Source organism: Branchiostoma belcheri, unplaced genomic scaffold, assembly GCF_001625305.1.
Source record: "Branchiostoma belcheri isolate BF01 breed outbred unplaced genomic scaffold, Haploidv18h27 scaffold49, whole genome shotgun sequence".
Lineage (NCBI taxonomy): Eukaryota > Metazoa > Chordata > Leptocardii > Amphioxiformes > Branchiostomatidae > Branchiostoma > Branchiostoma belcheri.
Genome location: NW_017804120.1, coordinates 681272 through 753360, shown reverse-complemented (window position 1 = coordinate 753360; position 72089 = coordinate 681272). Strand labels below are relative to the sequence as shown.

Below are 72089 nucleotides of genomic sequence, written 5' to 3'. Positions count from 1 at the left end.
CAGATCCCACTTGGCATTCATATGACCTCATATGGATTACGAATCCCGCAGATCCGAAAAAGATACCAGAAGAGGAAATTTTCTGATCTCGCTTGCACGAAATCTGGAATTTACCAAACTTATATAGCATGGGTAATACTATCTTTCCGAGTTTAAACAATCTGCATCCCTTATAAATCAGGTACCTAACACGTACATGTAACTTTCTTGAGGAAGGCAATGAAAGGAAGCAAAGTCTAAATGATGCGTCTGATTGGCCAGCTAGCGTACGCATGCGTACCGTGTTGGCGGTTAGAATGAAAACCGTTAGGAAAGTTGGCTTCGATGCAGGGGAAAACTAGAGAGAAATCAGGCGTTTGTATCGCTTTTTTTCGTGATACCATGATGACATAACTAGTCTACCATGATCAACCATTGAGTTTGGACAGGATTGATAGTGTTTGGACAGGAGGAGGATGTGATGTCAATTCAAACGCACGGAATAGTGACGTGTCACTGTGTAGCAAGCTTCGGCGCCCCCTCCCCCTTGCACGGCGGCCCTGCGCACTTATCCAACACATCGGGCGTTTGGTAAGTTCAGTTATCGTACCTATTTGGTTATTGATATGTCGCTGCCAGAAACATTATAAAATGTCTCTAACTAACCTGCCCCCTCTACATTATAGATGAAAGGCTTTTAGGGGCTTGTTCATACTTTCTAACGGTCAATAGGCATTCGTGCCGGGCCAATCTCGTCTTGACAAAAATAGGGAGCAGTTTAAAAAAAAAGTGTTCAGTATTTCTATTGTATTCAGGTATAGTCGATTTGTCAATTCCTTTATTATATGTCTGGTAGAAATTTTGATCAAGTTATATGTTACTTTTTGTCCATTGAAAATGCCCAAGTTTTCTGACCAATGTAATTTGCAAACAGCAGGGAGTACTACAGGCGGAGCCTCCTCATCCCGAAGACGTTTATATAAAGACATGGGACACGTTTTGTCACCTGTGTATTTGTTTACCTTTTTATACCTCCAGGATGTATGTGACAAGGTTTTGCTAGTCTGTCTTATGATGTATTAAATGATCCATGGCTTTTTTGCCAACAGAAACTGGATCATCACCTTGAAGGTGAAGAAACCATACAGTAAGCGGCTCAAGCTCAAGCTGTCCGGAGTACATGTCAGCAGACGAGCCAGTTTATGATGAAAAGGGAAATCTTTTTTTTTTACTAAGGCCATTCTTTGGCTGCCCAAATCTACAAAATACAAAAGTGAGCTCGACCAAAAATTTGAAACTTCATACTAAAGTGAACAGGTAAAACGGCAGTGAACAAAGAGGGTACCTGGCCCAGTGACCCTTCTTCCACTTCCAAGTCTAAAAATCCCATCTTGTTAGAGTTGAATCAATGGATTTCTAAATGTTAACTTAGGTCCAGTATTATTTCTGGTGAATTTTCTGAGGCCAGTGAAACACGTTTTCCATGATTTGTGTACGAATATGTACCCCAAGTTCACTCTTTGGGGGTAACTTTTCAGTGGACAGAAATGTTTGTTACAGTTTTTGTTAGTTCACTATGATTTGTGTATGGATATGTACCCCAAGTGTAAAGGCATAGCTAACTATTTTAGGGTAACTTTGGGCAGAGTAATGTTTATTACAGTTTTTCTTTGTTTACAATGACCTCAAGTGTAAAGTCATAGCTTACAGTTAGGGTGTAACGTTGGACAGAAATGTTTATTACAGTTTTTGTTTGTTTACTATGACCTCAAGTGTAAAGGCATAGCTTACTGTTAGGGTGTAACGTTGGACAGAAATGTTTGTTACAGTTTTTGTAAGTGGTAGCAAAATGGATAACTATGTACCCCAAATGTAAGGACAGAGCTGTCCACTTAGGAGTGGTAAGTGAACACGATATGTTTCAGGCTATACTGTGTATTGATAATAAACTATTTAGTTGCAGGAGCTCCTATTAAGCCTGTACGTATCCGAATGTATCCTGAATGGGAATATGGTGAAGGTATTAAAGTTCAAATCCTGAGTTACGCATTTGTCAGGGGTCATTTCTGTACGAGTCCCAGGCAAATCCGAGCGTCTGCTGTGTGGAATATTTACTATAAGAATCCCGTTTTTCGGATTTGTACGGAATAGGTTCCGGATAGCAGTAACCGATGTTTCGGATTTTCTGGCGAATTTCATTCTGATCCGTCAGTATCCGCTTGTATCTGTCAGCAATTCCGGAAAATCCCGGTACGCATCTGCCAAGATCCAAATTCTTTTCTGTGCGTATCCTGGCAACATCCGAACGTATTCCGTGTGGAATATTTACTGCAAGGATCCCGTTTTTCGGATTTGTACGGAATAGGTTCCGGATTGCAGTAACCGATGTTTCGGATTTTCTGGCGGATTCCAATCTGATCCGTCAGTATCCGCTTGTATCTGCGAAAAATACGGACAAATCCCGGTACGCATCTGCTTGAATCCGAGGCCATTTCGTGCAGTGACATATACATAATATTAGTAATTACATGCAATTAGACTTAGTACTAAGTGTATGCTTTGGTGATACTCAACCCTAAGCACAAAAATTATACATATACGTTATACTGCATATATTGGCAGTTTTGTCAGTTTTGCAATTTTCTATTAAACGATAAATACATATTTTTGATGCGTCTAGACAAACCCTGTATCACAAACATGATCTGTTCCTACATTTTCCATTGTACAAAAAAGCGAGAAGAAGTTGACCACTCTGTATTAGCTCAGTAACCAGAACACTTTGTATTAGCTTAGTATAGTACCCTTGTATGTTCCTTATGTACGTATGTCAAGTAGTGTATCATTTGTCTCCACTTTTCTACATACGTTTTTATGTGTCTGTTAATAGTATTGACCTGTACCTAGCCCGTCGTGGCATGAATGTACAAGGTATTTCATCTCATTTCATTTCATTAAACCATTTTGATATTTGTTTGTTCAGGGACGTCTTATATCGTGTTCGGATTGGGGCCACCGCTCGGCTTCGTTCTCAGTTCTTTTGCCGTGAAGTTTTACGTCGACATGGACAAGGGGATCGACCCGGGCACGCTAGGCCTGACGCCCGCCAACCCGCTCTGGGTCGGCGCCTGGTGGATCGGATTCTTCATCTGTGGAGCCGGACTGCTGGCCACGGCGTTCCCTATGTTCTTCTTTCCGCCTGGTATGTGTTCATATTTAACTCCATAAAAATGGAAGTATTGTTTTTGGTAGAACAGCTAGAACAGCCATGGACTAGAAACTAGAGGGGAAACGCCCCAGAGTTAGACCTAGAACTACCCTCTGTAGAACTATCCTAAACGATGGGAAAAACTGGGGTTCGATACACTAGAAGGTAAGGTAATTGTTTTTGGTATGTTTGTGTGTGTATGTTTCCGTGTGTGTGTGTGTTTCCTTAGGTCAGGTTGTAATGGATATGGTTGCGTGCAACCTGTCCCAAAGGGAGACACACATCTACATTTGTACATCTGGTAGCGCTCGCTGGTTTCACAGGTGATTTCATTACATGACCTCCTTGACAGCTTGTGTTGTTTCACTTGCACGGAGGAGAAAGACACCGTGGTGATTGAGAAGGAGACACAGTCTTCATCATACAATATCTAAATATTTAATGGAGGTTTTAGATCTCAGAATTCTTGTTTTCCCCCTTGCAAACAGTACTGCATAAGCTGTATATAGTAGAGTGGACTCACTCATTACGCAGTAATGTAAAATGTCTTGAATTGAGTCATGTATGTTATGACTGCTACTTTTATGGATAACATTGGCTGTACAATGTCGTCTCATCAGCCCTTAAGAGACCCCCAGACAGTGACGTGGTTCAGAAGAAAGACAAGAGCGAGAAGAAGAAGATGCTCCCGATGATGGACATGGACCGGGGTCCTCCCCTTCTGGACCCAGCCAAGGGACTCTGGAAACAAATCAAAGGTACGCATGGGCTGAAAAAGACAGGAAAACTCAGACCACTATAAGGGTAGAAACATGTGTAAATAGACTAACTCTCACATCTTCTGGGACCTACTTGAAGAAGTTTTTTTTGTTACTTGAGGTTACTGCAGTATTGGTCTGGGTACCTTAACTGCAGGGTTGCGTATCTGTTTGCCCGGAGTATGTTGACAGCACATGGCTGGGGAAGATTGACAGACTGCATGGCAAAAGGTCAGGCACAGGAAATGGGGGTGAACTTGAGAGTTTGTCGACCACGTGTGCGTGTGAAAACATTGACAGGCAGAACCACAGGTCAAAAGGTCAGACACAGGAAATGGTGTCAACGTGAAGATTACGAAAGCCCCGCATACTTCCTGGAAGCTTCACTTCTCTGATTTTTTTGTCGTTCCAGGAATGACGAAGAGTCTGAAGGAGGTTCTGACTAACGGGGTGTTCCTGGTGCTGTGTCTGTCCGGGGTCTGCATGGTCTCGACTTTCGGCGCCTTCTCCTTCATGCCCAAGTACCTGGAGTTGCAGTTCGGAGTCCCGAAGTCACAAGCAAACATGTTGTTGGGTAGGCAACTCAGTCATTCACTCAGTCACTCTCTCTTCCTTTCTGTCTCTCTCTCATGCATTGTCTCATCTCTTCACACATATGCTACGAGAAGACCACCCCCTACATGACCTTGTCTCTCTCTCCAGATCTACAGCTACCGGTCGTTCACTCAGGAACAAAAACACTATCTCTATCCCCCCGCCAGAACAAAAAGACTACAGAACTCTTTCCTTCACCAGTCAATCAGACTCTATAACCAGACTGTACAGATAGAGTCTGGCACAAGATAATGGACCTTGTAAATATCTGGGTTGTACACTTACTGTACTGTTTTTATAGTTGTTGTAGATATATAATTTTTTGACATTTTATCTTGTAAATATCAACTCCATTCAGGCAACATTGTATGTCATGTTTGTCTGTTATGTTTGGTATCTAAATAAAGAATTGAATTGAATCTCTTATTACGGATTGCCCACTGTATGGTGATATACACACAAAGCTGTTCAACCTTCTTTCCGCTTACTCAACAGAATTTCTTATATGTAGAGATTTTTAGGACTTTAAATGATGTAATCTTTTTGATACACCTTGTCTGACCCTTACCTCTTCCCTAATTATGATCTCAATGAAAAGCGGCCTGCTTGCCAATTTAGGACATGTGTTTAATGGACATAATGTATTGTATTTTTACATATGGTGGTCTGTGTTGTTACCATGTGTCAATGTTATTGTGTGGCAGTTGTTATTTTGTATTGTTGTATTGTATTGTATTGTGTAGTTATGGACAACTGGAAGAATTGCTAAGCTAAATGCTAAAGCTAAATGTGGATCCGAATAAAGTCAAGCCAAAGTCAAGTCAAGCTTCTTATGAATAAAGAATGGTTCAAACAAACTCATTCATCAATTACAACCAATTCATTTGTCAATTTTTGTCGTTCCATATCCAGGAATAGTGATGTTGCCGTCTACCGTTTTCGGCATCGTCGGGTCAGGAATAGTCATCAAGAAGTTCAAGCTGACGCCTGTGCAGTGTCTGTACATGTCCGCTACATCTGTGTTCCTGTCGGTCCTCCTCAGTATCCCCATGTTCTTCCTGGCCTGCCCACAGCCTCCTATGGCGGGAGTCACCATACCGTATGGCTACAGGTACATATTCCTTTTCTTTACGCCGAAATAGCAGTTACTCAAGCAAAGTACTGGATAAGATTTTGGAAACGGTCAGACGTTTCAGCTAGTATCCACTAGCTTTCGTTAGGTCTTCAAGTTCTTTATTTGACAGCAGTTATGTATACGTCACACTCCTGTACGTTTGGGACCGCATTGTACATAGATACCGTTTGTAACCGTGTAGATTATGTAAATAGCTTGCGTTTAGGAAGGCATCAATTGCAGCGACACCTGTGCTGCAATGCAGTGTGAACCAGTCAGATTTGCCCTGAGGAAGGTCGCCGAAACGTCGGCTGAACCTCTTTCTTGTGTAAAAAAAGACAGTATGTTTTTTCGGTGACTTACTAACCTAATGAAACTATTCACTGAGGTACATATATAGTATGATGTGTACGTACTCATAGTAAATTCAAACTCTACTACGTATACGGGATACATACATTACTGAGATTACTTCCGGACATTCCGAGTGACATCCACCACTCTTCTTTAGCATCATTAATGAACTAGCAGTGAACTAGTCAACACACACATATATATATGAGCGACTGGAAAACCGGTTGAACATGACAAGGACTCGTATAGTCACTGATATAAAGTAGTTCCTATGGCAAGACTGTACCATAGGAACTGCTACTGTCCCTTAGGCTGAGGTACGGCGGGGTCCCAAGTACCTTATGATCTCTTTTACATTTCAATGACTGTACAAGTCCTACTCCTTGAAAGCTGGTACCGCCCCCCGTCTCTTTCATCTGGTTAAACAATCATGAAAGTTCATCTGTGTTGGGTAGTTAAAGTTAAGACTTTTGGTCCAACGCAAAAAATTCTCTCACCTAGAGCTTTCGACCAGTCACTCTGGTCTTCCTCAGTAGACTGACCCAGTGATGCTTGTCACGTGGCTTCTTTGAAGTGTGACGTCAACACTGGGTCAAAGGTATCTGGTAGACGATGTCGGCCCCCGTCGCGGTTCAATGTAGGGTGATGGGCCCTGATGTAAATGGCTTCCTTCACCAAACTCAAGAAATAGTCTTGTTCAGTGTCTAAAATCCAGTGTTGACCTCACACTTCAAAGAATCCACGTGACAAGCATCACTGGGTCAGTCTACTGAGGAAGACCAGAGTGACTGGTCGAAAGCTCTAGGTGACAGAATTTTTTGTGTTGGACCAAAAGTCTTAACTTTAAACATATAACTACCAACACAGATGAACTTTCATGAGAGGTTAAACAATGTGTGTCTTCTGCCACAGCCCTTTGATGCCGAACGCCCCCAGTCTCAAGAACGGAGACATCAACCTGCTCTCCTCCTGCAACACGAATTGCAACTGTAACTTGGACAAATACAGCCCGGTCTGTGGGTCGGACGGAGTCACTTACTTCTCGGGCTGCCACGCCGGCTGCACCGAGAAACAGAGCTTCATGCACCCGATGGGGATCATGATATCGGTAAGTCTCCTCAACTCATCACAGCGTAACTGTCTAATCTCTAAGTAGATCTTTCGGTGGCTGCAAAGACAGTACCAAATTGGCCAGGCTGTATCCATTTGCTCTGAAGGCGCATTGGATATTGTCTGGTTTGGTTTTCTTTTTAATGCCCACGATCATGATATTAATGATCATTTTGGCATACTCATTTTCACCTGAGTGAAATGAGAAAAGTCGTGTTAAGTGCCTTTCCCAAGGTCACAAATTTGGTACTTGGCAGAATTTGAACCCGGGACCTCTTGGTTCTGAGCCGAATGCTCTGCCGTTGCGCCACACGGCCCCACTTCTGGCAGATGGATACTGCCTGGCCAATTTGATACTGCCTTTGCAGCCACCGCTGGAGATCTATAGAATAATACCTGTCTACTTAGAATCAAAGAAACGATGGTACATGGGATCTTCCTTCAGACCAACATTCAGCTTAAGTTATGTCTGATGACTTACTTCACTTACACTTGCATGAAAAGTCACGAGCTCTTCAGCATCATCTACCATTAACATTTCATAGTAAGGCAACAATTCGTTGATATATCTTTGCTAATCAAAAAAGAGCAAACATACCGTCTACTGCCTTGCCTAATAGGTACAGTAGCTTTTATTTTATAAAAAAAGGCTTGCATGCTGATAAAATTTATCACCTTTTACAAGGTTTACTCGCCTAACTAAAATTGCACGTATCATTTTTTTCATCATGCAGAACTACACCGACTGCACCTGCATGGCCTCTTCTCTCTCACTAACAACCACTAACACTGCTCACAAACTTTCTAACGGTGCCGGGGAAAAGGAGTCCTTAGACCCTGGATATATAAAAACGGCCTGGGCAACTCTTAGAGCAGGAACTAAACCTGGAATGGAGACAAACTTGGTGACACCTTCGGTAGAACAGAGGTCGACATACGAAATCCAAGATGGCGGTCGTAGCGACCGCAGTGCAACCTGGGGGATTTGTCAGAACGAATGTTCCGACAAAGTGATCCATTTTGTGCTCGTAGCGTTGGCGTCACTAACAGCATGGTCGTTTGGGTTTATCCCTGTCATCGTCTGTGTTTTGAGGTAAAGCTTTATATTTTACCGTTTGAATGTGCTGCCGAAGAGCAAGGATAATCTACTGAAATCATTCTCTGGGCTTTTTGGTTTTATTTGTTTTGATTGACAGAGAAGAGAACACAATGATGACAAAGAAAATGGAGTAAATAAAAAAACGGAATGATCAAATGTGAACAAGCTCTAAGTAGGTTACCCTTGCTTTCGGTAGTTTTTGATATTTGATTAAGATCAGCGTCATTTTTATCATTCTAAAGATTGCTGAGATTGGAGCACATGGAAAACCTTGTCGTGCAAAATGTATGCACGTAAACTTTAATATTTGGAACCAAAAGTGCCCCTCAAAAAAAATCTTCAGAATGATAAAATTGCCAGGCTTGTCAACAATCAACCTTCGTTCTTTTTTTCCAATGCTTCTTACTGATATAAGACGCAAAGAGACAAAGTTCAGTTCATAACACTTAAAACTGATGACTCAAATCACCCTTCTTGTACTTCCAAAATTATACATCATACAGATTCTTCAGACCCTTGCGGTAATATTGCTTTAAACATTGCTGTGAGGCTCTGGACTGAAAAGAAAACAAAACGGAGGTCGGTGTTGACATTGTCGACTAGCCTCTATCAGGCACCGCAGATCGCTGGAAAAATAGTAGAAATTGGCCAAAATAAAGGGATAGTATACCAGAGAAGATCCAGGGCCATAGAAGATCCAATTTGCGACCCACGGATCTTCTCTGGTATACTAACCCTTTATTTCGGCCAATTTCTACTATTTTTCCAGCGATCCGCGGTGCCTGGTAGAGGCTAATTGTCGACTGCCTGAATGATAAAAAATACTTTGATGGCTCCAACGTTTTCCTATAGAACTTCTCCCGTTGCGGCTGTCTAGCCGAGTTACCACCGGAAGTTCTGATGAAGATGATGGCCCAGAAATTCGGAAAGCCAGATGCAGGTGCGCCACCTGGCGGCGAAGAGAAACCCAAAAGTCAGCAGCCTTACATCGAACCCATGTGGGCAACTGCAAGTCCTCAAAGACTGAGGAGAAACGCAAACACAACGAACGGCGTCCCGGCTACGAACGTCAGTTCTACCACGCCCCCCATTCCCGGAATGGAGACTGGAATGCCAGGAACGGGCTCTGGAATGCCAGGAATGGGTTCTGGAATTCCAGGAATGGGCTCTGGAATGCCAGGAAACGGATTTCCGGGAATGCCAAACTTCGCCATAGGTTTTCCGTGTCGTACCGACTGTAATAAGTGGGGCGCATTTATCGCTGTGTTTGTAGTCGGTGGATTCGCAGCATCATTCGGGTTTATTCCTGTCATCATTTCCATTCTTAGGTAACAGGATACTTTAAAGGATGGTATATTGTACAATGCTGTAAATTAGAGGCAAACGTAACGTATATTTGGCATGCTTCGAACATGTATAAAACTTTTACTGTAGAAATGCATGAACAATAGATGACATCATGTGTAGTATATCTCTTACGGTATGCTAACATTAAGGTTCACATATGTACTAATATCATATGAATTTTTTGCATGTTTGTTTTGCCTAACTTACAAAGGAAACCTATTGTAAAAATAGAATCAATGGCAAGTTCACGTATACTTTATAAGAAATAATATTAACCTTATTTGTCTAAATAATGATAGGGTTCAACGTGTTTTTGTGGTCTTGAAAACATCAATATCTATATGAAAGGGAGACTCATATTTGTCCACATAGGTTTATATATAATACTGCAATGTACCTTTAAATAATCATTGTATATGACATGTATGGTACAAATGTTGTTTTAATTTTCCTAAGGTCATTGAGTCCCGAGACCAAAAGTTTCGGTATGGGAGTGAAGACAGTGCTCACAAAGCTTTTGGGTGAGTTTTTACTTATTGTTAATTTTTTCTGCTTCTCGTAGGGCGCTAACACCTGAGACTAAATCCTTCGGAATGGGAGTCCAGACTGTGCTTGTCAAGCTTCTGGGTAAGTACACGTATTGCAGGGCACTCTTAGCATATAGCATATAGTATAGAGCTAAAAATTAATTCCAAAACACAAAAACACACAGACATATACAGACATGCATAAAACAGGCAAACTGTAAGTGCGCTACTAGTGCTAGACAAGTACTAACAATATTCAGCTTTTTCGGTACCGTTTTTTCGTCAGCGGTGCTATGCTAGTACTTGAGCTGTGTGGCTCAAGGGCTCGGAAAACAGAGGTGCGCAGCCTTTTACACCATATGGTGTTGTGCTATATGAGTTTTGTAAATCTAGTGCGCCAACACTAAATGTCTGTAATTGTTCTCATTTCAATAGGAAATATGATGTAGGAGTTTGTATTTTTTATTTGTATTTATTGGCAATGGAGTTTTAGTAGATCATTACAAGGGTCAGCACAGGCATATTAAGCTGGTAACTGCTGATCCCCCAAAAAATGTACTGTAGGAACTAAGGACTTGAACGTTCAAAATCTCTTTTCTCCAGGCTTCATCCCCTCGCCGATCTACTTCGGCGCCCTGATCGACACAACCTGCCGACTGTGGTCCACCACCTGCGGAAAACAGGGCGCCTGTCTGCTGTACGACTTAGACAAGAACAGGTATTTATTACCTCCATGAAAAATGGAGGTATTGTTTTTGGCGTGTCTGTCTGTATGTCTGTGTGTGTGTCTGTCTGTATGTGTGTGTGTCTGTGTGTGTTTCCGCAACGTTGTAGTCAGCATAACTTCAGAACGCCTTTATGGATTGTGATGATATTTGGTATGCTGGTAGGTCTTAGAAAGCCAAAGGTCAAGGTCAAATATGGGCCTCCTAGTGGCTGACCTTGGTACTGCAGCAGAACTTCCGGGGTGGCAGGGAAAACAATGTGCGGGGTGGCAGGGAAAACAGATGTGCAGGGTGGCAGGTAGCGCCTGGCCGGGTTGATTAATGAGTTTCTGCCTCGGGGAAAAGCCTACATGACCATATCCAGGCCAAAGGTGCTACTGTGTGTTTGAAACCAAAAACCTGTGTTATTTTGTTCTGTACTGTAGTGTACTGTGTAAAAACATTTAGAAAAACTAATATATTTTATGGAGGTATATGAGGTCTCCGAATTCTTGTTGATTATGCTTAGGCCACACTGACTTAATTTCATGGATGACATCCTCTGAAGACCCCCAAACTAGTGCGCGCGGGCGAATAAAATAAAAATCCGGCCAAAAATGAAAATGCTACTAAACCACAGGAATGCAAAGCTGGTATTGTGAATATGCGACAGTACATGTCGACGTATACGACAAGCCGGCACATGCTGGCTTTTTGCGGAATTTATAAATCGGCACTGTTCTTGAGTCGTGGAGCTTTGGTAGCCTAGGTGCCATCTTCCAGAGTTACCACCGGCTCCATATTGTCGCTACCTACCATGGACTAGAGGGGCAGAGCCTCGGAGGACGTGATTTTTTTTTTTTTTTGAGAACAGGCGAAAATCAATGCGCGCGCGGATGTCATCCATAAAATTAAGTCGGTGTGGCCCTACCGAAGGAAAATATATTGTTTCCTCTTTTTCTCCTGTTCCAAACACTGACCTCTGACCTGGCCAATGACCTGATTTTTGACGTCTCTCACCATGGTAACTGGTGTTGGGGTATATAATGTTGCAATTTCATAGTTGGAGGGATTTTGTACTCCTGTCTGAACTTGTATATGAATGTATTTGACTGATTTGATTTTGAGTAAGAATTAACAGAGTAGACCATATGCGAAGGTAAACATTATGCATTTCCTTTGCAAATGTTACCTTTTTGGTTTTTATTTTATTTTAAAAGGGTGGCACTCATCAGTGATTAACCACTGCTGTTCAGAGTGGCCCTGAGTACATACATTACAAGAAAAGAACAATTAAGCATGACTATCAAAATCGTTATCTATACTCCCAATCGGGGTCATGCCGGATCGTAAGGGCTTGGAGGTCAGAGGTATCTTGATTGTGAAAACAACACAGTGTTTGGAATGATTGCATAGATGAAGCAGTTTTAACATTGAGTGGAAGTCTATTCCAACTCACTGCACACTGTAAACATAATGTTCTTTTACTACATTCAGGTATGCGTACTTCGGTCTCATCATAGCCCTGCGCACTCTCGGAGGCTTCCTGATACGAATGACTGCATAGATGAAGCAGTTTTAACATTGAGTGGAAGTCTATTCCAACTCACTGCAAATCTGTAAACAAATGTTCTTTTGTCACATTCAGGTACGCGTACTTCGGTCTCATCATAGCCCTTCGCAGTCTCGGAGGCTTCCTGATACGAATGACTGCATAGATGAAGCAGTTTTAACATTGAGTGGAAGTCTATTCCAACTCACTGCAAATCTGTAAACAAATGTTCTTTTGTCACATTCAGGTACGCGTACTTCGGTCTCATCATAGCCCTTCGCACTCTCGAAGGCTTCCTGATTCGAATGACTGCATAGATGAAGAAGTTTTAACATTGAGTGGGAGTCTATTCCAACTCACTGCAAATCTGTAAACAAATGTTCTTTTGTCACATTCAGGTACGCGTACTTTGGTCTCATCATAGCCCTGCGCACTCTCGGAGGCGTCCTAATCCTGCTTGCTGCCTACCTCTTCAAGAGGAGGGAGCAGAACAAGCCCCTGGGGAGCAAGAACGGCGGCGTGACCAAGCAGGACATCGCCGCTTCTTTGGGCTCCCTGACCGGCTCTATGCACTCACTGGACAAGGTAGGCCACGACTTCAATCGCCACCACCCCCATCACGACGTGGAGAGAGACACAGAAGACCTCCGAGCTAATATCTGGAAGAGGAAGTTCGGGGATGCAGATCACATTCCTATGGCGTAGTTATGTTTACCTTCGCAGAAGGAAAAGATATTGTTTTTGCTCTATTTCTTCTTCCTCTTCTCCAAACAAATAAGCTGATACCTGATGCCTAATGACCTGAACCAGTCACCATGGTAACTAGTGTTGAGTTACATCATGTTGCAATTTTATAGCAGAAGGGATTTAGACTCCTGTCACCATGAATATGAATGGGTTTGAGTCAGAATTAATAGAGCAGACCATACGCGAAGGTAAACATTGTGCATTTGCTTTGTAAATGTTACCTTTCTAGTTCAGATTTGAAACTGCATCCCTAGCCTCGTTTTGGTGCAAGATCTCGCGCGGTCTCGCCAAGCTGTAGTCTCGCGGGAGCACATTTCAAAATGGCCGCCTTGAAATGAGCGTATTTCCCACGGGCATGTATATGACGTATGGGATGAATATGATGCATATGCATGTCTACATTGTCAGTATTTTGAAAAGCCATTAATTTATCTTCCCTGGACTAATTATACAGAACGGCTATTATGTAACATACTTAGGTGCACTGGAAGACGATAATCCCATTTTTATACCAGTATTTGGGATTGGTGCATTGATCAAAACGAATATATCTGGAGAAATATTTTTATATGTTTTAATCGGCAATTAATAGGGGAGTTGCAAATATATTGATCTTTGAATATCAAGCTACATTCCGCGACAACAATATTAATTGTATGCATAGATATTCCCATATACATTTGTTGTTTTATTGAAATTATTTAAACTGACAAAGTTCTTTCTACCAAGATGTTTATTACAGAATGATAAGCTGAACAAGTCAGTCTTTTTTAAAAACTTTTGAATATTCCAATATTGTTGATATTTCGATTACAATGTCGATCTAGCAAAATGTTGGATTTTTTTGTAAAAAAAGCAATTTGATCCTGCAATGTTTACTGACGATAATCCCATAATCCCTCATTAAGCATGAATATAATAAAATTTCTATAATCAGTGTTACTAAAATAATACCCAGGGAAATTATTTTATGTGAAATATGTATATTCTTATAAACGGTATATAATTTGGCATAAGATAGATACGATTTTCAATGGACATCTTGTCGTCGTCAATGGACAAAAATTCAGTGATAGAATTTTTTTTACATTTGAACTGTAATGTTACCAACAGTTTGTCACCATGGATTTTTTGCGACAGAAGTCATTTAACTATTGGAGCTGCTAAACAATTATTAAAGTTGAGTAGCAAAGTTTATTCGTAACTACTTGTTTAACAAAAGCCAATCTTTTCGATGACCGTCTGTCATCTTCATAAGGGCAGTTGAATGTGCACTGAAGCTAGGTGTTACTGGTTCACTGTGCACTGAAGCTAGGTGTTACTGGTTCACTGTGCACTGAAGCTAGGTGTTACTGGTTCACTGTGCACTGAAGCTAGGTGTTACTGGTTCACTGTGCACTGAAGCTAGGTGTTACTGGTCCACTGTACACTGAAGCTAGGTCTTACTGGTTCATTGTACACTGAAGCTAGGTGTTACTGGTTCACTGTACACTGAAGGTAAGTGTTACTACCAACAATGCGGCCACAATACAAAACTAAGGAACAATGCTGTGAATATAATTTCATCAATCCAAGAAATGATAATGGAGCTGTTGTCATATACTTTTGAAAGACTAGTTTTTGATATCCAAGAATCGTTTATATATATGTACAGGCATTAATTGTGTAATGTAGCAAGCAATGTATTAACATAACAACAACTGTTGGATTATATGAACGTAGGAACATGTTGTTATCACCCACGTGACTATGACGTAATGATTGTCGGCCATGTTGGATGGTTGAACCCGGATGTTCTTGTAAAGGAAATTTGTCATAAAATATTCAAATTCTGTCTACACATGACTTACGTTATTTTTTAACGAGGCTCTATGAGTTTTAAACATTTTCAGTATTTTGTATCTCATCATTATGTTTTTAATTAATTTGAACAATGCCTAACGTTAATGTTCCCATACACACAATGATTTTATTCAGTTTGATCACTGTTTTCTTATGTTGATGATAATCAGATTCAAAATATTATATCTGGGTGACTATATACTAAGAATAATATGAATAAACTTTGTAATCAGTACGTTTTGTTCTAGTTTTAATTCAACAACGAAATATAACTAAGATTAAACCATACACAATATGACCTTTCCTTCCAAGTATCATTTACAAAAAAGGTTGGAGGTATACTTGTTATGGATTCCTGCAATATGTTAAATAATTTGAAAACTCGTTATAGATTCTGAGGTCCCGGATATTGACCTACTAAACTCTTAACTCCCAGTATCCCCTCAAGGTTTGTGAACCACTTTCGGCGAGACGGTCGCCCGGTTAGAACCGGTTTGGCTCACTGGAATACACTTCTAACCAATCAGAAAGAAGAACCAAATCTGGTCACCTACTGTCAATCATGTAACAGATCGAATTTAGACCCTCGTCTCTCCCATCTCTGGGAGAGAAAACTTGAGGGCAGACACCACATTTGCGTTGTAGTGTCTAGTTTTAAAAGACCTTTGAAAATCCTTTTTTCTCTTGAAAGTTTCGGTGCATTTTGGAGATTTTGGGGCTGGAAGGCACAGGTAGGGTCAAAACTTTCCTACTTTGGTCAAGTTTTGTTTATTTCACCAGTTTAGTGGGCGTAGTGAGAGATGTGAGTGGCTAGGTCTAGCCAGGCGGATGGATACCATGGAAAATTAGATTGAAATTTTGTTACTATCATCAGCTGTTGCGGGAATTTGACCTGGTCGACCCCGTTTCCTTTCTATTTTTGGGAATCAGACCCTTGTGGCTACCTGGTGCAGAAAAAAAATTGAGATTGAAGTATGGGCAAGTACTTTCATGAGGACTTCTAATAGTGTATTTAAGCATGTGTTCCTATGGCTAGATCTAATAGTACTGCCTGTCCTTGAGGCATCATCCCGGCAGCATCCTTCACTTCCTACGAGTCAGTAGCTTGTTATGGTTCTATACGTTTGTATTAGCTGATCTACTATCTCTGTAGATCGAAGTTATCACTTCACTTCTGATTAGGTATGTGGTAATACTTTGGTTAGCGACTGTTCACTATATTGTAAATTACAGCCAGTTTTTTTTTTAAATAGCCAGGTTTTTAAAAAATATTCCAACATGTAATCACAAGACGTGGTGACAGCACACTCAAGTTTTTTTTTCAACTTATATTAATGCCGCTACCAACACAGGGGACAGTACAATACTCATTTTCACCTGAGCGAAGAGAGGAAAGTCGTGTAAAGTGCCTTTCCCAAGGGCAGAAGATCGGTGGCATGTCAGGACTCGAACCCGGGATCTCTTGGTTCCTAGTCGAGCACTCTGCCGCTACGCCACACGACCCCACAAAGCCATGGTTCACTTAGGGTGTAACATTTTACATGTTATAGTAAGCCCTCCTAAGGAGCTGGTTAGACCGTTCCTACGTTAGTTGATTGTATCGTGTAACAACTGTGTTATATACTGAATAGCAAAGTTCTTTTATCACAACCATTTATTTTTCAAGAGCCGACGTTTCGATGACCGTCTGTCATATTCATCAGGGCAATTCTGACTGCACCAAGTAACATCTAGCGTCAGTGCAACCAGTCAGAATTGTCCTGATGAAGATGACAGACGGTCATCGAAACATCGGCTCTTGAAAAATAAATGGTTGTGATAAAAGAACTTTGGTATTCAGTCGTTTACCAACCTGATGAAACTATTTACGGATGTGTTATATGCTGTATAGGACTGTTAGAACCTACTCTCTCTTAGCCAGTGTCTGATGTTGTACAAGGTTCAAAGTTGAATGAATGAATCTTCCGGTGGTGCGATCGAATCCCTTGGCCATAGGTTAGTTCTTATATATATAGTCTAGTTACCGTAGTTAGAGTACGGGTGACGCGTTGGACTAGACCTAACGCTAACAGTGAATCCTCCTAGACCTACGTAAACATTTAAAAACACACCAAGACAACTGTTACACTTTGACAAGGACAACAACCTCTGAGTCAGACAAATAGAAAAGTCTGCTCAAAAAGGGCAAAGGGCCTGGCAGCGCGCCCAAGAGATCCTATGGCGGGTCAGGGCCAGGATATAACGTTACGTGCAGACACATCTTCAAGGCGGCACAACACAGTTTTAGCCCTATGGGGATTTCTTTAGTTAAGGACCCCAAAGTGACGCACTTTGACTCACTAAAAATTATAGTAGGTTGCACAAGCAAGGTTCAGAATTTTGATATGTTGAATTTCAGGGTATAGTGTACAAAATATGTGAAAATGAGCTTAAATTTGCCGGCTAGTTCTTTTCTCATGCCCTCTTTTATTAGCACCACCGGAGGTCATGGAGCTGCAGCCGACGCACAGTACTAGGCGGGACAAGTATCCAAGCGCAAATCTACGCCGACTGAGCACGCACCATAACTCAACTTTTACAGTCTCAAAACTGACGTATTCCTCTCACATTCACCACAGGTTCCATCTCGATGCCATGCACAGAAAACAATCTCTGCGCCCTTCTCTAGTATTGTGCAGCACTACCTTGTGCCCGGACTACTTTTGACTACACGTTGTGGGTCCTTAATAGTAGACGACAAAACGCCATACTGTGCCACCACTCGATTTACACGAAAGTCAGAAATGACCCAGCGCCTAAGAAACCCCTTCACCCATGACGGACCGCCGCCATGAATACGATGCATGCCATCTCTGCCGGTCAAAGGTCATAACCGCAGGCAAAGGAGGCCCGTTTTGAGGAGTAGATATTTTTGCTGAAAGCATCCAACTGTAAACAGCCTTTTCTTGGCTAATTTCATCGTGTTATTTCTAACAATGCGGTCCTAAACGTTAATTAACTGTGATACACATAGTTTGACCAGATTGTTTTGAACAGCAGATGTTTTATTTGCATGTGTGCGGTTTATTCGTGCAGTCAGGTCAGAACGAAAGGTCAACGACCGAATGAACACATGTAAATGTTTACTAGTTTTCACTCAGGTAAGCTTAAGGTGGTCCCCAGTCTCACGCAGTCTACGCAAATGAGAATAAGTCTTCACACCTGTGAGGTTACTGTCCTATATGTCACTCTGAAGACGCCCTACTCAGGTGTATGGGACACCAGATGTACAGGTAAGTTTCCCTTGTAGTGTGCCCTATGATCATTCTGGTGTTGTGGTCTAGAATTTCTCAGTGACTTTGTTTGGAAAAGTTACGGAAGTAAGCAGTGTCATGGCCGCTTTTGTTACTTATTGACCAAAACTGTGCCGGAAGACCGATTCTCTCACAAACCTGCGTACTAAAGTATCATTCAACGCTAGAAAACGTTATTTTGGATATGCTACTAGACTTGTTGCTTTTGTATGTAATTGAACATACGTGTTAAGCGATCCGCGAGGTCGGTATTTCGAGCTTGTTTTTTTTTTCACCTCGTTTGCAACTAGACTAAAGGTCATTTCCAGGGTTGATTTTTGTGTTTGTCAAAATACATGTAGTAAGCGAATTTTTTATGCACTGTTTGATATATTGTGTATTCCGTATGTCAGTCTTGTTACAAAGATTGGGAGAATAGTATCCTATATATGCTAAAACTGGTTTAAGTCGTAGACAAGAAGAGCTGTCATTACATCTCATTCTCTCACTTCCATGCCCCTTGATACAGCTGCGGGTTGTTTTGTTGTAACTTTTTAATTTGCCTCTTTATTTTGGAAATTAGTTACACACGTCAATGAAGGTTAGACATCCAGGTAATACGATACGCCAAAAAGCAGTTACTCAAGCCACTGGATATGATTTTGGAAACGTCAGACGTTTCAGTATCTACTAGCTTTCAGTGACTGAGAGACCAGAGGAGAAATGCAAGTTTATATTAAAGCACTAACTATTGATTGATGTGCAAATAAAGTGAAGACAATTTCTTGGAAGTCGAAAAGGGAACAAAAGTCAGACACTTTATTTGCACATCAATCAATAGTCCTTATAAACCTACATTTCCCCTCCTGGTCTCTCAGTCACTGACGAAAGCTAGTGGATACTAGCTGAAATGTCTGACGTTTCCAAAATCATATCCAGTTGCTTGAGTAACTGCTTTTTGGCAATTAGTTACACAGTTATGTTGTTTTGGGGTGGGTAACTAAGAAAGATAACCAGACAAGCGAAAACCAAATAAACAAAGCAAATTTGGCATGTGTCGGATTTTTGTTGCTTTGTTATTAGCAACAAAAATCCGACACATGTCAAATTTGCTTCTGCCGTCGTGTTTTGGTTTTGTTTCTGCTGACATCTTCAATGACCCCCTAACAGCATTCAGAGGAATTGCAAAGGGTTCTAAGTGTAACGTCCGCCATGTCCAAGAACGCGCATGCGCAGGAGGAGGATGTCAGCTGTGGAGTTGGCGCCTGCAAACCAAGGTGAGTACAAAGGTGACGTCATCTGCACCTCAGAAATCCGCGTTTCAAGGACAAGATTTTGTCTTCAAAATTATACCTGTCCTTGGTGCTGAAACAGCATTCTGATAGTGTTATTACAATTCAATTGCTCTGTTTCTTCTTCTTCCTCCCTAAACAAATAAAGTCAATGACCTGGACCAGATGTCTGTCACTATAGTAACTGGTGCTGTAGCAGACACCCAGTGGTGTTGAAATACATTATGTAGCAAGTGGTGGGTACAGGATAGAGGATACATGGAGGTGCTTGTGTCAAAATATGATGGTTTATTTGCAAATTGACATAAAACTAAAACAACATCGCAGCCTAATATAACACAATGTATTGTACAAAAAGCTGAATTACGTAGTTTTAGGGAACACACAAAATATCATTAATATTTACAAACATAGCCATACAAGATGAATCTTTATTGCATGATTTTGCCCAGATGGGCTAAATGCACAAGAGGATATACAATATCCAAAACATGAGTACTGCATACTGGTACGCTATATTCTAATGCCAAGTGCTAGGGAACCATACATTACAACAATGCTATATACTACCTATCATCTAGTGTTAGTTGCCCTTTCTTTTCTCTTTTTGAAACATTTGGAAACATAATTACATACTTTGTCTGCTATACATGTACATTCGTTCTTGTATGACATATATGGATGTATTTGTGTAACTGTAAGAATAAATAGAGCAGCACTTCGTTAAGATTTGAGGGGAAACTTTGCTTTGCAGATGTTACCCTTCAAGTAATATTCATCGAAATTTGCTTGTATTTTTTTAGATGGGCCGCTCGCCTGGCCAATCCCAAGCTGTTCGTGCTGTCCTGGTGTTTCGTCATCATGACGTCACTGGCAGGTGGTGCTTACGTAGCCGGTGTGTTGACAACTCTGGAGAAACGGTAAGACTGACTTAGGCACCTCATTCGGCTACTCTTTGTCCTACTCTGAAAGTTATTTAGAATACTTCGTTATAATTTGTAATTTTTACTCCAGGTAACAATTTGTAGGAAATAAATGACCTTGACTGATACACACATTGACGAAAAAAAGCGGTTTATATTTGTCTAAGTCTTAAAAAAACATTCAATTTTACATCATGATCCATTTTTATATGCTTTCTTTGTATTTGGGAACACCCATTCGTTGTTTCGTCATTTGTTACTGATTGTATTCTTCTTTTTCAGTGTTGAGGCTTAAATTAGCAATTCACCAGTTTCACATCCCCAGAATGCAATGCGAAAACAGAGGTCTAACCCTCATTTGCATAGGACAGGAAGGCATCGGAATGATCCTGGTGACGTTAAACAGCTTGTTTTTCACTCTGTTTTGGGACATTTTATGCTCAACATTAATTAAATTACTATGGGTCGAATCTGACAACAAATACAGAATTTTTGTGTTCTTTTCAACATGGAACATGTGGTTTGTAACGATACAGCATCAGTTTAGCATTACCACTATACGTTACATATTAAAAAATTAATTTCTCCATTTGTTGTCATATTCAACCCATAGTAAACGTTGAGCATAAAACCACAACACCTCAAAACACACTGAAAAACAAGCTGTTTAACGTCACCAGGATTATTTCCGATGCCTTCCTGTCCTATGCAAATGAGGTTTAGACCCCTGTTTTCGCATTGCATTCTGGGGATGGGAAACTGGTGAATTTGCTGGAGTGACGTTATTATTTTGGGGTGTTTCTTTGTTAGGTTTGGTCTTCAAAGCCAGCAGCTCGGCCTGTTCAGCAGTGCTGCCGACGTCGGGAGTATGTTGACGGTTTTGTTTGTCACGTACTACGGAGGAAAGCCTGGCGTCAGCCGGCCCAAGATTATAGGTACATGTAACATTTTACTTTTTATTGCCATTTGAACATCTAGACATTGAAAATTGCACAAAAAATTAAGTAAAACGGACAATAACATTCTAGGCACTACTAGCTAGGTAGTCGTAATAATTCTGAAGTACAGAACGTTGCATTTCTTTACTTTTCATGTAGGCAGTAATAGAAATAGACCCAAATACCTCCGGGCTTGTTATTGTATATCTTTATATGTTGTTTGTTATGTATAGTTGATGGTGTTGGATTTTAGGTGTTAGATTTAGCGTTCCTGGTTGTGTTAACAATTGTTGCGCGCCACAGGACTAGGCTTTCAAACAAAGAATTAATCGAGACCGGACACCCCTCTGTGTGAGGGGTCATATACGTGGACCAGACCGAGAATATTTTAATCACGCCAAAGGTCAACGGTCGCGACCATTTTTACGCCCAAAGGGGTGTTCTGGGGCTTCCAAAAGGCACCATTTTCACGCCCGAAAACACATATACAATAAAAACAAAAGAACGTGCATCATCTACAGCCCAATAGCAAAACGTATACCGAGTCCAAAAACAATCCGTCCACCCAAACGCGAGAAACAGATGCGAACATGAAAATCTAAATCTCTCACAAAACCCTTCCGCGGAAAGATGTCTCCTCCCCCGGAGGTAAGAAAAAAAGATCCCTAAGCTTCTTGAAAGCTAAAAAAACACATATCTGTCTGTAATGTGTCTCCGGTCAATGTGTTTTGCAACTGATTTTTGTTATATTTCACTCCATAACATGATATGGATGAAATATATTGTTTATTTTATGTTTTTTTTTAATGATTTCACACGCAGCTGTCGGTACGTTACTCTTGGCCTTCGCCGCTGCTCTGTCTGGTCTGCCACACTTCATCGCTCCAGCTTATGATACCAACCTCCCGGGTACAGAAAACAACACCAAACAGGTGGGTAAGACGCCTGTCATTAAACGAACACAGAAAAATACTTTTGTTCATCTGATTGATAAATAATTGATAAATGAATAAATGAATGAAGCTCATAAAGTATTTTCTGCCGAAAGGACACTTGCATGGCGAATCAGACGGTGTCTTCGTGTGGGAAGGAGGAGGAAGAGGCAGCGTCTTCCCAGGGACAGGGGCTATTACTGCTTCTGCTCGCACAGGTACGTCATGACAAGTAGATGTACATCAAATTTACATCAACAGATAAGCACTCACTTCTGCACACATACTGCACATACCCCCCCCCCCCCGCCATCAGGCATATACCAACTTCTAAAAGTGGGGTCGTGTGGCGTAACGGTAGAGTGCTGGACTCGGAACCAAGACGTCACGGGTTCGAGTCCTGACATGCCATCGATCTTGTGCACGTTATAACTTTTCTCACTTAACTCAAGTAAAAATTAGTATTGTCCGGTCCTGTATTTGTCCTCTGCGTTGGTGGCGGCATAAAATAAGTTCGAAAAACTTGAGTGTGTCGTCACCATGTCTAGTCATGAAATGTCGGAATATAAAAAAAGTTTCTACAACTGCTGACGTCGTCACGAGTATATTCACACTGTACGAGGCAAACCTAAAAGTCAAATAAAATGCTAAAAATCTAAACTTCTTTCTTGATTTTGCTAATATCTTATTCATCCTAGGTTATATACGGGGTCGGCAGTACGCCTGTAAGACCTCTTGGAACAACCTACATCGATGACCAAGTGCCACGGGCAAGTGCACCGATCTATATTGGTAAGTGATTACTTGTAGTTATCATTTATTGTACATATCTGCCCCTTTGGGATAAGTATAGAAAAAGCAACATTAATTTTACTAGCATCTTGTTTACATGATGTTTACTACAGTTCTATCAGTTACTGGTCATATTGCTGCTATGTTTATGGATGGTTTTACACAATTTTTCTTTCACTGTATCATGTGTTGTATTAGCCTGGGTGCCATTCCCAGTAGTATATTCGCCAGCTCTATAACAGTTATAGAGCTGGCGAATATACTACTGGGGATGGCACCCAGGCTAGTGTTGTATTGCATCAATCAAGCAAATCAATATATTGAATTGTGCAACTGTAACTCTAATATATTCGATTGTTACGCCGTAATCCACTGTTCATTGTGCTTGTGGAAAAGTCCGAGGAAAAGGGGAATTTCCCCGGTACAATGAACCTGTAAATACTGTATATAGCGCCTGTCTTTTGTCACGACCAGTGTGGGAGATCATATCTTTTCAATGATCCAAAACTAGATCGACATTGCCTTTTTTTCACAGGAGTATCTTCTGTTGTCTTCGTTATCGGGATACCACTTGGATTCATCATGAGTGCCTTCGCTATCCAGTTCTACATTGACATCGACAAGGGCATTGACCCCGCCGAGTTTGGGATGACCCCAGATAACCCCATGTGGGTCGGTGCCTGGTGGCTGGGCTTCTTCATCTGCGCAGCAGCTTTAGTGGTGGTGGCCATACCCATGTTCTTCTTTCCCACTGGTAAGTGAGGGCCACACGTTTACTGTGAAATTCTACACGCACTTAGGCCATGTTGATTTGACTAAATGAATTACATGACAAAATAGATTTGATCATACTGTAATTCGTACGGAAGTATTGTTTTGGGATGGGTTTGTCTGTGCGTTTGTGTGTATGCGTGTCCAATAGAGACTTTTCTTTGGGAGATACTTTGAGAGCTTAAACCTGAAGATGACCAAGCACATGCCGGGTGGGGTAAGTGGGTGGTACATGGAGGAATTCAGGAAGGTGTTGTCTGTATGCAATACCTGATTAAATCATAGGTCGACATGGAGAACTCACGTGTCGAGAATTGCATAAGGAACACCCCCAATACCTCCTTTAAGTCTGAAATCTTCAATAATGTTTATTGCAGCGATGAAGAAGCCAGCAGACAGTGACGATCATCAGGAAGAAAAGGAAGAGAAGAGCGCGAAACGCCGGATGTTGCCGATGATAGACGACACTGATCGCCGAGAACCCCTTCTGGACTCCAACAGAGGATTATGTGAACAGCTCAAAGGTGCTGAGTTATTCTGAATTTGAAACCCCCTTCCCTCCCATCTTATCATTGTATTTTCCTGTCATCTCATAGTCTCGTGACACAGTCAACACATATCAACAGCCAACTGCCCCTAAGGCCACAAAATGCATTGGGAGTACCTTTAACTTCACACGGTTTCCTCTTTTCCTTCCCCTTCTTCTCCAAACACATTATATAGATCAATGATCTGGACCAGACGTCTGTCACCATGGTAACTGGTGTTGTAGCAGACATACTGTGATGTTGGGGTACATTTTGTAGCAGAACAGAAATGGAGGGGCTGGTAATTACCTTATACTTGTACATAAATTGTATACTATATCAATATGTTTGAGTAAGATCTAGCACATACATGTACAGAGCAGTAGTACTAGTAAATAGACTAGGCCATATCAAAGTAAACATGATGCATTTGCTTTTTGCTGATTCTATGGATGATTATATGGTTGGACAGATATGGCGAAGAGCCTGAAAGACATCTTGACCAACGCGACCTTCATGATGCTGTGTCTGTCCGGAGTCTGTAACACCTCCATCTCCGGAGCCCACTCCTTCATGCCGAAATACATGGAGGTGCAGTTTGGGATCCCCAAGTCACAAGCAAATATGCTGGTTGGTAAGTCGTAATGTTATTACAGTTTTGCGTATACTGTTTCATCCCATCGTCGCCGCCATCTTTGAAAGTGGGCGTGGCCATCTTTGAAAGTGGGCGCGGCCATCTTTGAAAGTGGGCGCGGCCATCTTTGAAAGTGGGCGCGGCCATCTTGGAAAGTAGGTGCGGCCATTTTGAAAAGTAGCTAGGAGCGGCCATCTTGGAAAGTAGGCGCGGCCATTTTGGAAAGTTGGTGTTGCATTCCAAAACGTGCTCCATTCCAAATCATGATTTGGAATAAGACGAAGTGGCATGCACCTGCATTCCAAAACGTGGTCCATTCCAAATCATGATTTGGAATAACACGTTTGGAATGCAACAGTTGTTACTGCCTTCTTGGAAAGTGGGCGCGGCCATCTTGGAAATTGGAAATTGTCGTTTCATCCATACATCAGTAGACATTACACGGGGAATTTACGGATGCACTTGCAAGACAAAGATATACCCAGTCTATTTTACCTGCAATATTATTATGGTTATGGGGTGACATGAAACTAGTACTGACATTTTCTGGGTACACAGACATAATGTAATGTAGTGTAATGTAGACATATGTGAAGGTAGACTTGATTTTAACTGGTTCTATAATGCCTTTATGCACATATTAGCCCCCGTTGTTCTACCTTTCATGATCATCGGCTTTCTGGCATCTGGGTTCATCATCAAGAGGTTCAAACTGACGCCGAGACAGTGTGTTTACATGAGTATCGTCTGCACAGTCGTGTCGACTCTAGGCTTCATCGGAATGTTCTTCTTCACTTGCCCTGTGCCACCAATGGCGGGAGTCACTATACCGTATGGATACAGGTAATTTGTAGCCACTGCTGTGTAAAAGAGAAAACAAACTAGAAAGGTAACATTTGCAAAGCAAATGCATAACGTTTACCCCCCGTCTTTCCAGAAAATTAATATACCAATTTTTTTCCACCACAGCCCCTATATGCCCAACTCTCCCCAGCTTTCAGCTGCAGACTTCAACCTGCTCTCCCCCTGCAACACAAACTGCAGCTGCGGCACGGAAAAGTACAGCCCGGTCTGCGGATCGGACGGAGTCACCTACTTCTCGGGCTGCCACGCGGGGTGCACCGTAAAGCAGAGCTTCATGAACCCGATGGGGTTCACCCTCGCGGTCAGTACTGTTACAGTAGTAGTAGTAGAAGTAGTAGTAGAAGTAGTAGTAGTAGTAGTAGTAGTAGTAGTAGTAGTAGTAGTAGTAGTAGAAGTAGTAGTAGTAGTACTAGAAGTAGTAGTAGTAGTAGTAGTAGAAGTAGTAGTAGTAGTAGTAGTAGTAGTAGAAGTAAGAGTGGTAGTAGTAAGAGTAGTTAGAAGTAGTACTAGTCGTAGTAGTAGTAGTAGTAGTAGTAATGTGATACTACCTGGTGATGTTACGCTGATTCGGCTGCTTTTCGTGAGTCATGGAGTTTACGAATATGAATCATACCAGTTTCTCAAAGAAATACAACAAATGCTTTCATCGGGATAGCATAAATAGTTGTTTGTTTTCACCTTTTGTATATACAGAACTATTCCAATTGCGCTTGCTTGGCCAAACTACCACCAGCGGTTCTAGCTGAAAAATTTGGGCTTGGTGGTAAGCAACATGGTAGCAAACCCTCTTCAGATGGACAGATCCCACCAGCAGCCGGAGGGATGGAAGAAGAGAACGTGCGACAAAGGGAAAGGAGGAACAAAACTACTCCAGGGATTCCGGGTGACCAGGATTTCGGAATCAGAATTCCGGAATCGGAAGGACAAATCCCTGGAAATAGTACAGGAATTCCGGATTCTGGGGATCAAATTCCCGGCAACGGAACAGGAGTTCCTGGAATGCGCATGCCAAGCTTCGCCATTGGTGCTCCATGTTCCCAGACATGTTCACAATGGAAGTACTTCCTGGCAAGCTTTGTCGGTGTCGCCTTCGTCGGTTCCTTTGGAATGATCCCCACTATCATCTCTGTACTCAGGTAGGATTAGAATCTAATTGATACTAACTCCCTTGCTTTATTACCTAACAATGGACTTACAAGCTGTATTATGTATTGTATAACATTAGGATGATACGAAAAATAAATTTCCTGCTTGCTCATTATTTTACAAAGTAAGCTGAATCAACCCTACTCCATTGCAAATAAGAGCCATTTGGGAATATAAGGTGCCGAAATATGGCGCCTTACGAGTGTGTTTAAAAGCTGAAAATATGGCTGTCAGCCATGTTTGTTTACGTTCTGATACATTTTGGTGGTGCCACAAACTGAGTGCGCCATAAATGTCAGAAATGTGAGATAATCGCAGAATATTTTGAAACATTTCCTGTGTTTTATTGTCTTCTATAGATCATTGACCCCCGAGACGAAATCTTTTGGCATGGGAGTGCAGGTTGTGTTTTATCGGCTGATAGGTAAGTTTCTACCATGTATGTTGCTATAAGAAATACCACATTGAAAACTCACAATGCATATCTATTTGTCTTTCAAATTACCTCAATATCGACGACTCGTTACCAGTTCTTAGATCTGTCACAATCTCTTCACATGTTACTTGCAAGCAAGGACATACTTTGATAACGACAGAGAATTAATAATAAATTCAATGGCTGATATGAATTGTTAGTGATGGTTGATTTGCTTTTTTTCAGGTTTTATACCTTCGCCTATCTATTTCGGTGCCCTGATTGACTCCACTTGTCGTTTGTGGAGCACCACCTGTGGAAAGAGGGGGTCCTGTCTACTGTACGACCTGGACCGCAACCGGTACGTTTATAACCGGTGTAGTAGTAGTAGTAGTAGTAGTAGTAGTAGTAGTAGTAGTAGTAGTAGTAGTAGTAGTAGTAGTAGTCATAATAGTAGCAGTAACGTTAATAGTAGTACAAAATGTAGTAGTAATAGTGAAGGTGGTGGTAGTAGTAGTAGTAGTAGTAGTTGTTGTTTTAGTAGTAGCAGTAATAATAGCAGTAATAGCAATAGTGGTGGTATTATTATTATTAGTAATAGTAATAGTAGTAGTAGTAGTAGTAGTAATATTGGTAATAGTAGCGGTGGTGGTAGTAGTAGTAGTAGTAGTAGTAGTAGTGGTAGTAGTAGTAGTAGTAGTAGTAGTAGTAGTAGTAGTAGTAGTAGTAGTAGAAGTAGTAATTTTGTTTTGTGTATCATAATTGTGATATCATCATCAGTCTCTTCATGTAGAATGGCGGTCCCCTTGTTAACATACCCCTAGTACGCTAAAAGATCTTATCGAAAAGAGTAGGGGTCCTGCCCGGTGTGAGTGGACCAAACCATGCCGGCCTAAAATGGGGTAGGGAATCTCCCGAGCAACGTTTGTTATAACCTTTGCTTCTCCTCTTGGGTCGGTTAGTCTTCACTCCTAGATCCTAGTGAGCTTTTGAGCTGACTTCAATAATAATGTTTCTGACTATGTTTGGGGAAGAAATGTTGTAACGTTGGATTGACCTACGAGCCTAGCCTTGTTACGTGGTGACCAATGAGTAAAAAAAAAACTTTCAATCCTGGGTTAATGGTACTTGAAGGAATGACTATTTCTTGTTCTCTTCTTGGCAGGTACTACTTCCTCGGGCTCATGGTCATCTTGAGGATGTGCAGCATCCTCTTCGAGCTCGTTGCCGCTCACCTCTTCAAGAAGCGGGAGGAATCGAAGCCGGAGGGCAAGGAAGGCGGGGCGACGAACAGGGACATCGCGGCATCGCTGGGCTCTCTGGCCGGCTCCATCAGGAGCCTGGACACGACCGGTCGCGACGAGAACCCGAAGGATACGGAAGAACTGCGGATGAACATCTGGAATAAAGGGGAGGAAGCGGAGGAAGCCAAGCCGCTTGCTTGAGCCGTTATGAAGCAAGTGTAAGGTCACAAATTGGACTAACAAAAGTTTTTGACTACACGACTCTTTTTGTTACGGAATGAGCATTCCACTGCTTCTGTGACTGAACTTTAATATGCGTATAACATACGTGAGTCGGTGAGCAGTGGATTCTAGGTTTCAGGAAGTCTGTGGCACCCCCCGTCTCGTCTTTGTTGAGGGATGGTTGTAATGCCATTTTTGTGGACGGTCTCTTGAATACTTCGTGCAAAAAAGCCTGATTTAGTTGTATTTCGTGGCAAAGACTAGAGTTGTACAGTTGAAAACTTGGGTTAGTCCAATCTCTTGTGTTGGAAATTACAGTCAAACTTCCTTCAAAATGACTTCTACCAACATAGATCAACTTTCAAGATAACGCTGAACCGGTGTTTTCGTTTAAGCATTTTGCTGCTAAGGGTGGAGGGTATCTACTTTGTCTTTATTATAGCAGACTGCATTGCTGCAAAAGCAAAAGAGGGAAAGTTGGGCATGTTTTTTTTTTATATCGAATGCATTGTTTTGGTTCCGAAATGTGTGCAAGAATGTAACATTGTCACTGTGATACTCAGGAACAAAATATAAATTTGCTGTTTTATAGGTTACCGTTTTTAATGATATCTTTAGAATTGTATCCAAATCCGTTTGGTTTAACCAGTCAAAATGGCGCCTGTGAACATTCCTGTATCTTATTTTTTTCACATTTCATCTTTGAAGTTTATGACTACGAGTCTTTTTCTCATTTTATTGACTTCTCAGGAGGTGTATTATATTATATCATATTATGTACAGAATATTATTACCATTGTAAATTGCATGGCATTTGGGGATTCGGGTAAAAGTTACGAAAGCTGTAGCAGTTATATTACGAGTATTATCCTATTGAATAACATATTTGTATATGTATTAACATACTCCCCATTCCCTTTTCTGGTTCCCCTTAATATGTCTAAGCTTGTCTTTACACCCAACTCCGCTAGATGTCATCTTGTAGTGCATGCATGTGGCAACTGGTCTGAAGTAAAATAAAGCATGGGGAGACAAACGTCAAAAACAGTTCAAAAGTAAAGGACGTCTACAAAATTAACCACTGATACCATGATGAATGCTTTTCCAACGCTTCATTCGACATTTCATTATTGATTTTTTCAAGTATTAATAGATAAAAAAATATTATTCTCTTCAACAAATTTTGGAAAAGGCCGGACATTACGTCAAAAGAAGCAAACCTTTCAGAAATAGTTCCAGACAATTACCTTAAAAGTTTTATACTTATTTTGTTCGCTTTATCACTGTTCTTTTGTACATGTTATTTGAAAGTAGCCTTCGGCGAGGAACTTGCAATAAACTTTACTATAGTTATTATCAATTCGTATCTTATTAGTTGTTTCATTTACTTTTTTCAAGATGTCATAATGCCAATATTCTGCATAACTATTCATATATTAATAATGAGGATACACACAGGCACTTGATAACGAAGCTTAAGTCAAAAACAAATTTAAATCTAATGTAAACTTCTTCAAAACCCCTCTAGTGACCATAAAATCCCTGTACAGGTAAAGCCCCGGTCACAACCCGCCGTGCGTGCTTTTTGTCCGTACGTGTTTTTGGGAGGCCACGTCTGCTACGTTACCACGAGTGTGGTCTGAACGCCACGTCTGGAGGCCGTACTCACACGTGCTTCTTCCGCACGGTACGTACGGGGCACGCGCGTCGCCCGAACTCGCACGTACGGGTGGTGAATCCGCAGACCGCACGTAGAAAAAGTTTTACATGCACTTAAAGTTCTACGGCGTGTCTGCGTGCTCCCAAATCCGTAGGATTTCGTACGGAGGCGGTACTCACCACGCACGGATCCCCTACGTTTGCCCACGTTTTTGCACGTAGACAGCACGCAGATGCACGTACGGCGGGTTGTGACCAGGGCTTTATAAGGACTAGAGCCGAATTGAACAGCCCCTCCACCCTCCCCTAAATGGCCCTATATAACAAGACGAAAATGTTGAAACCCAACACTCCAAGGGCACTAGTGTATGGTACATCGTCTGAGTGACTTTTTCGTCAACATCTTATGTGTACCAGACCCTCTCTAACATGCTTACACGGCATAGTTCAGCAGGCCGTTCTGGTACAGTTGGTAGTATTTGACTGGAAGGCATATGAGACAGGTAACCATTGTACAGTACACGTGCGCCCTGTTACAGCCTGGCCCGAGCTGATGCAACGCTACAGAGGTGAACCACAGGTCAACCAGTAGTATGGTCAATAGTACTTAGAACTAAAACCTCTGAATAGATATATTACAACATTATTTTTGATTAGATATTTGGTGACCAGCTCCTCCAACTGTGTCCTACAACTTGCTACATAATCTTGTAGAAAGAATACAAAATAACCTTGTAGCAAGACTAGACTAAAAATTCCCACGTTAATATTTTCTACGCTTAGAATCGTCAAACCCACATGGATCTAGACAATGTAGTGTTTTTCTTGTATTAGGAACGTTTAAGCGCCTACTACGTAGTTGTATGCTTTGTTACAATTCAAACAGCTTCTAAATATATAATTTCTAAAAATACATCATCTAATGATATTACTATTTTATCAAAGAGTATTTCCTTTTTTCAGATATTTCACACAACGTATGTCATTCCGTTTAAACTTTTGTATCTTTTATAACCTATGTTCTTTTAAGTAATTAAAAATTTTATATGATCATGGGTCCTCGTGGGTTTATTGCTAGATAAACTAATTTTGATGACGTATGTTACAGATGTATATTTTATACTTTTATACTTTACTTATACTTAAGTATTTTTCTGTACTATCTTCTTCGGAATTGCTAAATATTCCAGTACATCATTTAAACTTCGAAGCAGTCATATATAACCTATTCCTCCTTTTTTTTTATCATCTACCAATAATAAGAAACTATTGTTGGGTTAGATGCCCAAATTAGAGTGGCTTTAATGCGTGCCCACAAGGGACAAACGGTATCTCCGATGGGTCAATGTCCGTACGGATGTAACCCAGTGATGCACGCATCCGCACCGCTGGTTTGACCATTATCTATGCCACGCTCCAGGGTAAAGTGATCATGGTGCACGGCGCTGACAAGATGACACTGCAAAAATTTCCGTGACAAACAAAGACCGGTAGTGTTCGCCTGTAACACCGTCGTGGGAGGCAGAACGTGAGATAGAACTATTTCCCGCCGTGTCAATGATAGGTCATTTCACGTGCGGTCATTTAAAACCATTTAAAGTTCGCTTTTATAGTTTTTCTTGCTTCGTACAATAGTTACAGCGAAACGGATCAATTGTTACATTTTTGTGTTGTAATTGGGAGGTTAGTTTATGTTGGGGAAAAAGTTTTCTCTGATGACACGGTAACTTGTGTCTGTAACAGTGCATGACAGCATGGACAAGTGACAACTTAGTCCCTACCTTTAAACGAACAAGGCTCAATCGTCGTGGCAATTTCGACAAATCTCTATCCTATCTTCTTTTCAAATCATCAGTATTTTGTAGAAGGGATTTATACTTATGCACACACATCTTACGGCAAAAAGTATTGAGCTGTCAGTTAAAAAACCCAGAAGCATGTCCACGTACGAAAATATACAGACAACTATGGTAAAATAAGCCAAAGAAATGTTGGCCTAAATTACAACATGTACAGGAGATAGTATAGCAGAGTGTACATGCACTTAAGCGGCGTCATGTTAGTTTTTACGGGCCTTCTAAAAGTCTAGACACTGAAAATCGGTCGACCGGAATATTCAAAGTGTTCGTGACGTCACTAGATATGTTAATTAGCCGGATGAGCAGGTTATCTTGTGGGGTTCACTTGGCAATTAGGACTACTCGTCTGACAGAGGCCTCGCCGGGCAGACACGTGAAAACTACAGGTGAGCTTTTCCCTTAGTCAAAGCACACTTTTGTCGTTATGTAAGTGTCTTGCCACCCCATTTGAGGAACAATTTAGTTTTCAACACTTCTGTGCATGCATTGTAAATGTGCAAAAAGCGTTCGACTCCGCAGTTGTTTTGCCGAATTACTGGCTTCGTTAGGCGGATTGACAGGTAATGCAGTCAGGTAAAACTAAATGTTGTGCTCGCCGGATGTACATGAAAACCACAGGTGAGCTTTTCCTTTAGTCAAAGCACACTTTTGTCGTTATTTAAGTGTCTTGCCACCCCCTTTGAGGAACATTGAAGTTTTCAACGCTTCTGTGCATGCATTGTAAATGTGCAAAAAGCGTTCGACTCAGCAGTTGTTTTGCCGAATTACTGGCTTCGTTAGGCGGATTGACAGGTAACGCAGTCAGGTCAAACTAAATGTTGTGCTCGCCGGATGTAGTGTATTAAATTTAACGATCTTTTAACTACCCATATATTGTAATTATTGGTCATGAAATATATCTAGTTTTACACTGTTTATGAAATGCGTTGTTCAATGCCATAGCTAGGATATCAACTTGTCAAACTCTGAATCGGTATTTTGATACGCTAATCTAGCCCCATAGCAAGAACAGCTATAGTGCCCTACTTTCAAGAATTTCTTTTATAATGTTTTTTTATTGAAATCTCTGGCGTTGTTTCTTTGTGTGTGCGTGTGTCTGTGTGTGTGTGTGCGTGTGTGTTTGTTTGTGTGTGTGTGTGTGTGTGTGTGTGTACTAGCATATAATGGAGTCGCGTGACCATGTATTTGTCTTGACATGTTGACTTTCCATTCATTCTACCGTTCTATTAACTGTTTAAACATGAGCTGTAACATTATATGTAACCATTACCTTCAGTTTACCTGTTCCTCCATAGTTGTGGCATTTTCTTACCTTCCTCAAATACCCATGGGGGAAGGAATTTTGTTGTCTTACCAGACGTGATTAGTGGTGTAAATAATGAGATTAACTTTCTGATATACCAGCTTTGAATGACAGCAGCAGTGGCTTTTGGTAATCCCCATATCATCCGCTTTACTCAGATTCTTATTCGTATTCTAAACGGCTCAGAAAACCATGTGTAACGTCCAGGCCTTTTGTTGTTGTTCCCTATAAGATTTGTCATTATAAGGCCCCGCCCCCGTGAACAAAATATACAGTATCATACAATGAGAGAGCTTTGTCTAACTCCCTACAAAGTTTGTAACAAAAAGTAGTAATAGCTCTGGCAGAGTTACTGAGAGGTGGCATTTTAAGAATTTAAACGCTATAAGGGCTTTACTTTTCTTACTCATGCACAACATTCTACGGCTGTATCAAGTTCCCTGTACATTAATACAGTCGTGCTAGTGTTGGCATGGACCAAAATTGTTTATAGGGATACTGACAGCATTGCAATACTGGCACTTTAAAAAGAATACATGACTTTGTACGTGTACTACGTAGCACTTGGATTCGTCGATGAAAATGAGACATCAAGGTAACGTGATACCCAAGGAAATTCTTACTCAAACAACTCAGAAAGTTACTTAGTCTATCCTGTTGCTTGCGAAACAATTTTCTTGTGTTGTCCTTGGATTCAATTCTAATTTCTATCTAATCATCTTTAGTATGTCATTAGATATATGTCGATACTTTATTGTTCAACAACAACAACAAGAGTTAACCACAACTACATAATTTACGGCTGTTTTGTTTTATTGAAAAAGATGTTAGATTCGGGTTTATCTTTAGAAATAACTATCGAACGTTGAGCATTTGACAATCCTTCATGAAGACTTGATTGCTTCTAGATTTATTCCAGCCTTGACTTTTTGGCACCTTAGCTTCTTCACAGGCTGTGATAAAGGATAACAAAACATGGCTTAACACGTGTTTTGCCTCAGGTTATAGGACGTACTGTGTTACAGCTAATACTGATGCTTGTTGTAACCCTACTTAGAGAATTCTTACTACTAGTAATTTGTTGCCTTTAATCTTTGTCAAGTAGCAATAAGGAGACCAAATTTAAACAATATACGAGTATTAAATATTGGGCTACTAGAAAATTGTCACATGTACAGTAGACAGGTGATCATTATAGGTATGATTCTTTATGTTCGGTTAAATGGAAAATATAGAGTGACCAAAAATGATCACTCTGGCCAGGACGTCCTCAAGTTAAGTATGTAGTTTAATACTACAATTGTTGGCATTAGTACAGGTTTGGTTGTATGTCGTATACTGGTCGTAAGTTGGTGGTATTGGAAACCTGTGTTTAGTTGTACAAAGGTATTACGTCAATCAACCAGAACGATAATTTGTCTTACTCATAGGGATCGCCCGTCAACAGTGTTATGTTAATTACTACCTGGAAATGTCCAGGCTGATACAATCTATTTATATAATTATGGTCGAACAATACCTGCCTTATAGTTCAGACGGTTCCAGGTCAGTTAACACATAAGAAGGGGGCGTGTGCTATCCTTGCGTAACATCTTTTAAAATCCTTACCTAACTGCATGTATTTTTCTGTTTGGCCTTGTTTCTTATGAACAGTTTTAACAATTGTTTTCACATCATTTATATATCCATTCAAAGTTTTGGATAAATAGTTGTCCAGCTACAGATTCCGTTATTAAGGAAACGTCGTGGATGCTTCTTGAAACGCCTGACAGTTTCGTTGTAAATCAGTCAATCTATTTATAATTATGGTTGGACAGTGACTGCCTTTTAGACCAGAAGAAAGCTGTTCCAGGTCAGTTAACACATGGCGAGGGGGCGTGCATCTTTAAAAGTCCTTACCTAAATGCATGTATTTTTCCGTCACCACTTGTCTCCTATCGACTGTCTAAACAGTTGTGTTCACCTGAATTTATATCCATTTATGGTTTTTGATAAATACTTCTTCAGCTACACATCTGGGGTCGTGTATCCTAACAGCAGAGTGCTTCACTCAGAACCAAGCGGTCCGGGGTTCGAGTCCTGACATGCCGCCGATCCTTTAGCCATGGGAAAGGCACTTTACACGACTTTCCTCACTTAACTCAAGTAAAAAATGAATATTGTCCTGTTCTGTATTTGTCCTCTGTGTTTTTCCGGCGGTATAAAATAAGTTTATATAACTTGAGTGTGCCGTCACCATGTCTAGTCATTAAATGTTGGAATATAAAAAATCTACAGATTAGTCAATGACGAAAATTAGTGGACGCTACTTGAAACTTCGGACAGTTTTCAAAATCTATCCAGTTGCTTGAGTAACAATTTTCCTGTAAAACAGTCAATCTATTTATAATGGTGGAACACTTGAAGGCTGCCTTATAGCCTAGAAGAAGACTGTTCCAGGTCAGTTAAGTCACAAGGGGCGTGTAAAATTCTTGCGTAACATCTTTAAAAGTCTAACTCTTTTTATATACTTCTTAAAATAATTGACGAAAGCTTTAATAACTATATCTATTACTGTGGTCACCCCCTATGGTTATTGTACCATAGAATTGTTTCAACTGTCATTTGATAGATATGGCTATTGGACTATACGTTGTGTATACTGACATATATGCCGAGGCACTTTGCCCTAAGCGTTGCGTTGTTCCGATGATAAGATAAAAATGAAGCGTCCGGTATGTGCCTGAAAGAATGTTGGTGTTTCTATGGTCTAGTGATTCCAACAACTGCATTGTAACACTGTTGTACACAACCATGTAATTACAGTGTACAGCTAAAACCTCTGTCACACATAGCGGAATATGGCATTCCGAACATTAGCCAAACTCACCCCAACCATGGTCAAATCAAATCTTCATTAAACATCAACATGGCAGACGTGCCGAAATGCTTCGGGCACGTCTGAATTGCATTGACATTTTACAATTATACATCATACAAACATCATTACAATAGATTAAAAGATTAAAAACATCATCATCATTTAAAAATCATCATCATTAAGAACACGTAGGTCAAAATAGTAACAATTTCAGTTTAAACTAGAAAGGCCAATATTTGCTTTGGAGCAAATACAGCGATGGGTTCACCACATTTTACGACATGGCAGGGAAAGAATGAGAAACACAAGGGAAAACAATGATTTACATTGATATAACTATAATATTAAGTAACATACAACTAAAACAACAGTTGGATAGCTATTCCCTACTTTATTGGTTAGGATTTTTAATTGTCATAATGCAAACTGTTGATTTTCAAAATAAATAAAAAAACGTTACATAGCCCCGCATTCCAATGCTGGAGCAGAAAAGCTTGAAATACCTACCAAAACACTTGAATAAAGACATACTGTCAGTATGGAAATGCTCTGTGCAGGTGTTAATCAAGTTAAATCCCAACAGCCAATCAGCAAGAAGTATAGAGGAAAGCTGCATGCCTATTGGTTGATGCCCTGCATTCCATTGTGATGACTCATGCCCAGACGTGGTAAACACGGCACACCAACACAGTAATACATTTGCTATAACACAGCCAAAAACTCAAATAAAACCATTCTAAAAGCCTGTATCACAAAAATTTAAAAAAGCCTAGGGGTATTTGCCCACTGTACCTCCATACCAAATTTCAGGACCTTAGGCCCCAAAATGAAGAAGCTGAATCCATTTAAAAAATGGCAGGAGAAGAAGAAGAAGAAGAAGAAGGAGGAGGAGAAGGAGGAGAAGAAACATCAGAAAAAGCAATATGGGTTCACCACCACTTCGTGGTGTGGTGAACCCATAAATACTAACTATAGTGTAGTATAGTATAGTATAGTATAGTATAGTATAGTATAGTGTAGTATAGTATAGTATAGTATAGTATAGTATAGTATAGTAAAAATACTAACTATGGTCAAGGATAAGTTGGAAGCAAGGTCGACTGGACGGCTGTGTTTTTGTTGTTGTTGGCCATGTTTCAAAAATGTTAAAAACATTCGTGTGTAGCCTACGGGAAGCTCAGCCATAGTTGGCTGGTATATACGTAGTTGGCTGGTGTTTGGGAGTAGGTTGAGGTGTGGTTGGCAGCCACTTTGATTCGTATAGAAAGGTACGCGTGGCCTAAATCACACTGCTCTCGAACGTCAGTCATCCTTGGTCGGCTGGTGGTCGTGGTGTGTGACAGGGGCTTTAGGTAAACAGGTCACACAAAAAAAATAGTCAGCTACAGATACATCTAAACATTCTCAATCTAGCACTAGTATTATAGTCTCTTGTTAATCACTTTAGTTTTGCTTTGTGATGGCGAATGAAGACCTCTATGGTACATTTGTTCCCCACTGGGCTAAATACAGGTCACATGCTGACAATCATATACACAGAGTATGTGTGTGTACATATATAAACGTCTAGTGCACTCTAAATACATTCGACTTCCTCTTGCTTCCTAGTAATAGTGGAAATATACGTGGCTGTATGATTAGTTAAAGTTGGTTTGTCGAAGGCTATACGGAATAAAAATTTGCATGTACTATCAAAATATTTGAAGTGAAAAAATTTACTTGACACATAACTGAAAAGAATGATTATATCGCTATTATACAAAGGACAATCCAGCAAAATGAATTTTGGCTTCTACTTTACCTACACATAATATAGTCTATCACTATAGTCTAGACCTATTCTTTGTGATGGTGAAAGAAGACCTTTATTGCACATTGATGTCCTACTGGGCTAAATACAGGTCACATGCTGACAACCATATATGGCAGATTTTTCGATGATGAAAATGTAATAAACCATGTATTCATTCACAGGGTCGCACCAAACATGGCGAACGGGAACGCGAACGGTTCCGGGCCGCCATCTTCCCGTCCGGACATCATCATCAAGCGGGATGATGATGATGACGATGAAGAGATCCTGTGCGGGATCGGCCCCTGCAAGCCACGGTGGGCCGCCCGTCTAGCCAACTCTAAGATGTTCGTGGTCTCCTGGTGCATCGCCATCTTCTCCAACATCCTCATCAGTGCCTATCTGCTGGGGATCCTCACAAGCTTGGAAAAGAGGTAGGGTGTTAAGTGACGTCGGGTGGTGTAGTGATAGATCACTCGACTATGAAGCGGGGAAACTCGGGATCAATTCCGAGTCGTACCCGGGACATGTCTGGACATGCGCCCTGACGTTGTGTCTTTGGAAAAGGCACCTTACACGAATTTCCTCACTCCACCCAGGTGTGAATGGGTACCTAACTTCGGTTGGGGAAAGTCGTATTGAGGTCACCTTGTGGCGCCGAATGGCAGCCGCACAGACCCTTGCGACTGTTCCACAAAAATAATTGTGGAACAAATATGTGTATCATGTGTATTATTTGGTTGTTGTAATTGTTGTGATTTGTATTGATTATTATCTGATACCCTGCATTAATTCAGCCGTATAAAGGCTGCGACTGCACGGGTACTGTTTGGACAATAAAACCCTTTTTTTAATGCAAGCTGCAATATAAGCAAATGTGTTCAACTGCCTACGAAAAACCACTCTTTCAAATCATTATGATCCTTCGTTTATTTGTTATCGTTTATATTATCCATTTGCTTATTTGTTACTTGCTTTTTGTTACTTGTTGTTTTGCTATTATTATTTACCATTGTATTTACCTTTCTTTGTCAGTAATGAGGCTAAGATTAGCAACGTGCTAGAGTTACCCACCACTGTGTCCTGTATATAAGTTTCTATGTTGCTCAATAAAAATGAGCAAATAGATGCCGTAAATTGAAATAAAAAGTATTGGAAAATAATAGAATACCAAAATCAATTCCAAAAGAAAAAGGGAAATGCGAAGAAACGAAAATGAAGAATCTATTATTCGCCATACCATACTCTGTGTGTTTAGTCATTTGTTTAACCTTAGTGATCACGTAGATTTCACAAAAAAGGCAACTTTTTTTGCCAAACTTTTTTCTTTACAATCGCACCAGTGTTCAACATGGCCTAATTAATGTCCAATGGCAGTGCACATAGGAATTGCTGTAGTCCTCATTAAGCTTCTTACAATCAGACTATGTTTCTAGACAGGATGTTATTTGAATTTATTATCATTTCTTTTATTGCAGGTTTGGGTTACAGAGTAAGGACCTAGGTATGATCGCTAGTGCTGCCGACATCGGGAGTACTGTGACGGTCCTGTTTGTCACCTACTATGGAGGAAAAGTGGGAGTGAACAGGCCGAGACTCATCGGTAAGGAATATATATATAATAGACTTGATTGTATTGATCACATTGTTATTGTTGCCATACATTGTACCATGTACAATTGTCGAGCAATAAAGTTCATTCATTCATATAATAGTACATGTACTTCCCACAAATCATTGACTATTGCTAGTATCATAATACATGCAGAAAAATGTTTTAAATATATAGTTTGTTATAAAATATTGACGTGAATTGCTGAATTATATCATTGACTTCAAACCCGTTTGACTGCCAGCAACTACTACTAAAGTAATTGGTGCTTTGTTGTCCTACCTGTTGCCTAGTTTTAGTTGCACATGTGATGTTTATGTTTGATGAACATGCATGAAGTTTTGCTTCGGTTCTTCTTGAAAACAGGCACAGGTGTCCTACTTGTGGCCGTCGGTAGTTTCCTGTCTGGAATGCCACACTTCGTCACTCCTGCGTACGAGGTGGACACAGAAAGCGTGCAGAACGCCACTCAGAAATCATTGGTAAGCGCTTTAGCAATGTTATTTATGGAACTGACGTCACGAAAGCCACCATCTTGACTGCAATTTCCCAAAATGCAATTGATATAGAAAGATGGCGGCGACCGACCGGCTCTTTCTCCCTGAATGCAGTGATTCCAAATGCTATGTTGAATCCACATTGCAATGTATGGATTTAGACTCATAAATCGATTATGCAATTGAACAATAATAGATGACGGAGAATGATACCAATCGCTTGATATAGCACGTCGGCAGAACGTACTGCGCCTGCGCAGAACCATGTATTTTCATGATTTTCGGTGGATTTTTGGTCAATGTTGCATCAGAATTTTGCCTGTTGCAAAGGATATCTTTTCCTACCTAACATTTGGAAAGTACAGACGGGATGTTAACCTTATATGCGCTAGTACGACCTTATATGAGACGTTCTGTCGAAGTGCTATGTACAATACATTACGGGTTTCGTGCTGGTGCTGTACGTTCTGCCGACGTGCTGCTTGATATGCATAAGGAACGTATCATCAACCAATAGGAGGCATCCTTGACACGTGACAAGAAACCGTTGTGTGAAGGAACCAATGGTCGTCGAGTAATCGCTGAAAAAGTCTGTGAATGTTTGTTTGATGTAGGATGTTTGTCAGGCCAATCAAACCATGGAGGACAGCTGTGACGCCAACGAAGCCATCGAGTCATCTAACAAGGGGGCCTGGTACGCAATTCTGGTGATTGCACAGGTAAGAGGTTCATAATACTTATAGATAAAATGTATTACAATGCACATCCCTGGAGGCTGTTGAATGTGTTATTGGTCTGGCATCCAGGCTATGTTTTTCATTGCTAAGGTCTGTAGGAGGTAGAATAGTCGACGTACAAAATGTAAGAGCAAGGGATTTACTTGGGAGTCAAGTTACTCCTAGTAGTAATCTTCCACCATGTACATCTCAATAACTTTCTACCCTGTTTCTACATTTTTTCAGATGATCATGGGAGTAGGCTCTACTCCCATTATGGCCCTGGGAACGACCTACATCGACGATCACGTGATGAAGAGCAGTGCACCGCTTTACATCGGTAAGCATGTTTAATCGTTAATAAATCTTTAAACATTTGTTGAATTTTTTTTAAATACGGAACAGATTTAAATATGTTTTTTTTCTATTCTGCCTTTCTTTAGGGACTTCGTACATCGTGTTTGGTCTCGGCCCACCCCTTGGCTTCATCCTAAGCGGCTACACAGTTCGGTACTACGTGGACTTCGACAAGGGCATCGATCCCCGCTTATTCGGGCTGAGTCAGGACAACCCGCTGTGGGTGGGAGCGTGGTGGCTCGGGTATTTCCTCGGGGGAGCGCTTCTCATCTTCGCGGCTCTGCCCCTGTTCCTGTTCCCTGCCAGTGAGGATTTCAATTTTATGTTGTTGTTGTTGTTTTCTTTGTTCACTGTCTAATATATCGCTAGACGTGGTCTCTTGGTGCTGGTTTACGCTTGGTTCAGTTCAGAATCAATCGTCTTTCTTGGTATTTAAACTCTTACGTACATTTGCTATAAATTTTGAACAACGGCCGCCATTTTGAAATGTGCTCTCGCGAGAGCACAGTCTAGCGAGAGCGTGAGTTTGCATGAAAACGAGGGCGGGAGGGGCTCATGGTTTCCTTACAGTATGTTAGCATACTACTAGACTACTTATAACCAATGTACAGTGAATAGAATTACAGCTAAGTTATACTTTCATGCTACCCCAACAGATTCAATTTTGACGTCAAAGCTTTTGTCAGACATTTTGAGAACTAAATTCTAAGGAATTGTTCACTTACAGTGTTGAAGGCACCACCAGAAGAAGACGAAACTGAGGTGTTGAACGCTAAGAAGAGGATGATACCTGGCATGGGAGTAGAGGGACCACGCAAGCCGCTTCTTGATCCCGCCAGGGGGCTCCTGGAGCAAATCAAAGGTAGGTGGGAAGATACACCACGTGACTATGTCATGATACATCACGTGATTGCCCCGTGATACACCACGTGATTGTAACTGGATCTGTGTTTGGTTAGATGATGCAATACTAGTATCATAGTTTAAATTAGAGGTGTTTCGTCTGTGATGTTCTTTGACTTGAATATTGCTGACTACCATTAAGAATTCCCTGGGCCTTTTCGGCAGAAATGTGTCCTTGGCTATATTCATCCATTCATTCATTCATTCATTGATTTATTCATTGATTTATTCATTGATTCCCTCATTGATTGATTGATTGATTGATTGATTGGTTGGTTGATTGATTAATTGATTGATTCATTCATTGATTCATTGATTCATTGATTCATTCATTCGTGATAGGCCAGACTGAATGTGTTTCGCCATTGACGTTCTCTAGCTGGAATAACACTGACTACCATTTAAAGAAGGCAGCCCTAGCCCTTTTTGGCAGAAATGACTCCATTTATTCATTCATTCGTTCATTCATTTATTTTATCTTCCAGAGATGGTCAAGAGTCTGAAGACGATCCTGACCAACTGGACGTTCATGTTGCTGGTGATGACGGCTATCTGCTCCGTGTCCACCATTGGCGCCTTCTCCTTCATGCCTAAGTACCTGGAGATGCAGTTCGGCATTCCCAAGTCCAAGGCCAACTTTCTGTTAGGTGAGAAACGTCTTTATTGCAGTAGATGGTTTTCATGTGCGCTATTTTTCTGCCCCTTCTCTCCTTTAACATTTGGTTGTATTGTATCAGAACCAAGCACTCATAGATTCAGTGTCCTCAACATGAATGCCATGTGTTCACGAAATTGTATGCTATAGTCTTACAACGAACACGACAAGTTTTATATATCTATGTTCAACTTTCAGTTATACGAAAGGATGGATACACGTATTGTATCCATCCTAATGTAATGAGGAAGAAACGTCGCTTTTACTATAAGTTTAAGCGTGCTAAAATGTCATGGTCATTACTGTAACACTATGATTAAATGCACAAAAATGCCAGAACAAAGAAGTAGCATATACGCAACACTTTGTATCATCTACCGTTTTCCCAGCTGAACTGGTCATCTTCAGGCATGCTTACTGTATATGTTCAATTGATTTACAGCACCAATATATATATATATATATATAAATATATTCTCTTCCTCTAACTTCCAGGTATGATCTCCCTGCCGTCTTCTGTTGTCGGTATTCTTGGATCTGGAATCATCATCAAGAGGATGAAACTGTCCCCCAAAGGATGCATGTACTTATCCGCAATCTCCATAGTCATCTCCAGCTCTTGCACAGTTCCTCTCATGTTCATCAGCTGTCCCCAGTCGCCGATGGCCGGTGTGACTGTACCGTATGGATACAAGTAAGTTCGCAACTGTTGTTCCACTGTATACAAATCCCATGATCCTCTCCTACTCTTCTGTGCAACTATCGCGCGATCTCGCGAGACTTATCTTCTCTCGTGGTTGGTAGATTTCAAAATGGCGCGGCACTGACCTACTAGATATTAGTATTTTAGTCTTGAAAATAACAGTTGTGTCTATTCATCAATTTGGTTATGACAGCTTCATTCATATTCAAACTTGATAATGGAAGTAAAATATGCTACTAATATTGTACATGACATCTGAGTAAATGCTACGCAATTAAGGTAATTTTGTCACATACACTTTTGATTAGTAAATATTCAAAGTAGCTTGCTTATCCTCGATGTGGTTTCTTGCAGTCCGAATAATCCAAACGAAGCAACATCGCTACAAGGCCTACGCCTGATCTCATCCTGCAATTCTGCCTGCAACTGTCCCCTCGACAAGTACAAGCCCGTGTGCGGATCGGACGGCGTCACCTACTTCTCGGGCTGCCACGCAGGATGCACCGAGGAGCAGGTCATCAAGGGGCCCGGTAGATTCAGCTTCTCGGTAAGATTTCAAAGGCTGTTATCCTCTAATTACATGTACATACTGCTGGGGCTAAGCGATAACAACACACTAACGTTTCTTTCATTGAGACAAAGTCAAAACATTTTCCATTTCAAATTGACCATTGCAAGGAACTAGATAGAATTTGATGACGGTTTCAGATAGCCTCCACTGCCTTTCGTCAGTGACACCAAAAGCGAGAATTTTAGTCACTGACGAAAGGTAGCATGTTTCAGGTAGCATCCACTACCTTTCGACAGTGACTAAAAAAAAAGGATTTCAGTCACTGACGAGAGGTACACAAATGTACCTTCCACCACCTTTTCGTAGTAACTGAAAGATTTTCAGTCACTGATCAAAGGTAACACGTGCACGTTTCAGCTACCACCATAACTCACGTGGCTTAAGGTCTATCTCTTTCAGTCATTGACGAAAAGCAGTGGATGCAACCTAAAACCTCTGACCGTTTTCAAGATCTATCCAGTTTTAGAGTTTGGATATCTAACCTTCATCGACGTATTTTCTATTTTATTTTAATGTAGAATTTTTCGAACTGCGGATGCATGTGGACCCAAGAAAAAGCTGCTCCCAGTAGACAGAAGAGACAGGTCAACGACTCGGCAACTCCAACAACAGCGTCAGCTTCAACAACACCATCCGGAGACACAACAGATGCTTTTACCGAAAATCCCCCGCAAGCAACCGACACCATGGAGGCTGGCACGAAAGAAGGAGCCGAGAACTTCGCCATATCGAAGCCCTGTCGACCACCTTGTGGGAAGTGGTCGACTTTTGTCGGCATCTTTTTTGTAGCGGCGTTGTCGAGGTCGTTTGGCTTCATTCCGGTCATCATAGGGACACTTAGGTAAGTGGCATCACCTGCAAGATATGTTCACAAGTTTCAAATTTGGCAGATATACTTTGCATCCACCTCCTTTGACCTTTTAGACAACAGAAAGACAGAAGTGTAGAAAAGAAAAGTTCCTTTTACGAGATGGTCAATCAAGTCATCACTCTTGGGCTCTTGTCGCCACAGATACGTCTCTTGGATGTCAATTGCAGATTCTTTTCTTGAATTAAAATCTCTTCATTTGAAACTCCAAGGCCTATATAACTGCACCAGTGTACTGTGAGATAGAATAGAAGATGAAGATCATTTTGAAGTAGAAAGTATCTTGAATGTACAACCAGGAGAGAGCCAAACTACAATGTCTCCCTACTTCATACACCTAAGTTCACATCTCTAATTGGCTTAATTAGATAAACCTCTGATCCTAAAAGATGTCTGTTCACACCCTTTAACCATCATAGGGAAGAAGAGAAGTCGAATTTACTGAATAGACTATAGTGCTAATTATAGCTTTATTCTTTTGCTGTGATCTGTACTTAACCCAGTGCGTATGAAGGTGTACATTATTTACCTCGGGGCGGGTCATTAACCCTTAATTGTTTACCTCTTGCAGAGCCCTGACGCCTGAAACCAAGTCCTTCGGCTTCGGTGTCCAACAGTTGGGGATAAGACTTCTCGGTAAGTAGACTGGACAAAAAGCAATACATACATGGAAAAAGAAACTTAAATATTTACTGGTAAATTAACACACACAAAAAAAGAAAGTATTAGGCTATTTTGCTATTGTAATGATTGATTTTTGTGATTCCCGAATGCAAACTACTGTGATATATGAGTTTTTCGTATCGGCAGTGGATTGCTGTATCTCTTTTCTTATTATAATTATATATAAAGAGAACATCTAATTTATTTGGCATGCTCTGACCCAGGGTTCATCCCGTCACCCGTGTATTTCGGCGCCTTAATCGACGCGACCTGCACCCTGTGGTCCTCGGTCTGCGGCAAACGCGGCGCCTGCCTCCTCTACGACCTCCCGAACAACCGTTACGCCTTCATCGGTGGACAGCTGGTCCTACGCGTCATCAGCCTATTCTGCATTCTCTGCGCAGCCTACCGCTTCAAGAAGCAAGAAGAAAGGGAACCAAAACAAGATGGCGCCACCTTGGGAGAGCTGGCAGTCTCCATGGGGTCCCTGACGGCATCCCATCATTCCCTGCGAGCTTCCCGGCATTCCCTCGCGTCTTCCCGGCATTCCCTTGACGTGATTGCTGACACCAATATGAAGCCCATGATGCCCAGGGACACCGAAGACTTGCGCGCGGGATTATGGAAGAAACACGGCGATGTCTAAGTAGAATCGGAGTAGACATTTCTTCCATGCACGTGGGAACAAATAAAGTCAAAAGTTTGCACTATGAAACAAGATTGAACTGCAATTGCCACCATAAAAACAAATTGAACTCACCCAAATTTTCGACTGAACAACTCCAGTCTTTGTCAATAAATGAGCAGTCCACCGCTTTCGTGACGAAAATGTGGGTGAGTCCAATTTGTTTTTGTGGTGGCAATTGCAATTCAATCTTGTTTCATAATGACTTCTACCAACACAGATTCAATATAGAAGTTTGCACTGTTGTTACAGTTTTTTATCGGTCGTATTGCACGAAATCTAGAATGATAGCATTCCTTGTAAGAAGGAAATTATTACTACCTATTATTACTTGTTTATATCAGAAGGACAAGGAGAATCTTTAACAAAACTAAACTTTAATGGTCTCTAGAGGGGCTGTCCTTTTAACACACATATTGGAAGAAAAAAAATGAATTCAAGTACTAGAGAATTAACATTTGCAAAGCAAATGCATAATGTTTACCTTCGGACCTGGTCTGCCCTGTTGATTTTTACTCAAACACATTCACATACATGTACTACAAGTATATGGTGACAGAAGTAGAGCAGACCATGAAATTGCAACATTATGTAACCCTACACCAGTCACCATGGTGACAGATGTCAACAAATCATGTCATTGGCCAGGTAGAGGTTACTGTTTGGAACAGAAGAGGAGGAAGAAACTGAGTAAAAACAATATGTTTTCCTTCGGTTAACATAATAAAGAAACAAATATGAGTCAAATTAATTTTTGTACGCGATAAAAACCCAACAGAAAGAGAAGTTCATATTTTTAAAATAAAGCAACCTTATCAATGGCTAAATGTATTTTATTCAAGGAGTGGTCTACTATAATATTTTTGTATCACATTCTTTCAAAATACAGAGGGTATATTAAATATATATATGGTGTAGTCAAGATTTGATACGAAGCTCTCTTTTTTGTTTTTAACTTAATAAGGGCAAAGATGCCAAAATGCACATTTAACTTTCTGTATCTATATTTTATTGAAGCCTTTTTCACATGATATACAAAACTGAATATCGGTGCCTGTATAATCGTTGATAACAGAGAAACCTTATGTAATTCAGACTTTATATTTCATTATATTTTACATGTGTGTACATCAATTTTACGCCAGGAAGTATTAATAAACATTTCTATTCTGACCTATTCTGTTATAACAAATATACAATTTGCCATAACATGCTATGCAAGTGGGTTATCGGTCTATGCAAAATCACTGTTATGTAAATCTCCCTTCTTTGGTGTAATAAAAGAATCAAAATCCACTTCTGTAAGGGTACGTGTTGTTCATGTTTGTCCAAAGTTTATGTTGGTGTCTATGAATATTTACCACATTTGTGGAAGAATGGAATTTTCAAGAAAAGAAAAGAATTTTCAAGGATCTCTGACTTTACGTCCTATCCGAGAGGACGTCCCTAACCAAAGTTGGATACTTATTCACCCCTCAATCGAGTGAGAAATGCCTTTCCCAAGGACACATCAAGGGATTCGAACCCATTACCTCTGAGTCAATGACCCCCACCACAAGACCACCTTGCCATCTACATGTTATGGATGAATAGCATCAATTTTACAAATAGAAACCCAGTGCAAAAGGAACTAAATACCCTTAGTTCCTTTTGCACTAGGTTGATATTTATAAAATTGATACTAAATATCCTACAGTGGGGTCGTGTGGCGTAGCGGCAGAGTGCTCGACTCGGAACCAAGAGGTCCCAGGTTCGAGTCCTGACATGCCACCGATCTTGTGCCCTTGGGAAATGCACTATACGACTTTTCTCACTTAACTCAAGTGAAAATGAGTATTGTCCTGTCCTGTATTTATACTCTGTGTTGGTGGCGGCATAAAATAAGTTGATATAACTTGAGTGTGCCGTCGCCATGTTTGGTCATGAAATGTTGGAATAAAAAAACAACAACTAAATACCCTGTACCTCGGCAACATCAAAGAAAGCGGTTGTCTTGTTAAGTGGTATCAGAGGGGTATAATTAGGATGGAAACGCACGTTTAAAGTTAACGGTTAGCATTGCTAACAGCCAATAAACGACCACCCATGTTTCGTGCGAGCGAAAAACACAGGTCAATGCCCTGTCGGTTGAAGTAAAAACGGAAACCTCAAAAATGGTTGGGCACGTGTCAAAAACAAATGGCAGCTTAGGCTCCATTTGTCTGTCGTTTAACTCTGACCTTCTGCGTGTGGCCCTGTCAAAATGGCGGCGTTTTTAGGCAATTAAAAGACAGGTGGTCGTATTTTTACAGTCCACGATGGAAATCCCGCATACAAGTATTGGGCATTAACCACGTGCATGCTATAAAGGTAGAAAGTTAGATTAGAAGAACTTCATATTATCACATGGTTTTATACCATTCCTCTGTACATTCTGTACCCATCGTCCTTGTACTGGACTTGCATGGACTTGCAATGAAGAACTTCAAATATATATTTGAAATACTCGAAAGGACTAGTGCTAGCGATTGTTTTGGTATAACACAAGACGTAAAGATGCTACTTAGTAGATTCTTCTATATGTATGACGGTGCAAATGTGTCTTCTTAGACGGCTAAGAGTCTTTTAACATATTGCAAGGTTTATGAAATATTAGTATTTTGATTGAGTAACCCAGTCTGTCAGAACAAGAAGAGACTCATTTTCACCTGAGTCAAGTAAGGAAATATGTGTAAAATGCCATTCCCAAGGATACAAGCCGGGGATTCGAACACAGGACCCTCGGATTCCGAGAAAAGAACCCTAACCACAAGAACACCTCGCCACCTATTACCAGCATATACTACCAAGGTTCAATCTTCGGCCAAAAGTCAGTACACATGTAATCGACACGGGGTCTCGTCACAGTTCGTGGGAAACCGCCCGAGGCTTACAGGTGGCACAGTAAAAGAGACAACCATCCGTCAGTACCTATTAACATGTTACCCTGAGGGTTGTGGACATGCCATGATACATTACCCCACAGACAGTGAATGCTCAGACACGACCAAACAACGAGGGGCCCTCCATGTACATCTGTACTTCCAGAAGCAAACGTAGCACATTTTACTATCAATTACAACTATATTTAAGAAGTTTATACATCCTCAGTAAAGGAATATCTTGTTAACAACGTAAAACGTCTCTACAAAATAGCTCGCAGCTGTAAGGTGTGATTCTATTTTGAGCCCAGGCAAGATGTGAGAGTTGTTTGTTTGAAGAAGCTTCGGGCGATTCCTGATGACTTAAATGGTGATTGACCCGTATTGACCCGGAGTGTCAGTTGTGTCTTCCCCAAGATGTCAAGGAAAGGGCAGGGAAGTTTCATATGAAATCTTCAAGACATTTTTTTCTGATATTAATAAATGGCATATGCTGAAGATGTGTTACTAAAAGATTTCTCTCAATAGAATGTAAGCTCAAGCAAATTTGTAACATTTTTGCCACAAAAAATGACAAGCGTTGGTGTATTTTTTTTCACTGCACATTCCTTGTCAGGTTATCGTCTTAAATTAAATTTGACTCAAATTTACCTGGAATTCGATTAGATTCGTATAGAAAATTAGGAGTAGTATGGCCCAAATTTGGCCAGAATGCTCCTAAATTTAGCCTGGTATCCAGTCTGATCGTGATTGGGGGTATTGGGGTGTTTAGGCAGGTTGTCTTCGGGGGCTCTAAGAGCTTCCCCTGCCCAGTGCAACAGACCGTCCCGGTAGGAGTGTTAAGCTAATCAGAGACAGTATGCTCGGGGATTTGGTCCCCCCCCCCCCCATGTTCGTGGAGGGCTAATGAATCTCTCGTGAAATACACACCGGGAAACCTATGTGAGGCGGGCGGGCCAGAGCTCTTACGGCCCCGACCACGATCAGACTGGATACCAGGCTATCCTAAATTCAACCAGCCTTGGTCGTCTGGTGTTCGGGGGAAGGTTCTGAATGTGTGACAGGGCATAACTGACTGTAGTAACTGAGTAGTTGGACAGTGTACGTTGTTGCACGCATGTTGTGAATGGTACACAATCAGGGGTCTGTCTAAGATGCCTCGGGCACAACGCCAAACCAAGGATGACAAACAACCTATTAGCGAGCCCCTTGCAAAGGGACAAAGGTGAACAAAAAGTCAGTGACCTCTAACAAAGGGGATTTAAATCCTTTCACCACATGTAACATCTATGTCCATAATATCACCAGGGTCCATAATATCGCCACCTTGAGAAACAGTGTGCTTAAAGATATTTTTACTGCAACATACTTTTGGTATGCACTCCTTCACACATCAAATGTACATACCTAGGGTATGTTGCAGTAAAAATATCTATAAGCACACTATTTCTAAAGGTGGCGATATTATGGACCCTGGTGATATTATGGACACAGATTGGCACTTACCTGTGTCACTTTTCAAGCACGTTTGATTTTATCAGCAAAGAATCTGCCAATTTTTAAAGTTTAGGTAAAATGGAAGACGAGGTATGTTTTACTGTAAATTGTTCTTTGTATGATAGCGAAAAATACATTCTTTTCGATTATGTGTTAAGTACATTTTCGGTATTTTAGGTATTTGAATAGTATAGAGAAATTGATGTTCCTTACAGTGTTCAATAAACCTAGCCTCTACTAGGCTTTGGGAGGCGGCTGAAAAGAATGGAAGTTGGCCAACTAGAGAGATAGCATGCCAGGGGAGTTGGCCTGCTGGAGAGAACAGTTTGTCGCTCATCTCTATTTGGCCGATTTCTACTCTTTCCAGCCGCCCCCCGAAGCTTGGTAGATGCTACAATAAACCGACTCTAACCAATCATTTAGCCACCTACATTTATACAATTACCAATAAGGTGATATACACATCTATATTCATTGTATATATGATATATGATTTTTAAGAATACTTAACGGGATCATTTTGAGATTCAGTAGAATTTTTGAAATTTTGGCTATGTTTTAACAACGTAAATGCCTCTTTTTGTTGACTGTCTTTCTGTCATGACAAATTTCTTATGATTCTACATACTTACATGTAGCTTGATGAACATCTCAGATCAATTGCAACTTATTAGTTTTTCTTACAAAGCGGTACATATGGACCAAATGTTTTGTTGTAGCTCCCACCGGGCCTTTAATAGGGGGTACGGATCGTAGAATTTGGCAAAAAAAATTAGCCGCGACAGTCAGTCCACGAAAGGGTAAATATACCTCTCCAAATGAACTCTAGAGGTGGCTAAACTTCTCTGGCCAATTATTCTGCCAACTTGACCGAAATGTACTGTTTTTGAATCGGAGTGGGTAGTCTGGTGGAGACAATTTTTTGCTGACCGTTGCGCAAGAACAGCTCTATGACATCACAAATGAAGATTGTCCTTGCCTGCTGACCCGTGTAAATTCCGCTAAAGGCGACCGTGCCACACATGTGTGGTGAAGAGCCGCACATTCCGTGTCCTACACTCTCACTGTCAACAGGTGTATCAGGTAGGACCTCTGTTTTAAACTTTGCTTTATTCTAATTTTTAACTCCATTAAAATCACTCTATAAAGCCTCGGTCACAACCCGCCGTGCGTGAATTTTGCCCGTACGTTTTTTGGGAGGCTACGTCTGCTATGTTTTTTTTCTGAAAACGTGGGGAAGGAGTGGCGTCGACGCACGTCACTCGCACGGTTGCGCAAAGTGTAAGAGTGTGGTCTGCACGCCAAGTCTGGCCGTGAGCGGTTGCGTGCACCGTACATTGCGCAAGTGGCAAGCGAGTTGTACGTGCGGTCTCTGTGCGATTGCAACTTTACAGTAAGGAGGCCGTACCGGTACCAACACGTGCTTCTTACGCACGGCACGTACGGGGCACGCGCGTCGCTCGTACTCGCACGCCCGGGTGGTGAATCCGCAGACCGCACGTAGAAAAAGTTTTACATGCACTTAAAGTTCTACGGCGTGTCTGCGTGGTCCCAAATCCGTAGGATTCCGGATGTCCTACGTTTGCCCACGTTTTTGCACGTAGACACCACGCAGGGTTGTGACCGAGGCTTAACTTATATCGAGAAAATATAGTGCTTCCACAATTGCTCGATGCGAACAAGCTTATATTATCATACTTCGATGAGGGTTAGACATCCAGGTAGTACGATACGCCAAAAAGCAGTTACTCGAGCAACTGGATATGATTTTGGAAACGGTCAGACGTTTCAGCTAGTATCCACTAGCTTTCGTCAGTGACTGAAAGACCAGAGGAGAAATGCAGGTTTAGAACCAATTATATACTTTAGGCAGGTCATATTATCATACTTTATAAGCATGATAATATGCCACACATGTCACCGATCTTGTGCCCTTGGGAAAGGCACTTTACATGAATTTCCTCACTTCACTCAGGTGTAAATGAGTACCTAGCTTCGGTTAGGGACGTCCCTCGGATAGGACGTAAGCTGGAGGTCCCGTGTTTGAGGAGAGCCACACCTCGAGCACGTTAAAGATCCCACCATACCTTTCGAAAAAGAGTAGGGGCATGCCCCGGTGTGCGATGGTCCAAATTCTACAGCCAGAATCATCAGCAAGTTGATGTTGGCTACCTTAACCCCCAAGACCAAGACCAAGCAGAGGTTGACTTGGAATAATGTCAATGAGATTTTCTACGTAATGTTTCTATCAGTCTTTCCAATCACAATGGCTTGCTTATAGGTTACTAGCTGTTTTACTGGTTAGTTACGACTTTGCTAACATAACAAATTCGAAATTGATATTTTCATAGCTAATTATCTGCTTCTTAATTTGCAGACTGAAAGGATGGAAAGTTATCGTTGGATTTTATCATTACATGATTGTACAAGCTTAATTAAGTAAGCATTGGCGCAATAAAATAGCTAGATCAAATATTTGGGGGGGGGGGAATCTGCTTTATGAAGTGGGTTCTTATGTCATTTGTGAATTGTAAACAACACGGATGTTTTTTAATATCGATCATTATCCTCGCTACTTGCTTCTCTCACTTTGTACTGTTAAGTTAAGCCCAAGGTCTGTTCATGAAATTGAATGTTAACTTTTTTATTTGTCATCTTAACATTGTATCACCTCACAATGTATTATATCACCTCATAACATTGCATATCGTAGTCTAAAGGACATTCGTGTTGTCTGTTCATAACAAAACCAATTCATTTATTGCCGCTAAAACGCCGATTAAATTATTTTCAAATCTTTCATATGATGATGCCCACTAATTTGGTTGCTATGTTTATTGCAATCAATGATTTTCTATGTACATGTACATGTATATCTATTGAATATGTATCGTATAAAAATGTCATGAATGATGAAGGTATGGTTGGTCTTGACTGTTCCACCATACATTATGTGGAAAATTGTTATAAATAATCAGTCTTAGTAACTACAATCGTTGAACACCATTTGGTACAACTGTGATCAGCATTCAGCTAAAGAGAATAGACTAGCTATTGTTTCTTCAAGTTGATAATGCATTTACATGTACGAAGCTCTATCTGATTTGGCCTGCCTTTGGTGACATGTTTACAGTACTAGATTGCTAAATAACATTGGCAAACTGTGCTACGTAGTCCTCTTACCTTGCCCACGTGTTCTTTGGTTTTGTCTGAAATGCAGTACAATTATAGCATTTTATGTCATATACACGTCCTAAAGAATACCCAATGCCGAATAATCGGTGTGCAATTCAGTGAGATCAATGAAATTATATATCCATACATGATATAATGTCGTTGATCAGAACTTATCATATTTCAAGCTCAGGATCAAGTCCTTTCTAGAAAAGGGAGGTTATCGTATCTGTATTGGTCTTGGTCTTGGGGGTTAAGGTAGCCAACATCAACTTGCTGATGATTCTGCTACACTGTAGTATTTGGGCTGTAGAATTTTTGGTGAACAGGGCATGCCCCTACTCTTCAAGTTTCGAAAGGTGTGGTGGGATCTTTAACGTGCTCCTCGAACACGGGACCTCCAGTTTACGTCCTTTCCGAGGGACGTCCCTAACCGAAGCTAGGTACTCATTTACACCTGAGTGAAGTGAAGAAATTCGTGTAAAGTGCCTTTCCCAAAGCACAAGATCGGTGACATGGGTGGGGATCGAACCCTGGACCTCCAGGTCCCGAGCCGAACGCGCTACCACTGCGCCACACGACCCTACGTATTGAGCCGATGTGAAATGTTTATCTTTGGGTTTTCTGCTTTTTTTTCAGACATGTCCATGTTCAGCAGTTTGCCTGACCTCCGCCAGATGGCGCTTCATCAAAATGGCCGCCCCCTGCTTGACGTCACGCCTCGATACGAACCATTCAAGACGACAGGAGAAATTCGGGAGGAGAAGAAGGAAAACTTTCGGTTCGGCTGGTTTGGTTTCACGCCGGATTTCCTACAAGTCTTCAACACTTCAAGATGGCTGCTCTTCTTCGTGGGTGTTGCTGGTGCCCTTGAGGTAAGACGTCGTCCTTGTAAGTTTAGATGCCCTTCGCAAGGTGGCGCATAATCAAAATGGCGGCAAAATCAAAATGGCGGCTGGACGTAGATAATCACATAACAGCTAGGCTAACGAAATCTATAGTACATTTATTACCTTCGCCAAGAAGGTTATGTTTTCAGGGGCGTTCGTGTATGTGTGTGTGTGTCTGTCTGTCTGTCTGTCTGTCTGTCCGTCTGTCTGTCAACACGATAACTAGAGAAGGTCTTGATGGATTGTCTTGATACTTGGTAGGTGGGTAGGTCTTGATGAGACCTCAAAATGATTAGATTTTGGGCCACCTGGCGGCTTGTCATGGTACTGCAGCAGAACTTCCGGTTTTGATATCTCATGATCCAGACATGCTAGGGTGACGAAATTTAGATGGTAGATAGCTCTTGTGCTGGGGACAAAGTGACATGAGTTTGAGCCCCCTAGTTGCTTGCTCTAGAACTGCAGGGGGGTTTAATGGACAAATGTTTAAAGGAGGATAACTCAAGAACCGATGGATGGATCATCGTGATTTTTGGTATGTAGGTAGCTTAGGTGAGGTAGCTTGAGTGATGCTTGACATAATGATATTACAATTATGCAAATATAGATGTAATTTGCATAATTAATGAGGAAATTCTATTTATCAGCTGCATTCCATAATAGGAAGTTCAAGATTGTGACATATGTTATTAAGAATGAGAGAAACACAGGCAGATATCAATTATGCAAATGAAGACTTAATTTGCATAATTAATGAGAAAATATTATAATTGCATAGTGGTAACTGCCTGGAATTTTATACTTGGGGTGTTTGAAAGTTAAGTTAAGGTGAACATAATTAAACATAACTTATTCAAATAAGGACCTCATTTGCATAATTTATGAGAAAATTTCATCATGGCATTCTTTGTTAAGATAAGACTGTCTTTTGGTGGAGAATATGATCAACAGATATAATTCATGCAATTGAGGATCCTATTTGCATAATTAGGGGGATTAATATATAATTTCTTAATCATAAAAGCTAACATCATTTGGCGAAGGTATGAGATCGTGGAACTCTAGTTCGTAATTTTTTCTCTCGCTTTTGTGTTTTGATGCAAGTTTCCTATTGCAAATCTTGTGTCTTAATTATTATATCACTGCTTTTCCGGCAGTGTACCTCAAATTTTGGGTTCATTCCCGGCATCATTTCTACATTGGAAAGACGATTTGAGATGTCAAGCTCCAGGAGCGGCTTCATCGTCAGTTCCTACCAGATCTTTGCCCTTATAACTGTGCCTTTCATCACACACATCGCCGGGAAAACACACAAGGTAGGAAATTTGAGAAAAAGAAATTATATGTTGTCATGTTCACCTTCACAAAGAAAAAGATCGTTTTTCAAATGTCTTGTAAAATATTTTTCTTCCATTGTAAAAGTGGATGCGAGAATATAAGTTGTACCTAACTTGAGTTCGCAGTCACTTAGTCCATGTCTTTTCATTTGTATATATCATTGTGTTTCTGAATAAAAAATAAAAAAATAAAAAAGGTCCCGTTTCACTCTGTTGCAGAACTCATCTCCATCACCTTTCAGAAGAGAAAGAAACTGTTTTTGTTGTTTTTCCATCTTCTCCAAATACGCAAGGTCAATGACAAAGACCAGACGTCTGTCACCATGGTAACTGGTGCTGTAGCAGACACTTAGATTACATTATGTTGCAAGTTGCAGGAGCTGGTCACCACATAATGTAAATGTGCTTGAGCATGGAGCAGTAATTTGTTAGGCTATACTTCGTTAAGGTGAAACGTTATGAAGTTGTTTTGCAAATGTTATTGTTAAATGCTTATGAATTTGTTCTAGGGGAAGTGGCTTGGTGCGGTAACACTGTTATACGGGATTGGTTGTTTCCTATTCGCCTCGCCACACTTCTTAACAGGTAAATCAGTAGAAGTCTTTACTCAAACGTACGGTTTATATTTACATTTTCATTGTAAAGTAAAATAAGAGATTAAAACCTTCTTTTAAAAAAAATTGATAGATTTGGTGGTGTAATATAGCCAGCTGCCGCCGCGCCGCGTGCCTGCGAAGCTGGTGTGTTACGCCGAAAGGCGGTTATACCGGCTATACAGATACAGATACAGATACAGATGTTCCTAAGTAAGATAAATCAACATATCATTTAGTCTTCTTCAGAAAAACTGACCCACCCAATGTTATCACGTACGTGACCTTTTGGACACGTATTCTTCTTGATATTGACCTTTTGACCTCTTTTTCTGTCTTACCAGGGCGTTATGAAGCCCCGGGCAGTTATGCAACAAACATGACCGCTTCCCAGACAACCAACACTTTGTGTCAACCCTCTAGCAACGGTAGTGTTCCTGAACAATGCACTACCAAAACTACCCAAAGGTTGGTATGATTACACGTTTTGTGCTTGTGATGAAAAATATCTGAAATAACATTTTAATTTATGTACTTTAAATTACAATCTAATATGTTCAGTTGAGAGAATAAGGCATCTGTAAGCTCGTGACTTCAATCAAACTGTTTCGTCGATATCAATGTATTGTCAACTTTTTTGGTGTGTGCGTAAAACTATTCGGTTTTTTTTTTGCTCATGTCTTTACAGCTTTAGCGAACTCAGCAACTACCTGTACGTGTTCGTGGTTGCTCAGTTCTTTCTCAGTCAGTGCGGAGGTTCCCTGTTTACCGTGGGAATCGCCTTCATGGACGAGAACGTCAAGAAAAAAGTCTCTGGTCTCTACGTGGGTAAGTTGTACAAAGGCCCATAACGACAGCTTTCGAATATTGTCCTTGTAGGCCTTCGTAAAGTAGGTATCGTGCATTTACATTTATCCTGGTTCCTCCTAACATTCATGTTGTCTCTCTTGAAATTTGGATACTACTATGTAGTCATGAAATCAGCTAGTAGTATGTTTTCTTTATATTTTCAGCTATAATGTTCACGACTGTGTGCATTGGCCCAACCATCGGATACGTAATCATTGGCCGACTTCTGAGCCTGTATGTGGAGTGGCCAAGCGAGGATGGATACTCGTAAGTATTATATTGTAACAGTAATAAAAAAATATTTGTAGTTTATACCAGCTTGTAAACTGTTTACAGAGATCATCATACATCATATAGATCGATCATTCATTCATTCTGTTTACCGAAGGAAAACATATTGTTTTTACTCAGTTTCTTCCTCCTCTTCTGTTCCAAACACTAACCTCTGACCTGGCCAATGACATGATTTGTTGACGTCTGTCACCATGGTGATTGGTGTTGGGTTACATAATGTTGCAGTTTCATGGTCTGCTCTACTCCTGTAACCATATACTGGTAGTACATGTTTGTGGACGTGTTTGAGTAAAAATTAACAGGGCTGACCATGTCCGAAGGTAAACATTATGCATTTGAGTTGCAAATGTTACTTCTCTAGTTGACTACCGTTTTGTTTGATTGATTCAAACATTGATACTATGATTCATTTATTGATACATTCATTGATAACTCCAGGGCCGGGCTGACCCCAATGGACCCTCGGTGGATCGGGAACTGGTGGTTGGGGTTCCCTGTCCTGGGTACACTGGGGATCCTGGTGGCCATTCCTCTATTTGGTTTTCCTCGCAAACTACCAGGTAAATACAATCCTTGCAAGCCAAGAAAAGACTTTTTGTTCGAACAAAGAAGTAACCGTTATAAATTTACTCAACCTGTGTCACACAGAAGGGCACCATTTATTATTATTATATAGGTTAACAGCTTGTCCATTTTTATCTTTCCTTTAAATTTCTTTGACGATTTTGATTCAATGTCTTTGCGTTGCATGTTTATGGTATTTTCCACCTCCCCCTTTAGGTTTAGATTGATTTCATTTACAATGATTCGTCTTTTCGTTTTTTTTTTAAATTTTCCGAAAGGTTCCGAAGAGTTACACGACGACGAGGCACAGCTGCCGACGAAGACAGCCGAATGTGACGTCACAAAAGCCGATGACGATGATGAAACCCTGTCAATCATCGGCAAGATCCGCCCAGCTCTGACAGACCTGTTCAAGTCGCTACTGGACCTGGGGAGATCTTATTCTTATGTGCTGCTGACTGTTGGAGGTATGTAACGTTATATGTCATTAGTTATGTTTACCGAAGGGAAACATATTGTTTTTGCTCAAATTCTTCCTCTTCTTCTTCTCCAAACGGTGACCTCTGACCTGACCAATAACATGATTTGTTGATGTCTGTCACCATGGTAACTGGTGTTGGGTTACATAATGTTGCAATCTCATAGTAGGCATTTAGACTCCTGTCACCATATACATGTATGTGAATGTGTTTGAGTAAGAATTAACAAAGCAGACCACATCCGAAGGTGAACATTATGCATTTGCTTTGCAAATGTTACCTTTCTAGTTGAGTTTTACTTCACCCAATTATGCTTGTGAGTCAGTAACACCTAGCTTCAGTTCACCTTGAACCAGTCAGAAGTGTCCTAATGAAGATGATAGACTGTCATCGAAACATCTGCTCTTCTAAAGTGATGTTCAAGGCAGCTGTGCTACCATTATTCAACTAAAAAGACCTGATCAACGCTACACATGATGGCCCCATTGTATTTGATTATTATTTCATGTTGCAGTTTCCTTCGACGCAATGTCAAGCTCTGGTATATTCGCCTTCGCTCCCAAAGTTTGTGAGATACTCTTTGGCCTCCCAGTGACATCATCGGTATTGTACTTTGGTGAGTATCCTTTCTTGCTATTGCAACATCCTCAACTCATATCCTGTAAAACAATAACTCCTTTCAATACGTTATATCGAGCGCGACTGAAATTTCAAAAGAGTTTGGCATATCTTTGTTTGCTATATCTTCTTTGTACTATACATAAGGCCTGTTCTAGTACAATAATTGCTTTCTTGAAAGCAGTAGCCAGCCATTGTCTTTGCGAATGATCAGTCGCCATTTTGGATCTGTCCAACATGGTGGCGTCCATTCTAATTTGCATAAATTTACATGTAATTGTTCTTATTTGCATAAATCGGAAACTTACTTGCACCTTAATCTAAAACACCCGGCAGATACATTGTACTAATATTGTATTTTTTTCTGACAGGGTTGTCCATGATCCCTGGCTTTGCGATCGGCTCTTTGTTGGGCGGTTGGATCAGCAAGAAAATCGGCGTAGACTGCAAAAAACTGCTCCGACACATCCTCACCATCTACACCATAGCTGGGATGGGAATTTTCGTGTACCTGATGTATTGCAGAGAGCCGCAAAAGGCTTACGCACAGCTGAACAGCGGGTATGTATAGAAACTATTGCGTAGTTTTCCAGTAGATTGTGTTTTTGTCAACGCCGCGGGGGCGGGTGCATTTTTGATTCCATAGACTTTATACGAGATGCCATCTTCGTCTTTCACTTAATAATTTTTTTTGTTTACTTCATCGGTCACTGCAAAACAAGGCTCATGGGAGCCACTTAAAATGTTTTGGGTTACAGAACAGCCAGAGTGGACAGATGTTTGTTGACCTTAGACTTGAAAATTTTAAGGTTATACTCATAGGGGAAGCAATCACGAGGTAGCTTATTCCAAAGTGATGTTGTTCTTGGAAAGAAGCTTTCAGCATGGAACTTCCTCCTAATAATAAGAGGTGGTGAGTGGAGGAGGAAAGGGTGATTTGGTTCGGTGGAAGTGGCAAGACGTGTATAATATATAATGAAAGATTATATATGTTATTCATAGAACTAGCACAATGAAGAATTGTACCAGTGCTTCTTTGCTGATTGTATGCCTGTGTGCATTAGCATGACCTGTGCTACTGAGTGCGGCTGCGCAGACAGCCTGTACGACCCGGTGTGTGGCGGGAACGGTGTGGAGTATCAGTCTCCCTGTCATGCCGGCTGTGCCGCTAAAAACCACACAACTATGGTGAGTATCAGTCTCCCTGTCATGCCGGCTGTGCCGCTAAAAACTACACAACTATGGTGAGTATCAGTCTCCCTGTCATGCCGGCTGTGCCGCTGTCAACTACACAACTATGGTGAGTATCAGTCTCCCTGTCATGCCGGCTGTTCCGCTGTCAACTACACAACTATGGTGAGTACCAGTCTCCCTGTCATGCCGGCTGTTCCGCTAAAAACTACACAACTATGGTGAGTACCAGTCTCCCTGTCATGCCGGCTGTGCCGCTGTCAACTACACAACTATGGTGAGTACCAGTCTCCCTGTCATGCCGGCTGTGCCGCTGTCAACTACACAACTATGGTGTGTCACTGTGTGTACATTTGTATTCACGTGACTATTACGTCACTTGTTGTCCGCCATGTTAGTCGGTTAAAAATACTTTCTTATTATAAGGTTATTTTGTCCTTTGCCTTTACACATACTGTAAAATTGATACTGTGAATATTTTTAACCGTATCATTTAGCGACCGCCAATATTTTTACATTGAAGTTTTAACCAATTAGTGAGAATGAGCAGCCGCAATGCATTGTGACCATTGTGTCAATGTGTTAAAAAAATCCATATTCGTTAATCAAATCGTTCGACTTATATATATAGACGTTTTGTAAAGCTTTGCTGTTTTACAAAGTGCTACATTGCTTTTGCATTGATTTGTATCGCAGTTTAAACCTTTCATAAAAACTAGCGGAAATTGTATTCTAGTAAAGATAGATTTAAATTTAAACCTAGATTACAAGACTTCACACGCGCACTGGAGGCCACTAGGTGGGTTAAATGCCACCACCACTTGTCAATGATGTCTTAACAAGGCCGTATATTCTGTTAAGAAGTACGCCACCACATGGCAGGTTTGTCGTATGAAGGCAAAGGCAATTTTTACTCGTTTATATCTTCGTCACAACGCAGTATTTCTGCCGTCCAGGTCTACTCCAACTGTAGCTGCATCACAAGTTCCCGGATGCAGGACAACACCACTGCCTACGTCACAACAGGCGTGACGTCTACTGCCACCCATGGCGCATGCGCACGGGACTGTGCGGCCTACAGTGTGCCCCTGTTCTTCACAATCCTGTTCCTGATGGGGATGATCGGCGCCCTGGCCGCTCCATCCTACATGGCTGCTACCCTCAGGTACGTCCGTCAAGGTTAAACATCCAGCTGCAGGCTGTGGGGTCGTATGGCGTAGCGGCAGAGTGCGCGACTCTGAACTAAGAATCCCGGGTTCGAGTCCTGACATTCCACCAATCTTATGCCCTTGGGAAAGGCACTTTACACGGCTTTCCTCACTTATCTCAGGTGTAAATGAGTATTGTCCTGTCATGTATTTGTCCCCTGTGTTGGTGGCGGCATGAATATAAGTTGATAAAACTTGAGTGTGTCGTCACCACGTCTGGTGATTACATGTTGGAATAAAAAAAAAACATCCAGGTAAAAAGAAGTGATCTCGAACCAGTTTAGCTCATTGAAGAGCTACTCTTCCACTGGTCGTGACAGAGAAGACAGAAGCTATGTATAGCATTTACAGGTTCATTGTACCGGGGAAATTCCCCTAGCTCTTTTCGACAAGCACAATGAACATTGGACCACGGCTTAACGTCCCGTTCTAAGGACTGCGAGCCTAAACAGTAGCGTGCATGTTGGGTGAGCGACAACAGCCGGGATTCGAACTCCCAACCTCTTAGTCCAGAGACAGGATCGCTAACCACTGGACTTTGCACGCTAGGTAATAAGATACGCAAAAGAATCAGTTTCTCAAGCAACTGGATATGATGTTGAAAACGGGCAGACGTTTCAGGTAGCATCCATTACCCTTCGTCAATGAAACTGTAGAGTTGTCAGAAAGGCAGGTTTATAAGTACGAACTATTGATTGATATGCAAATACGTGAAGACAATTTTATCAATCAATAGTTTATAGTTCGTACTTATAAACCTGTTTTCCTGACAGCTCTCCAGTATCACTGACGAAAGGTAGTGGATGCTACCTAAAACGTCTGACCGTTTCCAAAATCATATCCAGTTGCTTGAGTATCTGTTTCTTTTGCGTACTCTAAGGTACGTTTGTCTTACATCTAAAAAGCCATTGATACACCTGACACCTAATTTATTTTCATTACTTAAGCATAATTGCTTCATGTGGGATAAGAATTTCTTTTCAGTATAACATAAAAATTATGATTTAAGACAAATGTTTATTTTATATTGCAGGCTTGTTCCCCCCAGACATAGGGCGTTTGGACTAGGAATGCAGCGGTGCTTGATCCGAATCATCGGTGCGTTAGGAAATTTTCTAAAGAACTTCTGTCATTTGATCTGTCAACATATCTTTGTTATATACGCCAAGATCAGTTACTCAAGCAACTGGATATGATCCACTACCTTTCGTTAGTGACACTGTCACTGGAGAGTTGTCAGAAAGTCAGGTTTATAAGCATGAGCACGAACTATTGATTGATATACAAATAAAACAAATCCTGACAAGTCTCCAGTATCACTGACGAAAGGTAGTGGATGCTACCTAAAACGTTTGACCGTTTCCAAAATCGTATCCAGTGGCTTGAGTAACTGTTTTGGCGTATCTTATTACCTGGATGTCTAACATTCATCGACGTATCTTTGTTATATTTGCCTGATCTTCCCTAAGGATGTCTCATAAATTCTTAAGAGAATTTCGAGCCTCGGTAAAAATTAAAATATTTGACCTTGACCTTTGGCTTCCTAAGACCTACCAGCATACCAAATATTATCACAATCCATAAAGACGTTCTGAAGCTATGCTGACTACAAATGTGCGGAAACACACACACACACACACAGAGAGAGAGAGAGAGAGAGAGAGAGAGAGAGAGAGAGACGCACCAAAAACAATACCTCCATTTTTTCACGGAGGTAAACAGTTTTAATCATTGTATCTCACAGGTACTATACCGGGCCCCATGATATACGGCTACGCCATGGACAACGCATGCGTACAGTGGCAGACCTCCTGCGGCCAACGAGGTGCCTGTCTGGTTTACGACAGCCGCAAAGTGGGTCTGTTCGTGTTTGGGCTCGCCTTCGGGCTGAGGATTCTGGGTGCAAGTATCATCGCTCTTTCCTATCTGGTATACAAACCGAACGTTGAAGAAGAGAAATTCGACAACGCCGATGATACAAAGTTTACCAATGGTGATGTGAAAGAAACAAAGTAAAAGGAAACAAACTAAGGCCACAGCTAGTAATTTTTATGGATGACATTAGCACGCGCATTAATTTTCGCCTGATTTTGGAAGAAATAAAAACAAGAAATTTTGTTGCCTTCTGACAGTGGTCACCATGCCGAAAATGGGCAAATATGTCTGTTGCCATGCCGGAAGGTGGATGGCAGGTAACTATTAAGAGAGGAGACAAGAAAAGACTCTGATTCAATATTTTGTTTCTTACTTTGATGCAGTGAGATGTGATGTTGGCTGTGTTTATGTGATGTCCCAACTGAATCAAAACCATTTGTACGATGATTGAGCCAAAATATAAAATGTAGGAACCTTGTTTTTTCGGTCCGCCTTGTTTTTTTTGCCCGCTCGCATTAGATTTGGAGTCTGCGGAGGATGTCTTCCATACAATTTACTTGCTGTGGCCTAAAGCTGCAATTCCAACGCATACAATGTTCGACTTGCCATTTTTTTACTGTACAACTTCATACACCATTTCAAGCTAGGGTACCTTGTACGTACGTACCTTGTACGTAGCCTCTACCAGACTGAGGAAGGTGCTGAAAAGACAATGCAGAAATTGGCCAAATAGGCAGATAATATGCCAGGGGAGTTGGTCCATTATTATATTTTTGAACCGTTCTATGCAAGGCCTATACGACCACTTCTCGGCATTGAACTAGAAAGATGAGAGAAACATGGCTATGTCAAGAGATGGCGGTGAACGTTTGATTTGAAAGCCTGTATATTGTAGGTTGGTGGGAAACACTTGTCAGGGAGGGAATTCCAACGCTTGGCCGTACGGGGAAAGAAACTGTCACTGTAAAAAGATTTCGAACAAGGAATTTGGACGGTGAAGTTGTGTGAGCTACTTGTAACTTTGCCGCATCCAAACTGTACTCTAGGCAGATAACATGCAAACTCCTCTGGCATATTTGGCCAATTTCTAGCCTTACCTGTCCCCTCCGAATGGTGGTAGAGGCTAACCTGTACCAAGAAAGCATAATAACTGTATGCAGATATAGTCAATAATTCAGGGTGCTTTTATCAGAATATTCATCCTAAAAACGTATGAAGTAGGTTTCTAACAAGCTACACTATAACACCTATATTAATAACTTTTACATGAATTGCATAATAAATTGTTTATTTGATATTAATCCATTGTAAAAGTAGTGGAAAATGTAGTATAAACATTCCTTATGTCGAAAAGATTAATAATGACCTTCTTAATATGTTTTAGATATAATAAGAAGTATGAGTCATATGGTCGAATGTTTAAGTCATAGAATGCATTCAAGTGTAACAGGAACTTATTACAGCATCTTGTAGTGTTTAAGTACTATATTAAACTGTCTTTCTCTTTATTTTTACCTATAACCTACGATAATAATTTTTACCTATATTGTGCCATAATCCACATTTTATACTTAACACTTGGTCCTGAACATCCTTCATAGTTAGGGGCCTCAGTAAACAACCTGTACTTGTATTTCATTGTTTTATTAATTATCAATTAACCATTAATGTTTTGACCATAAGAGGTGATGCGCTATATTTTGTATACCAGCGATATAACTGCATTGTATTTACATCGACAATGTACTAATACTGGATATGCTATTTGCTCATAATAAAATACCAATGGCTGTATATTGTGGCTTGGGACTACTGTATTATATGTTGGTCTTTCAGAAGCTACTCTACTTATACTTTTAGTTGATGATTATACAGTAAACTGGATATCAGCATTAATTATGCAAATAAAGTCCTCATTTGCATAATTTGCATTTAATTATGTACATCTCTCTCTCAGCTACCTACACACCAAAAATAATGAAAATATGTTGTTCCTGTCTGGACTTATTGGCTTTTAAACATTTCACCAGAAAGTGCCCTGCAGTTCCAGAACAAGCTGCTACGGGGCCCAAACTCATATGACTTCTTCCCAAGCACAAAAGCTACCTTCCATCAAAATTTCATGACCCTAGCATGTCCAGATCGCGAGATATCAAAACCGGAAGTTGCGCTGCAGTACCAAGGGAAGCCACTAGGGGAACCAAAATCTAATCATTTCTAGTTTTTGTCACACCCTACCAACACACCAAGTATGAAACCAATCCATCCAGGCGTTCTTGAGTTATCTTGTTGACCAACAGACAGACGGACAGATAAACGCAACTGAAAATATAACCTCCATGACACATTTCATGGAGGTAAATATAACCTCCATGACACATTTCATGGAGGTAACAAGAACCTACAGATATCACGGTTTTTAACCATCTTTGTGGTTTCGTGTTAGCCTCTACCAGGCTTCGGGCGGCTGGAAAGAGTAGAAATTGGCAAAATAGAGAGATAACATGCCAGTGGAGTTGTTCCGCTAGAGTACATTTTACCCTCTCTGTACGGCTAACTCCCTGGTAAACTATCCCTTTATTTTGGCCAATATCTACTATTTTTCCAGAGATCCGCGGTGCCTGGTAGAGGTTAGTTCCGTGCCTGGAAGCTAGAAGGTATTTTACATTGAAAACAACAACAACAACAACAAAAACAAGACAGAGATATTTCATACATAAATAGCGTTGTTTTTCTAACATACCAGGTTATCAGCCCAAACTTGTATCACTGAAAAAAAAAACGATCAAATTTCGTCCTTTACGCTTACCTTTACTCGTGCACTAGTAAAGTGTGCTTAATGATAGGAGTTGGTGCAGTGTATATTACAACACACAGTGAGTTTCGAGCCCTGTGTGTCGTAATATACACTGCACGAAATCCTATATTCAAGCACACTTTAAAATAGGATTTCGTGCAGTGTATATAACAACACAGAGTGAGTTTCGAGCCCTGTCGTACAACTAGGTAGCAATGGAAAACGCCTTAGGCTGAACTCCAGAACCACATTGTTTGATGCCACACACCTGGACATGCATGTACTGCCGCGAAGTAACTTTCAAACTGGGACCCTCAACGATGTAATTTCAGGGTCGCAAGACAAAAAGTATTCTAAGAAAAATATTTCTAAAATGACATGTATTGCTGTTAAGCCATCATTACATACCTCAAGCGTTTGAAACATGTTTAAACAAGTTACATGAGGTGTCTCTTTATTTTTTGGTGCCACCAATAAATAGCTAGAATCAGCCACTATACAAAACAAGCAACTGTTTTCTGTTAGCCACATCGCATTGTCGCCTCACAGATATGAGTATGATATTTAATAGATTTGATCCAACTTACTAAGTATATTCTTAAGAAGATGACCAGAAAACTAACTTTGAAAATTCAGTTTAAAGCCCTGAAATCGCCTTGGTTGTGACCAAATCACTAAGAAAAGTACAAGCTGACACTTGGAGTTTTTATTCAATGCTTATGTAAGATGTATTCGATGACTAAGATACGATGTCAGTTCCCGAAAAAAATGCAACCGACAGGACGTTGACCTTACCTGCTGACCTGTGTATTCTCTACCAACATAAGAGCGTGCCCACAGGCAAGGTAAAGCTGAGGTCTTTACACAGGTGTTCAAGGTAGGTCCTCTCTTACAATCATTTTATTATCTTTCATGCTTTCTTACAGTATTATGACTATTTTATTGCTAGAATATTCAACTTTTGATAGTTGGCACGATTGCCAGCTCTCTGTAGTCGTGATTTGATGGAAAAATTTGTAAAAGTTGCTAGTTTAGGGATCAGTGACTACGGGTCAGGGTACGGGGGCATGGAGCGCTGAAGTGGGGACAGCCCGGTGGCTAGACCACCGTAGGCTCCCCGGTATCTCTGCGGTGCTGGGAGTACCGTCCGCCCGCCCAGGTCCATCAGCGCACTCCGGCGTTCTTTTACGGGGTCGGTTTAAATTAGTTCGTCTGCCCAACTGTAAAGATTTAGTATGTCATTTCTTAGTAGGTCTTGGGAAGCTTAAAAGCGTCCAATGCAATTTCAGGGCAGCAAAACAGGATTTTCTAAGTCAATTTTTTGGTCATTCTTTTTAATTTAGTAGTTTGAATCATAGCATACTGATATCTGTGAGGCAAAAATGCAATGTTACTGACGGAAAACGGTTGTTTGTTTTGTAAAATTCACTATAAAAATAAGTTTTGCCAAATTTCATTAAATGTCTTTGAGAAACAAAGGGTGCAATAGTTTAATTTTTCAACTATTGCCTCTCAAACCTATTCAGGATATTGTCGCAAAAAGCCAATCGTAGGTGTATCGTATGTAAGATATACATCTGTATATATGACCAGGGCTTTAGGCTATGATTGGAAACTTATATTTGTTGGTACATGTGTTGCCAGAACTTGTCATAACTTCAAAATGTGTCATTTTTAACCCCAAATCAACTTATCTTAGATTAGTTTTCGTTGCCTAGAACTGGTTTTCAAGTAATAACTTTCAAGTAAGAAAGGTTATACACATTCTATCTGTACAGTAGGTTGTCGTGTAGTGTCTTGTTTTTTTTTTAACAATCTTTATTCAGATTCAAGATACATAACAATAACGTTGGAAACGAGACAAACTGATACATGAACATGAAACGAATAAACAATTATGGTACAGTAACAAATGTACAAAAAACACGCTAAAACCCATAGCTAAATTATCTACTCAAATGTAGAGTACAATTTCCCCCAGTTATCCATGTGTTTTGATACTTCCCCTTTTCTTCTTGCAATATTAATCTCCAAATCATGAAAATATTTGACAAAAGACACAAAGTTCGACAATTTTAACATTCCCTGACGATTTTTGAAAATGTACATTTTTCCTAACAGTATGATTAAATTGGAAATGGCAGAGCATTGTTTATGAAGCAGACCAGATTCCTATTACAGTTAGTAGAACTGTTAGATATTCTCAACACCACCATATGTGTATGTTAACACCACAAACTATGTATGTATCATTTTGCCATACGTTGTACCCGCTACATCTGTAACGTTGCGCAATAAAGTTCTTCTTCTTGGTCATTCAGATCCCCAAACACTATGTTAAATCCATTCAGTTGTAGTGTCTTGTTAACGCTGGGCTTTAAACCGTCTAACACGTGATTTGTGACACTTGGAGAGAGACAGGTAAACATGAGATCAGTGTGCACAGGTGTGGAAGTCCTTATTTGGTCATGGCATTAGAACATGTCTTCAGGGCAATGACCTTTGGAAACCTTCGAGACAAGAAACTATTCACTCGGTGAGAAATATCCTTAAAAGTCACCAAAACAGAATAATAGAAAGTTTATTGCAAAATTCATGCCCGAGGGCTAATTGCAAGAACATGATAACAACAGTAAACAGTAGAATGATAATAAGTAATGCTAATGCTACTTTAAATATACATTTGTAGTTATTGTTGGGTTTAATTTCTTTTCCGTGTGCAGTGGAGTATGAAATGGCCGACATTTTGCGAGATATATGAATTGGGAGGTGTTAATAGAAATGCAGTTTTTTGTAGGCTGGGAAGGTGAATAAAGCTGGGGAACATTTTGGTGACCATTTCAAATAACTGATCTCTTTCAGTGCTATAATGAGGGCAGTGACAAATAAAGTGCATTTAATTTTCAGGTAGATAAAGTCCCGGGCTCGAAATACATGTTTTTGAAATACCTGCACAGATCCAATTATTACTTGCACTTACCTGAATATGCAGGTAGTAGTTCTAACCTTGAAGACATAAACAATCTTTATCAACAATCAGTTAGTCTTCGGTTTAACTTTTTTTTCAATATTTGGGAAAATATTTCACTTCAAGGCCAATTACGGTCTCATTCGTGAGTTTTTTCCATACATTAGAAACCATGCATTAATGAGTGACTTACGAGACCGTGTTCCCTATGATCCTACATTAAATCAATTGATAGCTTTCATGCTATGTTGAGCACACTTACTCTACGTCTCATAAAAAATTGCCAACGACTTCTATACACACAATCCCCTTTTATGGGAATTACAAACTGCAACTAGCGGCTGCCCGCAAGAGGCCCTCCCGCGCTGCAAACCTACGACCGCACAACTCACAACACTGGACTGTGCACGTCCGACCTAGCGCGCGGCTGCCGACAATTATGTCCTAATGTCATCAGTAACAAACAAGCTTTCACCGCTTTGACGTTTTACATCAGTTGGGATGGCTAAAGGGGAAATTCTCACCAATAAAAACACTCGTTCATACAGCCGTTTAGTTTTTGACTTGGTACTCTTTTTACACTCGGAGTAATACATGAATGAGACCTTACTGCATATATACCGTCGCCATTTTGTTTCCACAGATGTCTATGTTCAGCAGTTTGCCCGATCTTCGCCAGGCGGCGCTAAATCAGACCGCCCGCCCGCTGCTCGACACCACCCCTCGGTACCAGCCCTTCAAGACACCGGACCAGATTCTGGAGGAGAAGAAGGGACGTCTTCGGTTCGGCTGGTTCGGCTTCACTCCTGACTTCCTCCAGTTCTTCAACACTTCGAGATGGCTGGTCTTTTTCATGAGTATCGCCGCCTATGTGGATGTGAGTAGGTTTTATGTGATAAATCTTAGAAAATTGCAAGAGAGAGACACCTGTACTGTGCAATATGAACCAGTCAGAATTGTCCTGAGGAAGGTGACAGACGGTCACCAAAACGTCGGCTGAATAAAATCACTTAATTGCGAAAAAAAGTATATTTATTAAAAGAAATAGTCCTGTTGTGAGATTTCACAATTTCCCCCTATTGCTTCCATTAAAACTTTATACCAATAATGATAATGTATGATACTTCATTTCATGTCAGCAACGACAAATACAGCTCGATTTATAACATCAATTTTGGTACGTAATACGGCAATGTAGATTTATTTGTCAAGCTAGCTGTCATTATAATGACGAAATACATTTTATTTCCCTCTGTTCATTCCATAACAACGGTCGAAATGAATTGACTATTCAAACTTCTACAATTTATCCCACAATTTCTCTTAACTTACAGACCAAGAAAAAACTATTCTTCTTTTAACTTCCCAAAACCCACAAATTTTGGAAAAGGTGGGACATTACGTCTTCCATGGTTTACAGAAGAGAAGTCAAACCCTTCAGACATAGTTTTAGACATAGTTATAGTTCTAGACAGCTAACGTTATCATGTAGCCTTCAGTTATTTTATACCCTATTCCATTGTTCTTTTATGTTTACCTCCATGAAAAATGGAGGTATTGTTTTTGGCGTGTCTGTCTGTATGTATGTATGTATGTCTGTGTGTGTGTGTGTCTGTGTGTGTGTCTGTGTGTGTTTCCGCATCTTTGTAGACACCATAACTTCAGAACGCCTTTATGGATTGTGATGATATTTGGTAAGATGGTAAGTCTTGGAAAAACAAAGGTCAAGGTCAAGTATGGGCCTCCTGATGGATGACCTTGGTACTGCAGCAGAACTTCCGGTTTTTGTATCTTTTGTCCTGAACAAGCTATGGTCTTGACTTTTTGGTGACAGATAGCTTATCCTGTCAGGAATAAGTGGCGTGAGTTTGTTCCCCTAGCAGCTTGTTCTGGAACTGCAGGTTAGTTTCTGGTAAAATCTTTCAAAGCCAATTAGTGCAGATAGGAACAACATATTTTCATAATTTTTGGTGTGTAGGTAGCTGAGAGAGAGAGATGTACATAATTAAATGCAAACTATGCAAATGAGGACTTTATTTGCATAATTAATGTGGGAATTCTATAATTACAGTGTTTTACATTATACTACTTTCATACATGTAATGTATGTAACCTATGTCAGGCGGAACATCAACAGATACTAATTATGCAAATGATGACCTAATTTGCATAATTAATGCGAAAATTCTATGATTTCTTAATGGTGAATGATGGGAATGTCATACTTGGGACATCTGTCAGTTAA

General features: G+C 40.7%; 5 protein-coding genes across 5 annotated transcripts in view; all 5 read left to right on the top strand.

Annotated features, from left to right (window-relative positions):
* LOC109479446 (solute carrier organic anion transporter family member 3A1-like) overlaps positions 1-13778 on the top strand; it is a 27850-nt gene extending 14072 nt beyond the window's left edge. The window contains exons 7-15 of the mRNA XM_019781410.1: positions 2963-3181; positions 3808-3945; positions 4358-4519; positions 5452-5650; positions 6920-7115; positions 9069-9547; positions 10078-10190; positions 10694-10808; positions 12745-13778. Coding sequence (XP_019636969.1) covers positions 2963-3181; positions 3808-3945; positions 4358-4519; positions 5452-5650; positions 6920-7115; positions 9069-9547; positions 10078-10190; positions 10694-10808; positions 12745-13051 — 1928 coding nt within the window. The 3' untranslated portion in view covers positions 13052-13778. The remainder of the gene's footprint in view (positions 1-2962; positions 3182-3807; positions 3946-4357; positions 4520-5451; positions 5651-6919; positions 7116-9068; positions 9548-10077; positions 10191-10693; positions 10809-12744) is intronic.
* A 5636-nt stretch (positions 13779-19414) lies between these two features.
* Positions 19415-29195, top strand: LOC109479445 (solute carrier organic anion transporter family member 3A1-like). The gene is made up of 15 exons (XM_019781409.1): positions 19415-19484; positions 20303-20419; positions 21233-21357; positions 22183-22292; positions 22409-22510; positions 22991-23084; positions 23620-23838; positions 24233-24379; positions 24855-25016; positions 25661-25859; positions 25986-26181; positions 26574-27016; positions 27386-27450; positions 27688-27802; positions 28607-29195. The coding sequence occupies exons 1-15, from the start codon at positions 19420-19422 to the stop codon at positions 28884-28886; spliced, it is 2439 nt and encodes an 812-aa protein (XP_019636968.1). The 5' UTR covers positions 19415-19419; the 3' UTR covers positions 28887-29195.
* A 3499-nt stretch (positions 29196-32694) lies between these two features.
* LOC109479548 (solute carrier organic anion transporter family member 3A1-like) lies at positions 32695-46594 on the top strand. Its single transcript, XM_019781530.1, has 14 exons — positions 32695-32811; positions 38563-38814; positions 39859-39983; positions 40359-40474; positions 41104-41208; positions 41452-41545; positions 41649-41867; positions 42290-42424; positions 42951-43112; positions 43616-43814; positions 44178-44370; positions 44913-45235; positions 45834-45898; positions 46150-46594. Exons 2-14 carry the CDS (start codon positions 38576-38578, stop codon positions 46569-46571), a joined length of 2397 nt encoding a protein of 798 aa, XP_019637089.1. The 5' UTR covers positions 32695-32811; positions 38563-38575; the 3' UTR covers positions 46572-46594.
* Positions 46595-52046: 5452 nt separating this feature from the next.
* LOC109479543 (solute carrier organic anion transporter family member 4A1-like) lies at positions 52047-64270 on the top strand. Its single transcript, XM_019781524.1, has 15 exons — positions 52047-52090; positions 54821-55056; positions 56229-56387; positions 56918-56993; positions 57346-57469; positions 57690-57829; positions 58015-58117; positions 58583-58713; positions 59017-59175; positions 59702-59803; positions 60177-60370; positions 60814-61011; positions 61953-62161; positions 63238-63302; positions 63949-64270. The coding sequence occupies exons 2-15, from the start codon at positions 54823-54825 to the stop codon at positions 64218-64220; spliced, it is 2166 nt and encodes a 721-aa protein (XP_019637083.1). The 5' UTR covers positions 52047-52090; positions 54821-54822; the 3' UTR covers positions 64221-64270.
* A 3445-nt stretch (positions 64271-67715) lies between these two features.
* LOC109479489 (solute carrier organic anion transporter family member 4A1-like) overlaps positions 67716-72089 on the top strand; it is a 14771-nt gene continuing 10397 nt past the window's right edge. Inside the window, exons 1-2 of the mRNA XM_019781454.1 lie at positions 67716-67753; positions 70488-70721. Of these exons, the coding sequence (XP_019637013.1) occupies positions 70488-70721 (234 nt within the window). The 5' untranslated portion in view covers positions 67716-67753. The remainder of the gene's footprint in view (positions 67754-70487; positions 70722-72089) is intronic.

Bases quoted from the DNA above. Each gene is read 5' to 3' on its own strand.
- LOC109479445 (XM_019781409.1), top strand. From the start codon at position 19,420: ATGTCCAAGAACGCGCATGCGCAGGAGGAGGATGTCAGCTGTGGAGTT. The intron at 21,358-22,182 runs GTACATGTAACA...TTTCACACGCAG, and splicing joins CAGCCGGCCCAAGATTATAG to CTGTCGGTACGTTACTCTTG. The intron at 23,839-24,232 runs GTAAGTGAGGGC...TGTTTATTGCAG, and splicing joins CATGTTCTTCTTTCCCACTG to CGATGAAGAAGCCAGCAGAC.
- LOC109479548 (XM_019781530.1), top strand. From the start codon at position 38,576: ATGGCGAACGGGAACGCGAACGGTTCCGGGCCGCCATCTTCCCGTCCG. The intron at 40,475-41,103 runs GTAAGCGCTTTA...TGTTTGATGTAG, and splicing joins ACGCCACTCAGAAATCATTG to GATGTTTGTCAGGCCAATCA. The intron at 41,546-41,648 runs GTAAGCATGTTT...GCCTTTCTTTAG, and splicing joins CAGTGCACCGCTTTACATCG to GGACTTCGTACATCGTGTTT.
- LOC109479543 (XM_019781524.1), top strand. From the start codon at position 54,823: ATGTCCATGTTCAGCAGTTTGCCTGACCTCCGCCAGATGGCGCTTCAT. The intron at 56,388-56,917 runs GTAGGAAATTTG...AATTTGTTCTAG, and splicing joins TCGCCGGGAAAACACACAAG to GGGAAGTGGCTTGGTGCGGT. The intron at 61,012-61,952 runs GTCATGCCGGCT...TCTGCCGTCCAG, and splicing joins TGGTGAGTATCAGTCTCCCT to GTCTACTCCAACTGTAGCTG.